Source organism: Erinaceus europaeus, chromosome 1 (assembly GCF_950295315.1).
Source record: "Erinaceus europaeus chromosome 1, mEriEur2.1, whole genome shotgun sequence".
In the NCBI taxonomy this organism is placed as follows: Eukaryota; Metazoa; Chordata; class Mammalia; order Eulipotyphla; family Erinaceidae; genus Erinaceus; species Erinaceus europaeus.
The window spans coordinates 56,566,768-56,638,856 of NC_080162.1; the positions used below are offsets into that span (position 1 = coordinate 56,566,768).

Genomic DNA, 72,089 nt, shown 5'->3' on the forward strand with positions numbered 1-72,089 from the left:
ACCTTCATATCCATTGTTAGTGCATACTAGTCACCACATCCCCCAGCCAATTTCAGTGAGCCCCTCAACACAGCCCCCTCTCATAACCATCTTAGTTTTCACATTTTACAAGAGATTGTCTGGTTATCTTTCCTTCCATTTTCATCTTCCTTCTCTTTGTTTCTTTCCTTCTCTTTAAGTCTCATTTTTTAAAAAATATTTTCATTCTATTTTACTTATTTATTTTGCCTCCAGGGTTGTCTCTGAGGCTTGGTGCCAGCTTTACAAATCCACTGCTCCTGGCAGACATTTTGTTTCCCATTTTATTGTATAAGACAGAGAGACATTGAGAGAGGAGGGGAGATAGGGAGAGAGAAAGAGAAACACCTGCAGACCTGCTTCACCTCTGGAAGTGACCCCCCTCCTTCGCTGATAGGGAACAGGGGCTTGAATCCTGATCCCTGTTTTATACTATGTGCTCTTAACTGGGTGAGCCTCCGCCCATCCTCCTTTATTTATTATTGGATAGACTGAGAGAAAATTTGGGGGTGGAGGACATACGGAGGAAAAGAGACAGAGATACACCTGCAGCCCTGCTTCACCACTGGTGAAGCTTTCCTCCTGCAGGTGGGGATCAGGGGCTTGAACATGGGTCCTTGCACACTGTAATGTGTGCTCTTAACCAGGTACAACACTGCCTGCCCCCCTGTTTCTTTCCTCCTCTCTTTTCTTTCCTCCCTTCTTTTTCTTTTTCTTTCTCTTTCCTTCTTTTGCAAGTTCCCTAGAAAAATTCTTTATATTGAAGGAGACTTGTAGTAGAAACTTGGGTGATCCGGGAGGTGGTGCAGTGGATAAAGCACTCTCAAGCCTGAGGTCTTGAGTTCAGTCCCCAGCAGCACATGTACCAGAGTGATGTCTGGTTCTTTCTCTCTCTCCTTCTCTCTTTCTCATTTTTAAAAAAGAAAAAGAAAGAAACTTGGATCAATGGGAAACTTCAAGTTTCTAAAAATTTCAAATTTTTGTGGGGAATAGGAAATGTACATTTCAAGTAATATAAATTATTTGCATTTCTCTAAAATTGTAGTGTTTACCATGGTATCTTCCCATTGTGGTAGTACTCATGGAAGCATGTATTGAGAGGCCATCACCATCAGCCTCTCTTAAAGTATAAACAGGTTACATAGTATAATGGCTATGCAGAAAGAACTTCCTGAGGCACCAAAGTTTCCAGGTTCAAACTCCAGTCCCACCAGAACCCAGAGGTTCAGATGGCTGCTCTGGTTGGACTTCCCTGGGCAGAAGACCCCACCAAAGTGTCCTGGAACCCCAGAGCCCTGCCCCACTAGGGAACAAGAGAGACAAGCTGGGAGTATAGACCGACCTGTCAGTGCCCATGTTCAGCAGGAAAGCAATTACAGAAGCCAGACCTTCCACCTTCTGCACCCCATAATGACCCTGGGTCCATACTCCCAGAGGGATAAAGAATAACAAAGCTATCAGAGGAGGAAATGGAATACAGAGTTTGGTGGTGGGAATTGTGTGGAGTTGTACGCCTTTTGTCCTATGGTTTTTGTCAGTGATTCTTTTTTATAAATAAAAATAAAAATTTAATTTAATTTAAAGGGGGGATCAGGCAGTGGTGCACCTGGTTAAGCACACATCTTACCATGCACAAGGACTCAGGTTTGAGCCCTGACCCTCCCTACCTGCAGAGGGTTATGCTTTACCAGTGGTGAAGCAGATCTGCAGGTATCTTTCTCTCTCTTCTATCTACCCCCTCTTTTTTTAAAAAAAATGTTTTTTTAATTTTTATTTGTTACTGATAGAGAAAAATTGACAAGGGAGATGGACATAGAGATGTAAAGAGACAGAAAGACACCTGCAGCCCTGTCACTACTTGTGAAGGTTTCCCTCTGTAGGTAGGGACCAGGGGACTTGAACCAGGGACATTTCAGACTGTAATGTGTGTGCTTAACCAGGTGCACCACCACCTGTCCCATTACCTCTTCTCTCAATTTATCTGTCCTAACAAAATAGAAATAAAGGAAAGGGGGAAAAAAGTCTAAGTCTCAGAGCAACTGTACCAGAACTTTCTTGATAAACATGACAGAAAAATCAACTTTAGTTGGCTAAATTGTTAAAATTTTGGGAGTAGTTTATTTCAACAACATAACCTGGCAAATTATGGTGGATAGAACAATATGTCTTGATCAACAAAACTATGGATCATTTCAAGGGAGTTGGCAGGTGGCTCACTCAGTAGATCACACAAGGACCTGGGTTCAAGCCCAGTGATAACCCTGGTGGTGGTAAATAAAATGTAAAACAATAAAATTTAGGGACAATTTTTTTTAATTATACTAAAGGGGTTGGGTGGAAGCACAGTGGGTTAAGTGCACATGGTGCCAAGCACAAGGACTGGCAGTAAGGATTGGAGTCTTCATCTCCCCACCTGCAGAGGAGTCACTTCACAGGCAGTGAAGCAGGTCTGCAGGTGTCTATCTTTCTCTCCCCCTCTCTGTCTTCCCCTCCTCTCTCCATTTCTCTTTGTCCTATCCAACAACAGATGACATCAACAACAACAATAATAACCACAACAAGGGCAAAAAAGGGGGAAGAAAAAAGTGGCCTCCAGGAGCAGTGAATTCATGGTGCAGGCACTGAGCCCCAGCAATAACCCTGGAGGCAAAAAAGAAGAAGAAGAAGAAGAAGAAGAAGAAGAAGAAGAAGAAGAAGAAGAAGAAGAAGAAGGAGAAGGAGAAGGAGAAGGAGAAGGAGAAGGAGAAGGAGAAGAAGGAAGAAGAAGATGATGATGAAGATGATGAAGGAGAAGGAGAAGAAGAAGAAGGAAGAAAGAAGAAGAAGATGATGATGATGAAGATGATGAAGGAGAAGAAGGAAGAAAGAAGAAGAAGAAGGAGGAGGAGGAGAAGAGGAAGAGGAGGAGGAGGAGAAGAAGAAGAAGGAGGAGGAGGAGGAGGAGAAGAAGAAGAAAGAAAGAAAGGGAGGAAAAGAAGAAGAAAGAAAGAAAGAGAAGAAGAAGAAGAAGAAGAAGAAGAAGAAGAAGAAGAAGAAGAAGAAGGGGAAGAAGAAGAGGAAGAAGAAGGAGAAAATAAAACATAATGAAAACTAAATCCCAATACTTTTTCTTAGACTGAGTTATTCCCAAAGCAAACAACTCAAATCTGAAGATTCCACTGGTAGGATGGTGATCCCAGGGTCTCCTGGAAGAAGAGTGGGTATGCAAGATGGGGAGGGGAAGGAAGCAAATTCCGTGGGATGGGTGGTGACGAAGTACATGTGACCATGGAGGACAGCTAGGCCCAACCACATAGGTGAGGGGAAGGAGACTGATTTGGATCTATCCCACCCAAAGAGCAAGGAAGCTTGGCATTTAGCCATCTATTTCCATCCACGAGTGAGGCCTCTCTTTGGGTGTTAACCCTGGACACTTCCTTCCTGCCCTTTGCAGGTGCTGCTCCTATGTAGCTAGAGACCCTCTCCTGCCCCACCCTCTATGTCCCAAATCAGAGGTGATTCAGGTTCCTGCTGGGGAGACAGATTGGATTCTACTAACACAGTGAATGCCAACAGGATATGGGCCCTGTACCACAACATCTGCTAAAACTTTCTTAAGTTTTAAAAGTGTGTATAAAAATAATGAATAAACTGCCTGTATAATGGATTGATCTCAACTGAGTTATGCTGAGTGAAAAGAACGTCAATTTCCAAAGGCTGCATACTGCATGACCCCATTTATACAACTTTTCTAGAAAAGTCAAAATTGCAAAGGCAGAAAGCTCATCATTGGTTGACCCAGAGCTGGACAAATCAAAGGGGGTGATCATAAGCAACACAATTGTTTTGGGGGTTAATGAAAGTGTTTTTTCATCTTGACTGTGGTGGATGATCCAGGACTATATACTCGGTTATCAGGAATATCATGATGTATTTTTCTGTTTTTCTATGCAAAAAGATATACCATGACTTTTCCAACAACCCAATATTTGGGAAAAAAAATTCACAGACCTAAACAAATAAAAGTGTGAGATATATGTAAATTATACTTTGAATATATCTAAACAACTACCTGATGATTTTATTCATATGTGGAATAAAAACCATAAAAGCATTGATGTATTGCACCAAAGTAAAGGACTCTGGGGTGGGGGGGGTGGTTCAGGTCATGGAACATAATAGCAGAAGGGCAAATAGTGGGGGTTGAACTGTTATGCAGAAATGTTATATATGTACAAATTATTGTATTTTACTGTTGACTGCAAACCATTAATCCTCAAATAAAGAAATTAAAAACATAAAAGTAAATAAATTAAAAAAATAGTAACTAGAGCTGGTAGGTGGTGCACTTGGTTGAGTGCACCTGTTACAATGCACAAGGACCCAGGTTCAAGCCTCCAGTCCCCACCTTCAGGGGAAAGCTTTACAGGTGGTGAAGCAGTGCTGCAGTTGTCTGTTTCTTTTCCTCTCTATCTCCCCCTTCCCTCTTGATTTATGGCTATCTCCAATAAAAATAATTAAGAAATTAACAATTAAAATAATAATAATTAAATTGTCTCTCAGACTTTGTGAGAACTGAGGCGGTTACTGGGAGGAGGGGACAGGACTTTGGAGGAGAATGTGCAACTTACACACACCATGCATGGGTGTGAAGTTATACCCCAAGCCCTTATAATCTTTTAAAAATACCATCAAATCACTAATACAAATGACAAGGGTTGGGCCTGAGGAGACAGCATAATGGCCATGCAAACAGACTTTCATGCCTGAGGCTCCAAGGTTTATACAAATAATAATAATAATAGTGATGATAATAATACATATGTAGAAATGGGGAAAGTCAGCATGTTATTTGCTATCTTAGGAAAGTTTATTTCCCCTCTCTTCTTATATGAGGACATAGTGACCTACTTAATTTTTTTTCTTTATTATTTTATTGAGGAGGGTATAGTGGTTTTCAGTACAGTTGTTGACACATGGCTATCATTTCTCATCTGCCTGTGAGAGGTATCTGCAAAACACTCTCACTTCCAACTTAAGTCCTTTTCCACCACCATGCACCAGGACCCCAAAGCCCCCTTACCTTCCCTACCCCATCCTCCCACAATGACTTGCTTCTAATAATTGGGTAAGGCGATGGGCAGTGGCTCACCAGATAGAGTGTACACATAACTATATTCAAGGGCCCAGGTTCAAGGACACTAGTGATTTAAAAAAAAAAGTCAAGGAGCAGCAATGATGAATACACTAAATTTTTTTAATTTAATTTTTTATTTAGAAAAAGGAAACATTGACTAAACCATAGGATAAGAGAGGTACAACTCCACACAATTCCCACCACCAGAACTTCGTATCCCATCTTCTCTCCCGATAAATTTATTTCTTTATTGTGGAATTAATGTTTTACATTCAACAGTAAATACAATAATTTGTACATGCATAACATTCCCCAGTTTCCCATTTAACAATACAACCCCCACTATGTCATTTATCATCCTTCATGGACCTGTATTCTCCCCACCCACCCACCCCAGAGTCTTTTACTTTGGTGCAATACGCCAATTCCATTTCAGGTTCTACTTGTGTTTTCTTTTCTGGTCTTGTTTTTCAACTTCTGCCTGAGAGTGAGATCACCCCATATTGATCCTTCTGTTTCTGACTTATTTCACTCAACATGATTTTTTCAAGGTCCATCCAAGATCGGCTGAAAACGGTGAAGTCACCATTTTTTTGCAGCTGAGTAGTATTCCATTGTGTATATATACCATCACTTGCTCAGCCACACATCTGTTGTTGGACACCTGGGTTGCTTCCAGGTTTTGGCTATTACAAATTGTGTTGCCAAGAACATATGTGTACACAGATCTTTTTGGATGGATGTGTTGGGTTCCTTAGGCTATATCCCCAGGAGAGGAATTGCAGGGTCATAGGGTAGGTCCATTTCTAGCCTTCTGAGAATTCTCCAGACTGTTCTCCACAGAGGTTGGACCAATTGACATTCCCACAAGCAGTGCAGGAGGGTTCCTTTGACCCCACACCCTCTCCAACACTTGCTGCTGTTACCTTTTCTGATGTATGACATTCTCACAGGAGTGAAGTGATATCTCATTGTTGTCTTTATTTGCATTTCTCTGACAATCAGAGACTTGGAGCATTTTTTCATGTGTTTCTCGGCCTTTTGGATCTCTTCTGTGGTGAATATTCTGTCCATGTCCTCCCCCCATTTTTGGATGGGGTTATTTGTTGTCTTGTTGTTGAGTCTGGCAAGTTCTTTATGTATGTTGGTTATTAAACTCTTATCTGATGTATGGCATGTAAAGATCTTCTCCCATTCTGTGAGGGGTCTCTTGGTTTGGGTAGTGGTTTCTTTTGCTGTGAAGAAGCTTTTTAATTTGATGTAGTCCCATAGGTTTATACTTGCCTTAGTCTTCTTTGTAATTGGATTTGTTTCATTGAAAATGTCTTTAAAATTTATGCAGAAAAGAGTTCTGCCAATATTTTCCTCTAACTATTTGATAGTTTGTGGTCTAACATCCAAGTCCTTGATCCACTTGGAATTTACTTTTGTATTTGGTCAAATACAGTGATTCAGTTTCATTCTTCTGCATGTTTCAACCCACTGTTTCCAACACCATTTGTTGAAGAGACTCTGCTTTCCCCATGTAATAGTCTGGCCCCTTTGTCAAAGATTAGATGTCCATACGTGTGGGGCCTCATTTCTGGGCTCTCAATTCTATTCCACTGGTCAGTGTGTCTGTTCATGTTCCAGTACCAAGCAGTTTTGATGACAATGGCCCTATAATACAGTTTGAGATCTGGGAGTGTGATGCCTCCGGTTCTGTTCTTTTTTCTCAAGATTGTTTTGGCAATTCTAGGTCTTTTCTGGTTCCAGATAAACATTTGTAGCATTTTTTCTATCCTCCTAAAAAATATGCTTGGGATCTTGATGGGGATAGCATTAAATTTGTAGATGGCACTGGGTAATATATTCATTTTGATGATGTTAATTCTTCCAACCCATGAACATGGAATATCTTTCCACTTCTTTGTGTCTTTTTCAATTTCTTTGAGTAGTGACTCATAATTTTCAGTATACAAGTCTTTCACTTCTTTGGTTAGGTTTACTCCTAGATATTTTATTGTTTTTGTTGCTATAGAAAAAGGAACTGATTTCTGGATCTCAATTTCTTCTAACTTAGTGTTTGCATAGAGGAATGCCACTGACTTTTGAATGCTAATTTTATAGCCTGACACCTTACTGTATTGCCTGATGATTTCCAAAAGCTTCTTGCTGGATTCCTTAGGTTTTTCCATGTATACTATCATGTCATCTGCAAATAAGGAGAGTTTGACTTCTTCTCTTCCAATCTGTCTCCCTTGAATTCCTTGCTCCTGCCTGATTGCTATGGCAAGAACTTCCAACAATACGTTGAATAGTAATGGTGATAGTGGGCAGCCCTGTCTAGTACCTGATCTGAGGGGAAATGCTTCCGTTTTTCACCATTGAGTATGATGTTGGCTGTAGGTTTGCTATATATAGATTCCACTATCTTCAGGAATTTCCCATCTATTCCCATTTTTTGTAGTGTTTTGATCATAAAGGGATGTTGTATTTTGTCAAAGGCTTTCTCTGCATCTATTGATATGACCATGTGGTTTTTGGTCTTGCTTTTGTTGATGTGGTGGATCACATTGATTGACTTACGTATATTAAACCAACCTTGCATGCCTGGGATAAACCCCACTTGGTCATGATGAACAATCTTTTTGATATACTGCTGTATCCAGTTGGCTAGAATTTTGTTCAATATTTTCGCATCTATGTTCATCAGAGATATTGGTCTGTAGTTTTCTTTTTTGGTTGTGTCCCTGTCTGCTTTTGGTATCAGGGTGATGTTGGCTTCATAGAAGCTGGCAGGGAGTATTCCAGTGTCTTCAATCTTCTGGAAGACTTTTAAAAGTAGAGGTATTAGTTCTTCTTTGAAAGTTTTGTAGAATTCATTTGTAAAACCATCTGGTCCAGGACTTTTATTTTTGGGAAGATTTTTGATAACTGTTTCAATTTCATTAGCTGTGATGGGCCTGTTCATGTTATCCACTTCCTCTTGACTTAGTTTTGGAAGTTGGTAGGTATCTAGGAAATTGTCCATTTCTTTCAGGTTCTCTAGCTTGGTGGTGTATAGTTGTTCATAGAAGCCTCGCATGATATGTTGAATTTCTGCAGTGTCTGTTGTGATATCTCCTCTTTCATTTACTATCCGGTTTATTTGGGTCTTCTCCCTTTTTCGTTTTGTGAGTCTGGCTAAAGGTTTGTCGATTTTGTTTACTCTTTCAAAGAACCAACATTTACTTTCGTTGATCTTTTGTATGGTTTTCCTATTCTCAATGTTATTTATTTCTGCCCTAACTTTAGTGATTTCTGTCCTTCTGGTTGCTTTAGGATTCCTTTGTTGTTCTTCTTCTAGGTCTTTAAGATGTGCAATCAGGCTGTTTATTTGTGCCTTTTCTTGTTTCCTAATGTGTGCTTGTGTGTCCCGCTTTAGCTGTGTCCCAAATATTTTGATAGCTTGTGTCTTCATTTTCATTGAACTCTCGAAAAATTTTGATTTCTTCCTTGATTTCCTCTTTGACCCAGAAGTTGTTAAGAAGTGTACTGTTGAGCTTCCACATTTTGGGACTGTTACTAATCTTTTGTTGATTGTTAAGTGTTAGTTTAATTCCACTGTGGTCTGAAAAGATGCTTGGGATGATTTCAGTGCTCTTCAATTGGCTGATGCTGTCTTTGTGGCCTAACATATGGTCTATCCTTGAGAATCATCCATATGGATTTGAGTAAAATGTGTATTCCAGTTTCTTGGGATGAATGACTCTGAAAATGTCCAATAGTTCTAGTTTATCTATCTCTTTATTTAGCTCCCTTATGTCTTTACTGATTTTCTTCCTGGATGATCTGTCAAGTTGAGAGAGTGGGGTGTTGAAGTCCCCTACTATGATTGTGTTGCTGTTAATATATTGCTGTAGCTCTTTCAGTAGAAGTTTGATGTATTTAGATGGCTTCTCATTGGGTGCATAGATATTAATAATTGTTAAGTCCTCTTGATTGACTGATCCTCTGAGCATTAAGTAGTGTCCATTCCTATCTTTTTAAATCTTATCTATTTTAAAGTCTATCATGTCAGATATGAGAATAGCTGTTCCTGCCCTTTTTTGTGGGCCATTGGCTTGTATGATAGTTTTCCATCCTTTCACTTTAAGTCTGTGTTTGTCTTGTTGACTTAGGTGAGTTTCCTGTAGACAACATATTGTTGGGTTGTGTTTTCTGATCCATCTTCCTACTCTGTGTCTTTTAATAGGTGAATTCAGGCCATTGACATTTATTGATATCAAAGATTGAAGATATTTTAACGCCATTCTTGAGGAGTTTTAGAGTGTTTTGATATATGTCCTATTTGTGGTGGTCTGGTTGTTTATAGGAGACCTTTCAGAACTTCTTTCAGGGCAGGCTTGGTGATGGTTTCTTCCTTCAACTGTTGCTTGTCTGAGAAGGTTTTGATGCTTCCATCTAGTCTGAATGACAGTCTAGCAGGATATAGTATTCTTGGCTGAAAGCCTTTCTCATTGAGCACTCGATAGATATCTTGCCATTCTCTTCTGGCCTGTAGTGTTTGTATGGAGAAGTCTGCTGCTAATCTTATGGGTATTCCTTTGTAGGTGACTCTTTGTTTTTCTCTTGCAGCCTTGAGGATCCTTTCTTTATCCTTATTCCTTTCCACTCTAAGTATGACATGTCTTGGTGTCTTTAGGTCTGGGTTAATTCTGTTTGGCACCCTCTGGGCTTCTTGAATCTTTATGTCTTTGGTGTTGTCTAGACTAGAGAAATTTTCAGCTATTATGGCCTGGAGAATGCTTTCTTCCTCTCCTTCTCTTTCTTCCTCTGGTAAGCCAATAATGCGTATATTGTTTCTTTTGAAGTCATCCCATAGGACTCTGTTGTTGTTTTCAGCATCTCTTAATCTCTTTTTGAGATCTCTTACTTCTTTTTTAGTTGTCTCTAATTCATCCTCAATCTTGCTAATTCTGTCTTCAGCCTCATAGATTCTATTCTCTCTGCCCTCTACTGCTTTCTGGAGTTCATCTATTTTGTTGCCCTGTTCTGATACTGTTTTAGCTTGTTCAGCTAGTTGCCTTCTTAGCTCAGCGATTTCAGCTTTCAGCTCTCTAATAACCATGAGATAATTAGAATTTTCTTCCATATTCTCATTTGTTGTTCCTGCATTTCTGATTACAATTTTTTCAAATTCTTTACTCACTCCTGTTATTATTTCCTTAGCTAATGTTTGGATGTTGAACTCGTTGTTTTGTGCTTCTCCCTCTGGAGGACTTTTAGCTGGACTCTTGTCCTGGTTCGAATCTCCAATATTTTTTCTTGTTTTAACCATTTTATATATTATGTTATGAGTTCCCTTTATCAGTACTTTTAAAATTATTGATTACTATTGCCTGCATTGACTTGTGTCTAAGTAATTTAATTAAAGGGTTTACTGTGGTGGAAGTTAACAGTTTTTTCAATCCCTGAGTTGGAGCTCAGTAGTATAAAAGCCTCTTTTTTTTTCTTCCCTGTAGGCTATGGGAGCCTGAGGGCTTTTAAACTATCAATAGGCTTGTTAGCTTAATCACTGACTCCTGACCAAGAGATAAAGCAGGGTGTGGCAGAGATAATCCAGTGGTTATGCAAAGAGACTTTCACAGTCCCTCAGCTATGCCACCGAGGTATAGGTCTTCTCCTGAGTTTCCCGGTTAGATCTCTGTCCCCTGGTGTCCCTCCCTGTTGCTGCTCCAGATTCTGAGGGTAGTAGCAATGGAGACTCAGAGTTGCACTTGGTGAGTCTCTGGGGAGTCCTTTCCTCCCTTCAGCTGTCCCCTTGTTGTGGAGCAGACTGGAGGTGGTGTCTCCACTGATAAACTGTTGAACTGTTAGCAGTCACTTAATCTCTCCTTAGGCCACTCTCTCCTGTCACCAGCCACGCGTGTTTGTACTCACGGGTGATTTACTGGGTTCCTGTGGTCATTCTAGTCCTGTCTTGTTTCGGTCCGGGTGGTCTCCTTTGGTATTCCTAGTTGATCTGGGAGAGGAGAGGAGAGGAGAGGAGAGGGGAGGAGAGGAGAGGAGAGGAGAGGAGAGGAGAGGAGAGGAGAGGAGAGGAGAGGAGAGAAAGAGATCTGCTGCTCGTAGCTCTGCCTCCAGAAGTCGAATCTCAGCTTTCCTATTCTTTAACCCTCTGGGAATATGGACCCAAGGTCATTGTAGGGTGCAGAAGGTGGAAGGTCTAGCTTCTGTAATTGCTTCCCCACTGAACATGGGCACTGACAGGTCGATCCATACTCACAGGCTCTCTCTGTCTTTCCCTAGTAGGGAAGGCTCTGGAGAATCAGAGCTCCAGGAAACATTGGTGGGGTTGTCTGTCCAGGGAAGTCTGGTCAGCATCATGCTAGTATCTGGAACCTGGTGGTTGAAAAGATAGTTAACATACAAAGCCAAACAAATTGGTGACCAATCGTGGACCTAAGGGCTGGAATAGTACAGACGAAGAGTTGGGGGTCCTCCATTTTGTAGATAGCTAGTAGGCATATTTTAGTTAAATTCCAAAGGTCTGTGGCTATACTAGTGTTTTTTTTTTTCCTTTTTCTTTTTTCCCCTGAGGCTGAAATCTGACATGCAGGTGGATTCAAGTTATTGTCTGGGGAGATGATGTCATGGCTGGAAAAAGGACCAGAAAGCTGGATCAGGGAAGAGAGTAGCTCCCTAATATGGGAAAGGTGAATAAATACTGTTGACTGTAAACTGCACTGATTTGATCTGATCTGGGGCCCATAATTAGCTGAGGAGCCTATGTGACCTCTGCATCCCTGTAGATCCGAGCTCACATTCTGTGGTCGTGAGGAGGAACATTCCAAGCTGCCCCAATATTAGGACCCATCTGCCTCAGGTGTAGCATAGAGTATGTTGTCCATCCTCCTTTGGAGGATGGAACACTTTCTACCATTGTTGATTGAAGTTGAAGGCAAGGCCCTATTGGGGCCCGCAAAGGGTTCTATTTTGTTGTTCCTGATAGAAATGACCAGTAACAATGGAGAGAGGGATTTACTCAAGTGCTAGGCCCATCAAGTCTGTTTGGGAATCTCAGGACTCCCTGATTAGTGCCCCAGCTGATGGAATGGCCTGATAGTGACTAAAGAGTCATCATTAAAGTATGCCAGTCTCTTGCCCTTATTCAGCTTTTGCAGTCCTTGCTTTGATAAGGTTAGCTTTGGAGTGAGTGAGAGAACTGTAATAGGAAGTAGGTGAGGAGAGTATCTTATTCTAAATAGACACGATTTTATTATGAACTTGATACTGACTCACTACAGACCATTGTGTATTTTTGCTTTCAGGTATATATTTTTCCCTAATTTATGGATACATGTGAACAAATACACTAACTTAACTGGTATTAAAATAATAATTGATACAACAAATGACACTCAACACTAACAGCTGGGAAAGTCTAAGCTCATCAGATAAAGAAGGGACGGGGGAAATGGGAAAAGGGCAAGAGACTGGCTCACTTAATGATAGTCTTTTTAGTCACTACCAAGTCACCCCATCATCTGGGGCCCCAATCAGGGAATTCTTGGATTCCCCCATAGATACGATGAGTCTAAACCTCTAATAGTTCCCTCTACCCACCATCACTGATCACTTCCTTCAGAAACGTCATCATGGGCTCTTTTGCAGGTCTCTCCAGGATCTTGCCCTCAACTGTGGACTAGCAGCAGTGAGGACAACCCCAATCGCCAAAGGGTGACTGGGTCAGTCTACTCTGCTATTTGAAGACTTGCTGAGATGAATGCAGCATAGAATGTTCTCAGCTGTGACCAGGAACTGTGAACTCAGTCAGAAGAGGGATTCAGACATTTACAGACTCCTGTGTTAGATGTGAATGGATGTGGGCCCCAGGTCAGATAGATGTGGTAAACAATTAATTGTATTTATATATTTTCAAGTTTGAGAGCTACTCTCTGTGCTAGTCCAGCTTTCTAGTTCTGTTTTCAACTCTGATACCATGTCCCAGATAATATTTTTATTCCACCTCCATATTAGTTATCAAGATCAAACAAAAACTAAACACAGTCATGGGCTCCTAGAAGCATACCTAAAATAAACTTTCTAGATTCTTTCCATCCTAAAAAGCCTGTTTATATCTGCTCTATTCCTACTCTTTGATTCCAGTGTATTAAACGTTTTGTCCTGCTTTATATCTTACAGCCTTCCAACTACCAAGTTTCAGATGCTACTATGATTCCATTCTGAACTCCCTGGGCAAATGACCTCACCAATGTGTCTTGGAACCTCAACTCTCTAGAGCCTTACACCATTAGGAAAAGATAGAAACAGGCTGGGAGTATGGATTGGCCTGCCAATGCCCATGTTCAGTGGAGAAGTAATTACAGAAGCCAGAACCCCCACCTGTACCCTAAAAAGAATTTCGGTCCATACTCTCAGAGGGGGAGAAATGTTAGGGGAAGATGACTAGAGTGCTCTGAACCACAGTTCCATTGGGACCCTCAGAGAGAAGGGGGGAAAAGGAAGGACACTTAACAGTAGTAATAGATGTAGATGTGACACAGAAAGATAGAGAAGACAGGATGATAGAAAAGGTGGGATGTATATTTAAATAATAGTCAACATATATCTGTGATCTTGGGAGAAATATCGCAGTTTCCAATGGATGGAATGGGGACGTGGAACTCTGGTGGTGGAAAAGGTGTGGAATCATACCCCTGCTGTTTTATAATTTTGTAAATCATTATTAAATCAGTAATAAAGAATTGGCACCATGGAATATATGTAGTCCTCAAAAAAAAATCAACAGTGAGTTTTTTTTTCAGTAGAAAGTGCATTTTCATTCACCTCAATAGAATGAACTCTTTAGAAAAAGACTGAAAAAAATATGATAATCAGCTCCCACATTTTATACTTATGTCTTCTACCAATTTCTGCCACTGGTAGGAAATGTGAGACAGGAAAATCTTTTCAACAACTGAGCAACTGAAGACTTAATTAAAAACTCAGGAATGCCTCAAATGCCGTGAAGAATCCTGGCAAGCTATATGTACCCCATGTTGCTTTTGATTTCCCATCTTTTCTTTGCTTCAAACCCCCCCCCCCATGCGAATTTCTTCTTTATTTCAAGCAGTTTATGATATTTCTTTTTTTTATTTTTGGCTTTCACATAGTTGTGGAAGGCAATTGCTTTGGCAATTTTGATACCAAGCTCTTGAGTAGTAAGCTGGTTGCCGGGTTCCTAGCTTTCTCAGTGTTCCACTCTTCTACAGTCTGCTCAATCCTCTTCTCAAGGCTTGACTTCTCAACTTTTTTCTTTCTAACACGATGGTCAAACCTGCCACTAACTCCAAAATACTGAGTAAGCCCCTTCCACTGGGTTTCATATGAGGACAGTTCCATATGAAGTGCTTCTTCATTCTTCAATTTTATTTTTCCCTCTGATTTCTTTAAGCATCCCTTTAATTTTTTTTAAATTTTTATTGGATAGAGATAGTTATAAATCAAGAGAAAAGGGGGAGATAGGAAGAGAGACAGAGAGACACCTGCAACACTGCTTCACCACTTGCAAAGCTTTAACCCTGCAGGTGGGGACTGGAAGGTTCTAACTTGGGTCCTGTGCATTGTAACATGTGCACTCAACCAGGTGTACCACCCAGCCCCTGACCCCCCGAATCTTGAAGTTTTCTACTCAGAATGCTTTTTATGTAATTCCTAAAATATCTTCCACATGTTTAAGGGAATTCCAGAAAAATATTCTTCATATGTATTTGCATTTGCCTCTGCTTCAGTTTTGGTTCATCTGAGTTTTCTGCTTCTATTTTTTTTAAATCTTTATTTATTTATTGGATAAACATAGCCAGAAATTGAGAGGGAAGGGGGTGATAGAGAGGGAGAGAGGCAGGGAGACACTTGAAGCCCTGCTTCACCACTTGTGAAGCTTTTCCCCTGCAGGTGGGGACTGGGGATTCAAACCTGGGTCCTTGTGCACTGTAACATGTGTGCTCAACCAGGTGTGCCACCACCTGGCCCTGAGCTTTCTGTTTTTCTAATAGACCCATCTTCCTTCTCTTCTTGTACATAGAGTCCAGAGTTCATCTTTAGAATTCAACTCGCACTTCTTTCATTTAGGCCAGGAGGTAGCAGCCTACTTCACATCTTTTCTTTGGTTTAGAAGCAGCTACCTGGCAGCCATCTTAACACTCACCAACCCCAACAGAGTTTTAATGAATATTCTATTTATAAAATTCCTCAATACAAAGTAGTAAGAAGATACAGAACATAATTCAGTAACTGTGAGATATTTTTTAGATAGTTGTTCTCTGAGGATCTAGCTTTATTAAGGGACATGAAGAGAACTAGAAATTTAACCTATTACACTTAATACAGTAATTTTTATAATTAGTTGAAATGTTTAAAAGAACTGTTTGAATTCAGTCACAAATTATTTGAGTACATAAATGTTATTCTCATGTAAATCCTGTTTTTCTTAGTTACAAGTAAAAACTAAAACATGATAAAAATTAATAAACTTTTAACACATAAAAATACTGTCATTTTTTTACATAAGTACTGAGTACATACTGAGACATGATGTTCATACAATGTGAATGATTGTTATATCTGGTTGGTGGTAGACTATAGTGTCATTTTTTTCTCTTATGTCTTTCCGACATACTTGAACCACTGTTTATATAATAAGAATGTATAATTAAAGTTTAAAACAGGAATTATCACTCTGAGCCTGGCTTTGTGTACAGAACAAGTTCTTTTATCCAGCCAGCAGAGCAAGAAGGCATGTGTTCATAGGAAGCAGGCACACCACTGCTTCAGACAGTTAGAACTCTCCTTAGCCTCATACTCTGTGGCACCACAGCAACAAATGAGCCACTTCTGGAAGTCAGCTTCATTCTTGTGCATCAGAAGGAACTGTCCCAACAAGGTGTAGGCCTGTGGGGGGCAGGAGAAGAACAGGAAAGGTTAATGGGAACTGCCTCTGATCTGTTCATTCTCTCCCACATGAGGACTCACAAGAAACTCAAGTCAGTTTTGAGAAAAGCTGTGGTCTCTGAAGCCCTGACTTGGGGAGGGAGACTTGGGGACTGACCTTTGGGGTGATATAAAATGTCAAGTTAAACGCCTATCTCTTGGGGCCAGTGCAATAGTTCGTTTTGAAAGTGTCTGCTTAATCGTGCACATGACCAAAGTTTGAGCCCCTGCTACACCATAAATGGGAGGTGCTAAGACACTGAAGGAAGGGTCAGTGCTGTGATGTCTGTCCCTGTCTTGCTGTCTCTTTCTGTCTAAAATAATAGCCAAGAGGGATGAAATTTGAAAGATAACACACATTAATAAATGCCCATCCTGTGGGATAGGTTTGGAGGGTGGTCAGTCTAGGAGGAACCTGTTCATGTCCTCAAACTTCTGTAGCATTTAAATCACAGAGGATCCTGCTGAAAAACAAACTCTGACTCAGTAAGTCTGGGCGGGAGCCTGAGGGTCTGAATTTCTGACATACTCCACACAGGTGCTAGTAGTAAGAGCCTACCTAGTATGTCTCTAATAACTTCGTTTCTCGGAAACACTATAGTCCACCACCAAACAGATATAACAATCATTCACATTGTATGGACATTAATACTAAACCCCACATACATGAAATCTAATCAACTTTGCCCATCTTTCCATTCTAAGGAGCACCTGTGGGTGGAAGTACACATACACTACACATGCAGTACATGATGATCAACTTTCTCTGGCACCCTTAGTTATCTACTTACCCCCCACCCCACTTTCGATTTATTCTTTTACCTTATCTTATCACACTGTTATTGATGAGAAGAGGCCATCCAGACCTTGTGGCCATAGGCTAGCCAAGAAGAAGCCTGGAGATTCAGATCCCATTAAATGGCTGTCTCTCAGGGTTCTCAGTTTGGAAAGAATGAGAATCACAGTTCTGGATCATCTCCAGAAACTCCACAGGGGTCTGCTTACTTTCAGTCACATAGAACAAAGCAAGCTTCATCTTAGCCAAAAGGAACATTTTTGTTACAGAGAAATTAAGAAACAAAACTGAATCCTAGTTGTAAAATGTCCCCAAGCATTGGCATTTGAGCTTTTAAAAATTTTTAATCATGGTCCAGTTGTTGAAAACAGCAAAAAGCCAGGATTTCATGATCATTTTAAGCAGCTGTTTTAATTGATTCCTTTTATTTATTTTTTTGAAGTAGTCTGGTTGCTTAGAGTGAGTTCATTCTGCTTTATCAGTATCCTTGTGTTTTCAGTGGTAGAGTTTACTGGTTTTTAATTCTACATTTACAGAAATGAGTAGTGGTTGAATGTTGAGTCAGATGCTGCAACTGGTGTGGTGGTACAGAGGTGAGCGTAACAAGATCAGGAAACAGAGATTTGTTCCAGGAGCAAGAACATCAGTGAAAAGAGGAGGAACAATAGTAGATGGCATCTTCATGCCTCCGATGGGCTCCAAAATGGTCATGTCTTCTAATCCCATGGATTCTCACAGGCACCCTGTTTTCTGCTCACCTGGGGATACTGTAGTCAGGTATTTCACAGTTAGTCCTGTTTTCTTCAGCCCCATTCTTGCACATGCCAATTTGTCACAGGTGACTGGGCAACTATGCAGTTCCCTGCCATTTCCTAGGCCTCCTGCTGCCTCCAGCTGGCCAGGTAACCTGAGCCTTCATGTCTCCATCAGCTCCAGCAGCTTAGAAATCCAGGAACACGTGGCACGTAGGGCCTGCGGCCAGCTTTCCAGGAATGTGACAAGAGAGAAGGCCTTCTTTCATGGCTGCACAGCCAAACTGCAACCTGACCTCCATTCTCCACTTTCTCTCTGGCCTCATCCTATCACCTTCCAGCTGGTAGGGTGGGACAGTTAGCCTGCTCCACCCTGTGTCACAGGGAAACTGCCTGAAACCTGCTAGGTTCCTCTGCTGGCTCCAGAGAATAGCCCTGAACAAAGGAAAAGAGAAAATGTGCCTCTCCCTCCTTGCGTCAAAGCTTACAAAACAACAATTAGGCTGCATGGAGAGTGGGGAGGACACTGACTCCTGAACACATGTTCCCACCCTTCCACTCTTAACAGCAGACACCTAGAAGGCAGGGGTGTGTGTCCTTTTCTGCAGCACATGGCTCATAAGAGGTAGGTGATAGGCAGCTCAAGGGTGGATTCTCCTCTATTCTGAGTTCAAATTGTAGGTTCATTCCAGAGGCTGGCTCTAAGCAGAGTGCACACATTATCATGCACAAAGATCATGGTTTAAGTCCCCATCCCGCCTGCAGGGGAAGCTTCAAGTAAAGCAGTGTTGTGGGTATTTTTCTCCTTCCCTCCTTTCCTCTTGATTTGTTTGAAAGAAAGGAAGGAAGAAAGAAAGAAAGAAAGAAAGAAAGAAAGAAAGAAAGAAAGAAAGAAAGAAAGAAAGGAGGAGAAGGAAGGAAGGAAGGATGTAAAAAATGAAGGAAGGAAGGAAGGCTCTAAGCAAGTCTGAACTGCTCTTTAGTTCACTATGTCCAGCACCTTTTCAACAGCAGAAACTCAGGTAGAGTGCATGTGTTACCATAAACAAAGAACCATGTTCTAGGCCCGGTCTCCATTTGCAAGGGAAAAGCTTCATAAGCAGTGGATGACTGCTGAATTTGCCTCTTTTTCTTTTGCTTTCTCTCCTACTTCTGTCTTTGCCAGGATTTTTTTTTTTTTAATGAAAGAAAAATTAGGATAAGAATAATAAAATTTCTGGTTTAGGTCCCGAGCTTCTATTGCTTCACCCGCCATCACTTGGCTGGTACCTTGACTGGGCAAGTTAAATCCTTAACTCTGTTCCTATGGATAGATATGCACCTGACAGCTCGAGCACTGTTCTCACTTGGCTTGATTCTTTGGTATTTGTACACCAAGTAAACCAAACCTGGTCCAGCTGCTCCGAGCAGAAGTAGCTCGATTTGTCCATCATCTCTAGGCCCATGAGGCAGCCTAAGTATGAAGGGTCAGTCAGTCATGTTGAGGCATGTGGCACCCTGCACAGTGGCAACTTTGCTCTCTGATGGCCCCTTCTAGGGACATGTGGCAGTAGCTGCCATCTGGCAGCATTGAAGGAAGAGAGGTTAGGGAAAGAAATAAAGAAAAGAGAATTACCTTGTTGAAACCTTTGGTGATGAGATTGATGGCAAGCTCTCGGCTGACCCCATCCACCCAGGCAATGTCTTTCTCCCCCATAGGTTCAGAGAGGAAGGCCCGCAGCCTGGGAGACATGTGATCCATGTCCTGCAACATCAGTGGGGAGGGAGAAGGTTAAGAGGAGGTTGACTGCTCACTCTGCTGAGTGAACACGGCAGATCCCCTTAGTTTACCAAGGGACTGGCGGTAACAGATGGCAGGCTTCCTTCCACCATCTCACATTTATTGAGGCCTGCAATGCATGCCTTTACAAACCCATACCTGGATGAAATAGAATGCATGAAATTATGTTCACAGGTGAGTCTCATCAGTCCCACCCAGCAAGCATATTTAAAGAACCATGATGGAGGATCAGCATGATAGCTCACCTGGTAGGGGACCTGCCTTACCATGCATATGGCCCAGGTTCAAGCCCCCAGTACCACATAGGAATCCTAAAGGCATTGGGGTGGGGTGGGATGGGGGGAGCTTCAGTGTTGTGGTATCACTTTCTCTCTCTGCTTCTTCATATCTAAACAAAAGTCACCTGGAACTGTAAAATAGTATTGATCCATCACAGGCCCCAGAAACTTTCTCTCTCTCTCCTCCCACCCTGATGCTTAAAGAAGCAGCTCACTTCTCTTAGCTAATCAACCTTTTTTTATTTTATAGTGGATCATAACTTAGAATAGTAGTTTGATTGCAAATAACAGAAAATTCTTAAGTTGGCTCAAACTGTAAATCCATCCTATAACTCAAAAGCCCAAGGGTATCAGTGAGTATAGTATGATCAGGGTTGCAGGTCCATTTCTCTAACTCTTTCAGCTTTGCCTTCTGGCACTGGCTTCAGTCTGTAGGTTCCTCTCATGGTGGAAAAGCAAATAATCTCCAACAAATTCATCTCAAGATGAGAAGGAAAGATAAAAATAACATATCTCTAAGGAGTTCCCAGTAGGCCTCACAGAGTCTCAGGGTCTGCATGGGGTCACCATTATGAGTATAGCATATGATCCATCCTAGATTTGGGAATGGAACTGGCTTACTCTAAGTCACGCAGGCTATGAGTTCAAGCATAGTTACCTGAACAAGACCAGTGTAATTATGAAAAGGCAGAAATATCAGTATTAAAAGGGTAATGATAAAATCTCACTCTCATCTATCCCTTTTGTAAGCCAATATTCATATTCTTCTCCTTTCATGATCATTAAGATACTTACTACTTGGTGAAATAGACTGGCCCCGTCTCCCAAAAGGTGAAGGCTTGTGGTTCACTCAGATTCAAAGCCAAAATATATATAATTTATTTTGGATAAAGACAGAAATTGAAAGGGAAGGGGGAGACAGAGATGGAGACAATTGTAGCACTGTTTCACTGCTCATGAAGCTTCCCCTCTTTAGGTGGGAACCAGGGGGCTTGATCCTGGGTCCTTCGAGGCCTTGTGCACTATAAAGTACGCACTTGGACAGGTGAACTACCACCTGGTCCCCATTCATATTTTCTGAGAGCTATCTTACTCATGTCTGGAAACTACTATTCATGGTCCAGTAAACTGTGAACTAAATTCTCAAGCTTATCACTAATATAACAATGGGAATCTTGAACCATAGTTGGCCGCTACCTTTTGACAGTTCATCTCCCATAAGAATTTAATAGATTCCTTGAATTTAAGTCTGTGGGCTAGTAGTTCAAGCTGGAGCTCATCTCAGATCAGGTCCCTGAGTTGACAGCTGCCCTCTATGCCTGATCCAGTGTCCTGGCACCTCATGTCAGTGACATGACATCTCCCTTCATGTCTGGGGTGGGAGACACCCCAAATGTGCACCTTACCTCTCAGCTCTATCCCTGTTGCATATTCATAAAAAATCAATTGTCCCTTATAACAAGTGTGATGGCCTTAAACTAAGATGCTGAAGACCTGGGGGAAGATTACTCTGGAACTCCAATCTTTTCCCTCTCTCTAATGGGATTTCCCTCTCTCTCAAAAATATTTTATTTACTTATCTTATTTACTTTGGATAGAGACAGGGGGAAGTCAAGAAGAAAGGGAGAGAAAGAGAGAGACTGAGACTCCTTCCCTGCTTATGAAATTTCCCACTGCAGATGAGAAACAGGTACTGGAACCTGGTCTCCTGCTACCTCTAGTGCAGAAAGGGAGTCAGGGACCAGCCAGGCATATAAGATGCAGGTGTGCCAATGGGGTACAAAATCAAACTGCTTCCCTATTGTTAGGGACAGTCACCAGGAAGGGAAACACAAGGCAAGAGAGGATCACAGGGTCCCCTGACTCTGCAAGTCTCAGATACATAGATGTGTGAGGGGCTGAGACATTACTGAATGAGGGCATTCACCCCTCACTTCAGCAAATAGGAAGATCTTTCTTAATCCATGAAGACATCTTAGTGGATGAACTTCCTGGTACCCATTGCTCCAAGAGGGATAGATGGGCATCAATAGCTAGCTCAGGTCCTGGCAGTAAGAGGGTAGAGTTTCTGAACAGGAGGAAGATCCCAAGAGCACTGGCTGAGCTCACCAACTTCACTGAGGGAAAATTCCACTTGCTATCCATGCTGGCCATCTGTGAGGTTAAACATATCTGCCCATTAAAAGAATCAATGGAAACTAAAACACTGTTATCAAGGCACCAACAGCATCCAAGACTGGCAATGATTAGTAACACCTTGTGTGAGCTTGCTTTTCTCACACACTTGCTTCCTACAGAGCCTTCACACACTCAGTGCCTGAATAATATTTTCCCTCCAATGGACCCACTGAGTGAATGGTCCTCATCTTGTTAGGAGAACTTTGTCTACCACACTGGTTTTCAACTGGGACAAATTGCACATTCTACTTCCTCTCCTTTGTATGTGTGTCTATGCATACAGCACACCTAGAGACATTTTAAATTGTCATAATTTGGGGTAGAGAAGTATTATTGCTATCTAATGGGTAGAGGTCATCAGGGTTACCTGCTAAACACCCTCAGCAAAGAATTCTCTAGTCCCACATGTTGTCATGGTGAAGAAACACTACAAATAATATGAATGTCTGACTCAAATGATCTTAAATAACATGTACTTTTGAACGTCAACTAACCAGAAACCTGTTGTCAAGTGGAATTGGAGTGTTGTCAGTCAGTGACTGTTATCAAAGGCCAGTTAGGGAACACCAAGCTCAGCTCCCAAAGGGCTACAGAATTTGCTTGGGACCCACTTCAATACAGAAACTTCCAAAAGAAGGGGTGACCATTTTTTGCATAAGTGTCCCCAGACCTTTTCAGACATTCCATTAGTTTCACTGGCCCAAACCAGTCAACATGCCTGCCCATAAGCCAGTCACTGACCAGGGATGTGGTACCATGTGGGATGTGGATACAGTCAACTTTCTGAGGATGTATCTCCTCACCAATGTCAAGTTCTATAAAATTCAGGGAAGAGAGAGAGAGAGAGAGAGGAGGTAGAACTTAAGTAGAAAGTGGCCTATCCCTAGACCTCGGATAAATCCTTCTCTCCATTGTTACTGGTCATCTATATCAGGAACAACAAAATAGAACCCTTTGTGGGTCCCCACAGGACCTTGCCCTCAACTTGGATCAACAACAGTAAAGAATGTTCCATCCTCCAAAGGGAAGCTGGACAACATTCTCCATGCTACACCTGAGGAAGATGGGTCCTGATACTGGGGCAGCATGGAATGTTCCTACTCATGACCACAGAATGTGAGCTCAGATCTATAGGGATGCAAAGGTCACATAGGCTCTTAAGCTGAATAAGGGCCCCAGATCAGATCAAATCAATGCGGTTTACGGTCATCAATATTTATATACCTTTGTCCTATTTGGGAGCTACCCTCTTCCCTGATCCAACTTTCTGGTCCTTTTTCCAGCTGTGACATCATCTCCCCAGACAATAACTTGGATCCACCTGCATATCAGATTTCAGGCTCAGGCAAAAAACCAAGCAACAACAACAACAACAACAACAACAAAAACACCAGTGAAGTAAGTAAAAAGAGGTGAAAAGGGCAGGGGTAGATAGCATAATGGTTATGCAAAGAGACTCTCATGCCTGAGGCTCCAAAGTCCCAGGTTCAATCCCCTACACCACCATAACCCAGAGCTGAGCAGTGCTCTGGTAAAACAAACAAAACAAAAAAAAAAAATTGAAAGACTACTACTAGCAGATGGTCCCACTCACATGTGGAATCTAGAGAAGTTAAACACATGAACTTATTACAAAAACAAACAAACAAAAAAAAAAAAAACACTAGTATTCCACAGGCCCTTTGGAATCTAACTAAAATATGCCTACTAGCTATCTACAAAATGGAGGATTCCACCCCTCCCCAATACTTCATCTGCACTATTCCAGCTTTTAGGTCCATGATTGTTCAACAATTTGTTTAGCTTTGTATGTTAACTCTCTTTTCAGCCACCAGGTTCCAGATGCTAGCAGGATGCAACCAGACTTCCCTGGACAGACAACCCTACCAATGTGCCTTGGAGCTCCACTTCCCCAGAACCCCACCCCAACTAGGGAAAGAGGTTGGGAGTATGGATGGACCTGTCAATGCCCATGTTCATTGGGGAAGCAATTATAGAAGCCAGACTTTCCACCTTCTGCATCCCACAATGACCTTGGGTCCATACTCCCAGAGGGATAAAGAATAGGAAAGCTATCAGGAGAGAAGATGGGATATGGAGTTCTGGTGGTGGGAATTGTGTGGCGTTGTACCCCTCTTATCCTAAGGTTTAGTCAATGTTTCCTGTTTATAAATAAATTAAAATAATAGAAAAAGAAAGTGGTCTATCTGCCATGCTTCCTAAGCCTTGGTGTAATAATCAGTCCATTACAATGTTCAGAGTTTAATGTCCATATAAGATGATCTGATGGGTCTTGGCCCCCAAATGGCTTTGAAGTCAGAGAATTTCAGAGTAGGCAAACCTCAATAACAGCTTTCTCCTCTTTCTTTTTTTTTTTAATATTCTTATTATTTTTATTTATCTATTGAATAGAGACAGCCAGAAATCAAGAGGGAAGGGGGGTGATAAGGAGAAGGACAGAGAGACACCTGCAACACTGCTTCACCATTTGCAAAGCTTTCCCCCTGCAGGCGGGGGGCTGGGGGCTCAAACCCAGATCCTTGCACACTGCAACATATACACTCAACCAGGGGTGGCCCCTCACCACCTGGCCCCTCCTCTTTCTTTTTTCTATATATTTTTTAAATTTAAAAAGGTTTTTTTTTTTTTTTACTTCAAAGAAATTTTTACCTAAAGTCCTTTTTTATAAAGTATATCAAATCAGAATTACTGTGATGGTTTGGAAATGAGGCGAGAACATAAGAGGGTCTCCCCCCAACCCCCCCAAAAAAGACCTGTCTCCAAGCAACCCCACATGTACTTTCCATGAATCTCTTACATTCTCTTATCTAACTTAACCACTCCCTCTCATCTTACATATAAGTAAAGTCAAGATCCAAGAATTTAAGTAATTGACTAATGATATTGCATCTACCTTTTCCCCAGGGGACCTTCCTTCTAACTCCTGCCACAGTTCCTGTGTGGGCTTCCAGGTAAGCTGCAAAATGGTCAGACCAAGCATTCAGCCACCATATGACAACACTACTGCAAAAGCCCTAGTGTTACCCCAGCCTCTTAAAGATTTCTGTGTTGCCAAGCATTCTCTTAATTACTTTATTTTTGAACCACAGAGTACTGCTTGGGGAGGAGATTGTCAGGAAATGACCTCAACCATATCTGGTTTTAGAAGCTTAAAAAAGTCACCTGTTTAAATAAGAAGTAAAGAAGTCAATGGGATTAAATCACCTAGCTTCAAATGTTTGACATTGGTTAAAGATAATTTAAAAAAATCTATACAGGGGGTTGGACGGTAGCGCAGCAGGTTAAGCGCACGTGGCACAAAGCACAAGGACCGGAGTAAGGATCCCGGTTCAAGCCCCAGGCTCCCCACCTGCAGGGAAGTCGCTTCACAGAAGGTGAAGCAGGTCTGCAGGTGTCTCTCTGTCTGTCTTCCTCTATGTCTCCCCTTCACCTCTCAGTTTCTCTGTCCTATCCAATTAAAAAAAAAAGTAAAAATGGCTACCAGGAAAAGTGGATTCATAGTGCAGGCACTGAGTGCCAGCAATAGCCCTGGAGGCAAACAAATAAAAAACACAGGTGCATAGACTTAGCTTCAAGTCCCCAGCACCCACCTTCAGAGTGGAAGCTCAACAAGCAGTGCTGGCAGGTGTCTGTTTCTCCCTATCTCCCCCACAATTTTCTGTGTCCTATCGAAAAAAACTAAATAAATAGATAAATAAATAAGTGCAATGTTTATATAATATTGAGACTTAACCAAAGAGCTCTTTCCCCCAGAAGCTGTCAAGGGTCTGAGTTGCTCCTCATACACCAGAAGGAAAAAATGTCTGCCTATTGAATAGAAATTTACTGCCAGGGGCCAGATGGTAGCGCAGCAGGTTAAGTGCATATGGCACAAAGCTCAAGGACCAGTGCAAGTATCCTGGTTCAAGCCCTCGGTTCCCTACCTGCAGGGGGATCACTTCACAGGCGATGAAGCAGGTCTGCAGGTGTCTATTTTTCTCTCCCCCTCTTTGTCTTCCCCTCCTCTCTCGATTTCTCTCTGTCCTATCCAACAACAATGACAATAATTATAACAACAACAACAATGATAAACAGCAAGGGCAACAAAAGGGAAAGAATGGCCTCCAAGAGCAATGGATTCATAGTGCAGGCACTGAGCCCCAGCAATTACCCTGGAGGCAAAAAAAAAAAAAGAAAGAAAGAAAGAAAGAAAGAAAGAAAGAAAGAAAGAAAGAAGGAAAGAAATTTACTGCCTGAAGACACAGAACTTCTTTTTTTATAAGTAACTCAGCAGTTATTTTTCAGGGTTGTCATAGGCCTGGAATGTGACCACTACTCAACTTCTTTGGCTATATAGCACACCTAAGAATTTCTCTCTGTGAGCATTGATGTTCTGGAGTAATCAGAGCTTATTGGCAGCCATCTTTATCATTATGCATAGAGAGCTAGGTTGCCCAGGAAAGTAAAATGCATAGTATACTGTTTGGAAGAGAATAAGCATCACTGTAGATGAGCTGATTCACTTGGCACTATATTTGTTATTTCTCAGGTTTATTGCGGATGGATTCTGTGTGGTTTTATGACTAAGTTGGTTTCTGGTACCTCTAAGCACTATTTCCTAAAACATGAACTTCACATACCCTTCACAGTCTACCAAAAGATTCTGAAGCAACTACTCCTGTGAGAAACATCTATTTTCTATCACTGCTTATCATCCACCCTTCCTATATCTGCGACCAGCACTTCTACTTACCTTTGGGGATAGTTTCCCCCAAACCTTTGTATTTTCCCAACACCCTGACTCCAAGGAGTACTCATGTTCAGGCTTGGCCAACGAAGCAAGCATATTGCTGTGGTTACTATAACTGGTTAAAATATAAATACACTATCTAGCCCAGATCAAGTCTGAGATTTGTGTTGAAATTACTATTTAAAAGGCTATCTTATTCTATAATGGTTGCTAGGCAGGTGGGCTATGAATATAGAACTACTGGAGACATCTTTGTCATTGTCTATGCCTATTAGCCTGAGAAGGGACTGTACAAGACAACAGGTCTCAGAAAATAAAAGGGACGGATACACCAATTATAATCATTTACAGTTCTGGATTTAGTCAAGCTGGAAAGTATCTACTTCTGGACTTCTCAATTAGTTCAAGAAGCATCTTCTACTTTTAGTTTCCACATTTAATTCAGGTGCAGATCAGATTATGCTCTAGTTAGGACAATGAGTCCTAACTACTATAACCCTGTTACTCATCCACTCATTCACCAATTCAATAAATTTGTGGTGTTCCAATCTCACAATGGCAAACAAGATCTTTGGTAGCTGACTCACACTGATAGATGGATCTGTTAAGTAATGAATACCCAAATAAATTCCATGAATATTCTGAACTTTATAAAGCACCATCTACACATAGTCTTGAGTTACACATTTGAACACACAGAACAAGATCTTTTGCAAGTGCTTCAACCAGAGCAAGGTGTGACCCACTGCAAGGTGTGACAAGCAGGGTGGACTTAGCAATAAGTGAGACCATTCCTAGAAGCAACAGGTCAGCTCTTTAAGGAACTAGAAATGAGTGGGAGGGTTGACTTCGTGGAGTCCAAAAAGAGCAAAATGGGTGTGAAGGTCATCGCTATATCTTTCCTCTACGTGCTGTTATTCAAGACTTGAGATGTCAGCTCTGCCCAGGACCAGCAGTGCTCTCTCGGGCAAGTTACTTCCAGTTTATGTTTATAAAAGCAGAATTTGCATTAGTTGAAAGTCATTGTTCTGGACCCTTCCAACATTTCATGCCATTAGCAATTTGTAGTCTTTGGCACAAAGCTCATATAAATACACAATCCCTATTCTGTCACTTTCAAATCCAAAAAGCTCTGAAAACCAGGTTGTTGTTGTTGTTGTTTTTAACTTATTTGGCAGTAAAATTTGGCTTGAACTGACATGAGACTATTTATAGTCTTTATTATCCCACTTATTGTGAATATTTATACATTTTGTTACAGGAATATTAATGGGTTTGTTTACAGGCTGCTGAGCCAGACTCCACTGGGAATGTTCCCTAGTATACAAAATAGGCACCATATTGCCTTTCTAAAAGAAAAAAAAAAATCTAACCCTTCCCCTTCCCCAGCCTTATAGTCCTTGAGTAAGGACTTACAGACCTGTGCTAGGACCACTGTATCTACTGCAAAACAAGCAAACCCTACAATGACCCTCAGAAAAAGTCACTTATCTATCTAGTCTGTCTACACACCAGCAACACTCAAGGCAATGCTCATCTGTCAATGGAAGCAGCAAGGTAGCTGGTGACTCCACACATAAAAGCACAAAAGCTTGGCCCTCTGTCTCTAGGTAGACTAACCTTCTGGCACCATTCCTGCTCCAGAGACCCCAGGAGGTCTGGGGCAGTTGTTTCTGGCTTTGCTTAGCTCCTCCCCCTTTCTCTCTTGTTTCCCAAGGCACTGGGTCCTCACTAGACCACAGCTACTGGAATCCTAGCCTCATGTCTGCTCTCAGGAGACAGATGCTTTGCTGCCTAATCTAGTTTCCATCACAAAAATGTTCTCTTTGGGTGGAGGTGCCAAAAAATGAAGTGGACTTTCTTTGCATATTGAAATGAAGTGCAGGTGCATTTGAGCCAGACCCTACTATGTTAGCAAAGTCTTAAGGCAAAAAGGATTCTAATGAAGGGCTTAAAGGTCTCAAAGCCAGCCGCTCCCCACAAGAGTGCAATGGGGGTGGGGGGGTGGCCTTTCTCCACTCTCCTTTGCTTTGGGGGGGCATATTTTCTGTATATTTTGTATATATTCTATATATTTTCTATATATTTCATATATATTTCATATATTCTGTATATTTTCTTGACTGGTGTTTAATACAGACCTCCTGTGAGAGTTTGTTCATCCAGACTACGATGGCCACCAGATTTAGAGGAGAAAAAAAACATGAGACCTAATTAAGTCTGAATGTCAGATAAACAAGAAACAGTATCAACACAGCTACGACCCGAGTATTTCACAACACAAACTTAAACTAAAAAAGCCATTCACTGCTTATCTGCAGTGTAAAGTCAGCTAGGCATCCTGCATTCTTATGACTGTTCTCTTCCACAGAGTCTGACTAAGCCACAGCCTGGTGAGCTGCAGGGGTCATAGATTCTTCCTGCTGCAATTTCCCTCCCAGCTTGTCTCTTACAGACCAGCCACTTACTCCTCCCTCTCTGGGGCTGATGAAAATCACAGACTCATAGAGCTTGAAGCTATGGGAGAAATGGAATAATAGAAAGCTGGGGAGGTCACTGAGGGGGACAACTGTGTCCTCAGAAGTCATCTAGGGAGTAAGTACTAGTTGAGATGTCAGTATATCCCTGCTCATTTGGATAGAAAATCTGATGCCAGCTGAGCTCAACAGGGACTAGAAAAGACTAAGGAGTTCTGGAAAGTGGAAAAAATGAAATAAGAGGGACTCGCATTTTCTGAGCACCTACTATGTGCCTGCCTATTTTTTTTATTATGTGACACCAGAGAATGAATAACAAACTTTGTATATGTACAATATTACCACTGAATGTCCCCTGCCAGTCAAAAAAAATTTTTTTTCATATTTACTTTAGAGAAAGAGAGGAGACACACCACAGTACCATTCCACCATCTATGGTGCTCCCATGTGGAGCTGGGGTGTAACCCCAGAGTCTCACACCTGGTAAGTTATATAAGTTCCACTGCAGGAGCTGTCTCTTGGCTCCATATCCAAACTTTATTCTCAAAATGAAGCTTGCAACACCTGAGAAATGCTCCTATTTTAAGAGACGGGTTGAAAATTGAGGCAAAGAGAGCCGTATTTCTGGCAAAAGGCAGTGACAAGAAATAAACTCATATCTGGGTGGCTATAAAGCTCACATACTCTCCTCTCCAGGATGAAACTCATAACAACTTTACCAATTTTAGTAGACACCATTCTCACCTTGCTGGTGGGAGCAACCTCAGATATTGAGGGGTGCATGATAAATACCCAATCCTTGCACTGTGCTAAAACATGTTCTTCATTATCTCCTAGACATCCCCAGAGGAAGGGAGATTTGGGGGCCTGTGGGGGAAATACACTAGAGGACATAGAAAGTGGCAGCTTCCCCCTGCTTGTGGGCCTGGGTCCTTTCCCATGATAACTACTTGCTCTTTATACTAGAGCCACAGGCTCAGTGACTATGATGCCTAAGAGAATAGCTAGCACTTGTCCGGGCTTCTTAAGGTAGCATACATGGAGTCTACAATTATTCTCTTTCGTAGATGAGTGAACTACCCAATCTAGTGGGACCACCAGATCCAAATTCATATGTGCCTCAGACTAATATCTGCAGTCTCAAGCACTGAATATTGGATTAGTCTAATTTAATTTATTCATTTATTGAATGGACACAAAGAAAAACTTGGATAGAAGGGTTAAGATAGAAAGGGTGAAAGAGATACCTGCAGTACTGTTTGTTTGTGAAGCTTCTCTCTGTGGGTGGTGTCCAGGGCTTGAAGCCTGGTCCAAACACATAATAATATGTGTGCTCTATCAAGTGCTCTACCACCTGGCCTCAATTATTGGATTTCTAAGTGATTCTTTTCTGTCCTTTTATTTCTGGACTGAATTCTTCTTCTTCGGTGCTAATACTGTGGCTCCAGGAGTTGGCTGTTGGCCAGCAAGGACACATGTTGTGGTAACAGGTGGAACTGTGTAATTGAGAAGCTTTGTAAGTATTGCTTTCATTTCATTCTAAGATATGCAAGGCCCATATGGTCTGTGTCTTCTGCTTGTTCCTTGGCAGGCAGAATGCCTACTCCAAGATTCAACCTCCCTAGATGTGTTCAGGTCTCAAATTTTTTGTATTTGCCCTTCATGGCAGTTCTTGTCCCTTCTAAATTCTCTTAAAATTCCACATCTTTGGTTGGGAGGGTTTCCTTAACATATGAGACTCAGCTCAAATAGCGGCACTATGGCTTACCCAGTCTTCCCAATTACAATGACCCACTTAAAATTGTTTATGGCTCTAACTTCAGAAGAGAGACTCAGCAAGAGAGATGTGCTCTTCCACCTTTCTTATTTGTCTCTACTCAAAAGCAGGTCCTCAAGGCCATTCATAAAGAATTTCCCTCAAGATTGTCACTGATACAGCTTATTGCATCATCATCTGAAGAGATATAATGAACTTTATCTGTATTGCAAACATGGTTCTTGCAGAGAAGAGTTCCAGTAATTCCTGGAGAACTTTTGGTGTGTGTGAGTCATCAAAAGATAAGCCAGACCATTTATAAACACTTTTGGGTACAAAGCATAACCACATTCCTCAGGAAGAAGAGATTCTGGGTGTCCTGGCCTGGGCAAGGTGGTGTTCTGTTCCTGCTAAGGGTCTCCATACTGCATTGTCAGGGAGGAATTTGAGCTGAAAGGGATCTTAGTTTCAATTATATTTTTGACATCAGAAGTTCTTTGGAACATCTTTTTTTTCTAAATTTCTTTATTGAGGATTAATGTTTTACAGTTGACAGTAAATACAATAGTTTATACAAGCATAACAGCTCTCAGTTTTCCACACAACAACTCCCATTAGGTCCTCTGCCATCTTGTTCCAGGACCTGAACTCTTCCCCCCACCTCTCACCCCACCCCCCACCCCAGAGTCTTTTACTTTGGTGCAATACACCAACTCCATCTTTGGAACATCTATCAGAGCTCCAGATTAGGGGTTGGAAACATAAAAACAAGGTCCACACAAGTGAAAAAATTAATTAGTGAAGAAAAACGAATTGAGACTTCTAATGAGGACTAATACTTGGTATTCCTTAAGGAGACCACAAAACAATGTAGACTGTGGTTGACTGGAACCCCACATCTTATTTCAAGAAGAGAGCTTGCTCTGAGGAATATGGGTCCCAGAAAGTCAGATCTTGAAAACTATTTCAAGAAAAGCAAACTTCTAGATTTTTGTGTGTAGTTTCCCATTTTTTAATGTTTGGCAATAATTTAAGTTTCTGTATCCAAGCATGAAGCCAATATAACAAAGCTATATCATGAATTTATCTCTCCTGCTGTAGACTTTTTCCTTGCAAAAAATGCTCAATTTATAAATGCTCATAAAACGTGACATCAAATTTCAGGAGACTTTGGACCAGGGAACCCAGTTAGGAACCTCTGTCAAGTTTCATCTCTTAGAAAATTCTCAACTTGCATTTTCTCATCTTCAAGCTTGAACATGTTTTTGTTTTCTAGGGAAATGCTCTGCTCTTCTCTATAAAGAGGCTTTTTCTTTTTCAATCATAAGCAGTGTTTCTTCCTCCATTTCCAAATTACTACTCAGTGGTTAGATATTATTTCCAGTGGTTAATGAGCTTCCTTTCCTTTCCTCTTTTCTTTGTTCTTTCTTGCCACCAGGGTTATCACTGGTGGGTCTGGACTCTACTGTTTGTGGCAGTCATTTTTTTTTTTTTTCTGTTCTTTCCTCTAGAGCATGATAGACAGAGAAAAATAGAAGACACAGGGTGGGGGTAGAGTACATGTCCCAGAAAGAGATGACAAAGGACCTACTGGAGGTTGTAGTGTTAGGTGGAAAACTGAGAAATGTTATGCATGTACAAACTATTGTATTTACTGTCAACTGTGAAACATTAATCCTCCAACAATGAACAATGAACCCACCTTATCTGACCCATCTTGGACGGAGCTAGAAGGAATTATGTTAAGTGAGCTAAGTCAGAAAGACAAAAGTATGGGATGATCCCACTCATCAACAGAAGTTGAGAAAGAAGAACAGAAAGGGAAACTAAAAGCAGGATCTGATTAAATCTAGAGTAGAGTAGTTTTTATCAAAGTAAAAACCCTGTGGTGAGGGGGAGGGTGGACGTTCTGCTTCCTGGGGCGGCAGGGGGGTGGGGGTGGGTGGGGAGGGGATTGGACACAGTCTTTTGGTGGTAGGAATGGCATTTATGTACACTCCTATTAAATTGTAGTTATATAAACCACTAATTAATATGAGAGGGGAAAAATTGATTGTATGTCTCAAATTTTTTAAAACACAGACTACGTCTTTTTAACGCATAGGCTGAGTCTTTGATATGCTGACTCTCTCAAAAGTCCAGACCAGGTAAAACAGAAGCAACTGGTGGCACTGCTATATACAAGATGCTGGGTATTATACGGAAAACCCTAACAAAGGGACTTTTTCAAGTTAACCCAATTACCAAATAATGTCATGATAACAATAACTATCCATTGTCTTCTTGAACCCTAAGACAGCAGGAACCTCACATTTCCACAATAGAGCCTATATTTCTCCCAGTCCTGGAATCTTAGGGTGGGGCCTACTTTCCTGCATGCTTCTCTCAATTCATATCAAATAATATTGCATCCGCCGATTGCAACCTAATAAACGCAATGAGTGCCACCCCAGCATGCTTCACTTCAGACTGTGTCCAGAGACTTCAGGTGTGGAATGACAACCCTTCAGCTTTCATCACTCAGGTGAGACTTTTCCTTTCATAGTATTCTCTAATTCCATTCCAGGTAGTCCACTCCCCAATAAAGTCCCCTAACCTAGATATAGTCCAGGTCCCCTGAGATAGAGCATATGTTCACACGTGCCCATAAACTAGGGAAAAATATATATTTTTTCTGAAAGAAAAAGTAAGCAAGAGTCTGCAGTGAGTATCCCCCAACACTTCATCTGCACTATTCCAGCCTTTAGGTCCATGATTGTTCAACAATTTGTTTGGCTTTGTATGTTAACTCTCTTTTCAGCTACCAGGTCCTGGATACCAGCATGATGTCAACCAGACTTCCCTGGACTGAGGACCCCACTAATGTGTCCTGGAGCTCCGCTTCCCCAGAGACCCACCCTACTAGGGAAAGAGAGAGGCAGACTGGGAGTATGGATCGACCAGTCAACACCCATGTTCAGTGGGGAAGCAATTACAGAAGCCAGACCTTCTACCTTCTGCAACCCACAATAACCCTGGGTCCATGCTCCCAGAGGGATAGAAAATGGGAAAGCTATCAGGGGAGAAACTGGGATATGGAGATTGGGTGGTGGGAATTGTGTGGAGTTGTAAGCCTCCTAGCCCATGGTTTTGTTAATGTCTCCTTTCTTAAATAAATTAAAAAAAAAAAAAAAACTAAGAGGAGGAAAAAAAAAAAAAACACTTTTACCTGTGACTCCCTAGCTGTTGGATGTACTGTATTTTGGAGTGTATATATTGGAATTTCCCCAAATGGTGAAATACAGTTGTTGTGACATACGAAAAGAAAAAAAAAACATTAATCCCTCAATAAAGGAAAAAAAGAAGAGACACAGAGAGAAGGATAGACACCACAGCACTGTTCCACCATTTGTGAAGCCTCATCCTTGCAGGAACTTTCATGTGGTGACCAGGGGCTCAAAGCCAGGTCCTCAAGCATGGCAACATGTGCACCCCACTGGGTGAACCACCCACTGTCCCCCTTTCCATCCCCGACTGCCCATCCCCATTATATTCTTTTAAACCTATGCTGGAATTTTCACCTCAAAGACATCTATCTGCTGGTGGAGCTGGTTTCCAATGCAAACCTGTTTGGAAGTGTCAGGGTGTGGTCCCTAGTCTCTCCCATCTCTCTGGGTGGCATCAGCACTCTCTTGAGTGCTAATGGAACAAGCTGACCCCAATCAGCCTTGGAATTTATATTGATCTGAAGGGTCAGGCATGCACACCCTACCCTGCTCACCACATCCTTTTCACCCTACCTTTAGATAGAGTCACCAGGAAGTAACCCAAAAAGACACATACATCATGCCTTCTTATGCAGAGGATACACCTCTCTGGGCATTATTACCATCTGTTTGTGAATATGCTTCTTGCAGGGACACAACGCAGGGGCACAACGCAGGGGCAGAAAGAAAGAGCCACCCTAGGGCACTGGTCACACCTGTGTTTGCTCTTGACTTTGCCATTGGAAAGCAAGGAAACTGAACTCGATCTTACTCTCCAGTGCTGCCACCACATGAGGAGTACTTTCATGGATGGGTTAGGCACTGTGCAATTCACAGGTATATTCTAATCTTTATCACAGTGGCCCAAGGAAGGATCACACTTTATCTCTGTTTAGCAGCCAGGGAAAATAAGACCTAGAGAGTTTAATAACTGATTCAAGACTGCATACTTGGTAAGGAAAAGAACTTAAATCCTTCATATCCTTCATCTTTACCTCCTATTTGTGAGTTCCACCAACTAAATCATAACTGCTTTTCTCTTATTTAGAAATGGGGATTATTAAGTGGCTTGGAAGAAACAAGCATGAAGTGCCTGACCAGAAGGTCATAAAAGATATGCTGTTATGTGTGTGACCTCACTTAGTAGCACCAGCCCTGACGCATGTGTTCTGTCTGGATGAAAGTGCACTCTCAGTTCACTGACTGTGAGTGACTCTTCCACGGGCAGCCAAGCTTCAAGCTTCTTCAACCTCATCAGTGCCATCAACCTGCTGGTCTAGACCCACAAGGCTTTCTGCATGTTTGCTAACTGCCTTTGGGTCCCCAGCAGTGAGGGGCATGTGCTAGGCAGCCAGCAGAATCCTGTGTACCTGTAGTCAAAGCTGGGGTTTGTCAAAGCTTCAGGGCTGACCTGAAGCCCAAGGAGCTGCTTCCACACAGCATCGGAAATGTCACTGTCATGGAGTTAAGAATAGGTCCAGTGCTAAATACAATTGGCCCTGCACAGGAATAGTTCCACTTACACAAAGATCCACTTATACAAAGATCATCCACTTATACAAAGATTATTGTCTACAAATGAGTACTTTGAACGGATTTTCTTTTCCTTATAGTTTTCACTTAATTTTTTTTTAATCTAAAGAAGTTATAGAGAGCAGGGAGGGGGGAGAGGGAGATCAGAGCACTGCCCAGCTCTGGCTTATGGTGGTGCTGGAGATAGAACCTGGGACCACTAAGCCTCAGGCAGGGAAGTCTTTTACATAACTATTTGCTATCTCCTCAGCCCCATAATTTTTTATTATTCATTTTATTTTTCTCTCTAGGAACTCACCCATGAGAAATTTCACTGCTCCTGAAACAGCTGAATTTTCTGGTGCTGTGACACTCCCCATGTGATACTGGGGTTTGAACCTGGGCTGAATGCATGGCATGGCATAAGCCCTATCTAGTAAAATCTTGTCTGCTCAGATCTTCATTTTAAAGATATTGTTTTATGAGAGAGAGAGAGAGAAAGAGAGAGAGAGAAAGAGAGAGAGGGAGAGAGAGAGAGAGAGAGAGAGGGAGAGAGAGAGAGAGAGAGAGAGAGAGAGGGAGAGAGAGAGAGAGAGAGAGAGAGAGAGAGAGAGAGAGAGAACACAGTGTTGCCAGGGACTTAATTTGCTACTTTTGGGATCTCTAGCATGAAAATCTGGTATCCTATCTCTTCACTATCCCCTCCCCCCACCCTTCCTCCTTATAACTTTCTTCACATTTACTGTTCTCTAGTTTATTATAATACACTACATATTACATATTCAAAATATATGTTAACTGACTATTAAGAAAGACATGAGTTGGCTTTCAGTCAATAGCAGGCTGTTAGTCAAGTGTGGGGGAGTCCAAAGTCATGCCTGGATTTAGACTTAGCACATGAGGGGGTTAAAAGCACACACAACCCACGTGCAGTTCAACAGTCAATTACAGTTGACCTCACCCAAGTTACTTTCCCTTCTTGGCCTCAGTTGTCATATCTACAAAATGGGTGGGGTGGAGTTCAGTTAATAATCTTCCAAAGTGTGTCCAACAGAACAACCACTTATAACGTCCTCCCTTTTGGAGATTCACAGTAGACTTCAGTTTATCCGAGGTTCTGATGAGTCCTCTGTAGCAAGAGAACTGCCAGTATGACCTGTGCCATCACTCACTCCCAGCCCCCCTAGACCACACAGTAAAGCCAGTTAACAGCCCTGGGACCAGTGTTCTTTGGCCATGACTAGATTAATTTTTAAGTTTCATGCTGGAGGCTAGGACGCCTCAATAGGTATCATCTCCTTAAAGTGATAAGGCTTAAATATGGTTTCTAATAACTGTCCTTGCATAGCTGCACCTCTAAGCTGGAGAGATGGTGAAAGACAAGAGAACACAATTCAAGAAAATACTATGCAATGGGCTGAGTGTGTAACATCCTGAAATGAAGGGGTGAATGAAGGGAAGTCCTCCTGGATGGGATTAGTGTCCTTATATTAGGCAACCCAGAGAGCCCTCTCTCTACACCACATGATAATCAGAATAAATAAGCTACATGCTTTATTCACAACAGCCAAAATATGGAAGCAACCTAAATGCCCATCAACAGATAACTGGATAAAGAAGTTGTAGGATGCATACTCAATGGAGTACTACTTTGCAATTTAAAACAAGATGATATTGTGTCCTTTGGGGCCAAATGGATGAAACTGGAGGTGATTTCTTTTTCATTTTTTTTTTTAATTTGTGATTAGAAGGTTACAAGATTGTAAAATTACAGTGTGTAGTTCCACACTCCACCCATCACCAAGTACTCTATCCCAGCCATCCCAAGGATGAAACATAGTAGTCAACTTACATTAAAATTAAGTAACATAGACAATTCAGTTTCTCAGTCCTACTAGCTACATGCCAAGTACCCAGTTGACGCATGGCTACTCTGAGGTAGCCAATTTGAGAAAAAATATTGTAAACTCAGAAAGTTCTACTGGCCAGAACAAAGCAGAGACAAACCAGGAGCTGGGCTCAAGGTCAGACTATGTAGTTACTCTTGGACTGTGTACTTCATTACATCTTTGAGGTTCTGGTTCTTTCCAGGATTAAATGAGGCTCTTCTAGTTTGAGTTTTCTACATTAAAAGGCCATATCCTTAAACAGTGAGACCAGGGTCTTATTCAGAGAATGTGTCCAGGGCTTCATCCATGGTAATTGAAAGCAAAGAGGTCTGTTTAACTGACTTCTTTGCAACCTCATTTAAGCTGCCAATTTGCTCCCTGATGTGAAAAAAAAAGAACAGTGTGGCTACTATTTCAGGGCAACACACAGAAGGGAAATTGCTACAATTAGCCAAAGCTGATTTCAATTAGCATATTTTTCTTCCCTGGCACACATCATCCGCTGGTGTGGAAACCATCTCTCCATCTTGTCCCACCAGGCGCAAGGGGCACCTGATACCGATCAAGACCAAGTCTAGACGGTGATGGAAATAGTTGCTCAGGAGCCGGACAAGTAACCAGCAGTTCATCTTAGAGAAAGATAAGAAGGGTCAGTGCTTCACAGCACACACTAGTAGCAACAGATGGAGACACAGGCTCTCTCGGGATCATTCAGACCTGTATTGCCATTTAATGTCTGTGACGTCTCCACAAGCTCTGTCTCTCACTTCTTAGGCATTTTGCCCAACCAAGATCATCTGAGAAATGAGGATAATGGCACCCATGTAATGGTTAGGGACATATGCTGGGGAATAATCTCTGCCCAAATACTTGGAACCCAGTAAGTGCTCAATGAATGTTGACTATGTCATAATCTTCATAGGAAGAAGTCTTAGGAGATAAAGAGTGATGGACTGAAAGATTTTATTAGCAGTCAGGCCTGATTCCAGTTCTGGTGTTCTCATCTCTTCATTCATCCCTTCAATAAATACTCACTCTGCAAACTGGCTATGACCCTAGTTATTTGCCTCCTGTTTCCTTCTTGGCTCCCAGCCGGTCTGTGCTCCCTCCCTTCTCTACACATTAAGTTCTCAGGCCTCCCCTGCCCCCAAGAGCTCTGACCCACTTGGGTTCAGACATGGAGGCTGATACCACAGGTCTGGATTTGAATCTACCTGTAAAGGTCTTTCAGTCCAGCTCCCTACTGATCACAAGAGCCATGTCCCAGTCCATTTGATGGAAGCCACTACCCTGCCTGGACATTTCCAAAGGCACCCTCACCGCCTCACAGAACAATGCATTCTATTTTCAGAGCACTCTAACACCAGTGACGCCTTTCTACATCAGCAGCAGTTACAGATTCTCGGTTAATATTCCTCTTCGAGTGCAGCATATAGCACATAACACAATTCTCAGTTTCTGTGTCTGTGAAATGAGTGCAAGGACACCTGCTTTACCTTCCTGCTATTAGGAATTAAGAGCAGTAATAGAGATAGCAGATCTGACACATATTTGCTTAGTAAGTATTTGTTCCTAGGAGGGTGGCTGCTTTGTCATGCACAAGACCCAGGTTTGAGCCCAGCCCTCACCACAAGGGAGGAAGCTTTTGTGCTGTGTTTCCCTCTGTCTCTCATCTATCTGGGGGGGGGGGGGGGAGGCCAGCTAGGAGCGACAAAGGCCCAGTGACAAAGACAACAGCATCAAAGTATGCTGTCCAAATGTGGATTGGCACAGGCTGAAGACTACAGGATTTTCAAGCTCTGGCCTCAGGATTTGATTTTTGTGGGGCTTGGCATGGAGCTGAAATGTTTTCAGTTGGTTTGGCCATCCACTGCAGCTTTGGACTCTCATGTGTGAAGCAGAGCTTAGTGTCAGCCACCTCCATAAGACAGAGTAGGGATGGCAAGTACTTAGGGTATAGATTTCTCCTGACACCTTTCTACTTTACACTCTCAAGTTACAGCAAGGAGCCTGTTCCAAATCACAGGGTCCTCCCCCCGCAAAGAACTACCCCTGAGTGAGGTTCAGAGTAACTGAGTTGTTATGTGGTGCCAAAAAAGAGCCAACATACTGCCAGAGCAATGGTGTTCATCCCAGCCCAAGCACCTACCATGTCTTCTATTTTTGCCTATTTTCTGGTATTCTACTCCATCTGCCCACTCCCCATCATCATCTCAAATAATGCTCAAGTTGCCCCAAAAGGCAAGAAGTGAGCTGCTCTACTAGAGGGCTTTGAGGAGGAATTAGGTTTTAAACAAGCAACCGTCAGGTTTACAGAGAGGAAGACCCTCCACACACAGGTTTGGAAAAGAGGTGGTTTTGCCCCATAATAACCCTTCGTCCATGGTTCCAGAAGGATAAAGAATAGGGAAGCTTTCAAGGGGAGGGGATGGAATATGGAATTCTGGTAGTGGCCATTGTGTGGAATTGTACCCCTCATAATCTATGGTCTTGTCAATATTTTTTATTTTATAAATAATTTTTTTTTAAAAAAAGAGGTGATTTCAGCATCCAAAAGCCACTATGAGGCCATGCTGCTGTCCACATTGCCAGGAGGTGTAGTTTCTTGCTGGAATTGCCATCTGGGGACATGGCCTCTGCCTCAGAGCCTCAAAAAGGGTGTACTGACTTTTGCCCAGGTATCTGGGCCCCGTGGTACATGAGGCCTTAGAGAAGGTTACAGGGTCATTTCCTATGGATGATAGCCTTGCAGAAGCACAAAGAGTCAGCACCAGCTGAGTCTACATCCTCATGTGTTCCCTGCCATTTCTCCCCCTAGTCGCCTACTTTGGACTGAGACTTTTATTGGACTTGCTGGTATACCCTTTGGACACTTTAGACAATTTTACAGCAGCTTCCTTCCCTTCACGTTGCTGGTTTTTCATAGACTGACCCTGAGTAGTTCATAGACTTTACAGACTGTTGCCCTGGCCATTAGATAAAAGGAAAGGGGGAGATGCTGGGAAATTGTGCAGATGCAGTCACATCTGCCATGTTGTCCCCTTGGGTTATCGCTAGTTCCCGTGAGAGTTGGGACATTCTCGGAGTGCCTGTTCTGCCATGTTGTGCCCTCAGGGCATTGTCTATTCCCCGCAATGGTTGCGGTGCTCTGGTTGCTCCTCCCCCTTCCCATTCTCACGAGAGTTGTTATCCTACCCTGGAGTGCTGTGGCTACTCCTCCCCCTTCCCATTCTTGCGAGAGCTGCTCCCATAAAAGCCCTTCTTCTTCCGCACCTCTCTCTCTTGCCGGTGCTTCACTTCGGTGTTTAGACGCAGGAAAGGTTACTGCATGAGGCGGCCATTTTCGCTACCTCCAAATGGCCCAACCTGTTTTTCTCTCACCCAACTCTGAGGTGCCAGCGCAAATAAAGATTTGTGTTTCCTCTTCGCTCCGGATCTCCTCTCTCTCTTCTCCGCGGTGCAGCCCGACACTCATGAATGGCCATGTACTGACTAACAGCATGCTTGGATGATCTTGTGAGAGGAAGCCATTTAAGGAGGTGATAGGCCAGCCTGCCTTTGGCTGTCTTGCCTTCCATGGCTTTTGGGGAATTGAGTGCTTGCCAAGCCTACCTGGTGATTGGTGTTACAGGTGAATCTTCCTTAGGTGCTGTGACTCAGTAAGAGCAGGTCAGTTCTCAGAGGGTCAACTGCTCTCCTGAACCTGGGGACCACCCAGTCCCAAGCTCTTTGATGTACTCCATTGTGATGTCACCCCATTGGTGTGGTCCCAAAGACCTGTTACTGTCACTGACATCAAGGGATAAGGAAGGGCAGGTGAACATGCCTGCAATGGACAATCTTGGAGGTGGCACAGTGGGTAAAGCATGAGGTCCTGAGTTTGATCATATATACCAAAGGTGATGTTCTGGTTCTCTCTCCCTTCCTATTAATAATTTTTTAAGTTAACACATGTGGATGCTATTTTCAGCCTGTGCTAATGCAGAAGCAATGAAGGCTGCATACACTACAGACACTTTCAGCCTGGGAGACAATTAGGAACTACCCAATGTCAAGAGTTGCCTATGGGGGGCTGGGTGGTGGCGCACCTGGTTGAGCGCATATGCTACAGTGGGCAAGGACCCAGGTTCGAGCCCCCAGTTCCCACCTGCAGGGGAAAAGCTTTGCAAGTGGTGAAGCAGTGTTGCAGGTATCTCTGTGTCTCTCACTCTCTCTATCCCTCCCTTCCCTCTTGATTTCTGACTGTCTCTATCCAATAAATAAATAGAGTTGCCTATATCAGCACAATTAAACCAGACCCATTTTCCACACAATTTTTCACACACAAGTTAACTTAAGGAGGTGTCCCCAAATCCTTAGCTGTCCCCATCATGCATTTATATGATGGAGTAGATTGAGCAATCATTCCAAGACAAGCCGTTGATTTTTATTTTACTACATGGTATGTCCTAAGGCAAAAAATTCAATTATTAAATATTAGCTCAGGAAAATAATGAGAAGCTTAAGTCCTCCATCACTGCTTTTGTTTGTCACTAAGACTTCATCACTCCAGGATGACTTCTTCAGACAGACAGGAGGAGAGAGAGAACGAGAGAGAGAGAGAGTACTGAAGCTTCCTCCAATGCTGTGGAGGCTGGCCTAGAGCCTGGGATGCACACGGGGCAAAGCAATGCACTCTCAAGTAAACTATTTTGCTAGCCCTTCTTCACCCCTCATCTCTTCAAGTCAGATCCAATTCAGATGTCCTTAGACAATCGGTAGTTAGGTGCAAAAATTGTATGTAATAAGCTCAGGAAGAAAAGAAAAATTCACACAAAGGGCCAAAGTCTAGAAAGTTTCTAAAGGCTCAGTCCCCTTTTCCCGTACTTGGGGTTATTAAGACTAGGGTGCCTCTAGCCAAAGATCAGATGGCCTCTATTTGGAGATTGCCCTAAATTTTAGAGTATGAAACAGTGGTTCTTGAACTTTGGAGTATATTAGAATGACTTAGAGGGCTTTAAGAATACAGATTCCTGAACTTCACCCAGGAATTAACCAGGACTAAATTTCATTCCTCACATAGTAGGACTCAATAATATTCATTGTTACTTGTTCTGGTGCTGCCACTGGTCCAGGCACACTTTGAGAAACATCACTGCAAATACATGAAGTGCTTGGCAAACATGTCCCAAAACCTCTCCTTTCTATAGCTCTACCCTACTAGGGAAAGACAGAGAATGGCTAGAGGTATGGGTTCCTTCTGCACCTTGAAGAAAAATTTTGATCCATGCTCCCAGAAAGGAAATGTTAGGGGAAGATGAACAGAGGGCTCTGAACCCCAGTTCCACTGGGCCTGGGAACTTTTGTTTTTGTACCATCACTGAGAGGGAAGAGGCTCTAGAGAACATCTGAGGTAGTCAGACACCACTTCTTTCATCTGAATTCCAACATAGATATGATGGGCCTAAATATCTAACAGATCTCTTTCTCCACTATCACTGGTCACTTCCATCAGGAACATCATCATAAGCCCTCTTGTGGACCTCTACAGGACATTGTCCTCAATGTAGAACAGCAATGGCAGGGACTGCCCCACTCTCCAAAGGGAGGCTGGGTCAACATACTCTGCCACTCGATGAAGACTGGTCCTGAAATGAGTGCAGCCTAGAATGTTCCTAGCTGTGACCATGGAATGCAAGCTCAGACTGACAGAGATGCAGAGACTACACAGGCTCCTGTGCTAAATATGAGTAGATATGGGCCCTAAGGTCGATGGAGTTTACATTTAATGGTATTTAAATACTCTCCTCATATTTGGGAGCTACTCTCTGCCCTGATCCAGCTTCTAGTCCTATTCTCAACTCTGACACCATCTTCCCAGACAATACTTTTAGCTCACTTGCATGTTATCTGTCACACTTAGGCAAAAAATTAGTAAAGTCATGGGCCCCTTGGAATATACTTAAAATAGACTTCCTAGCTTCTTCCCACACAAAGACCCTTAGTTTAATCTGCTCTACTCTTACCTTTAGTTTCCTGATTATTAAACAATTTATCCTGCTTTATACATCTTATTGCCTTTTAGCCACCAACTTGCAGATGCTACCATGACGCCAACCTGACTTCTCTGGGCAGACAACCTCACCAATGTGTCCTGGAACCTCACCTCCCTAGAGCCCTATCCCATTAGGGAAAGACAGAAACAGGCTCAGGGTATGGATTGACCTGTCAATGTCCATGTCCATTGTATAAGCAATTACAGCAGCCAGAACTCCCACTTTCTGCACCCCAAAATAGAATTTTGGTCTATACTCCCAGAGGAAGAATAGGGAAGCATCCAATGGTGGGGAGGGATACAGAACTCTGGTGGTGGACTCCCACCTTCTGCACCCCAAACAGAATTTTGGTCCACACTGCCAGAAGGATGAAGAATGGGAAACATCCAGTGGAGGGAGGGGAGGGGATATAGAGCTCTGTTGGTGGGAATTGTATGGAATTGTACCCCTGTTATCTTACAATCTTGTTAATCATTATTAAATCATGAATAAATAAATAAATAAATAAAACTGGGAAAAAATAGACTGCTTGTTTTTACCCTTTGTTCAATATCATTACTTCCTTACAATTTTCGTTCAGTTACCATCAATCATGACATTTGTTCCTACCTCAGGGTCTTTGCATATGTTGTTTCCTTGGGCTATATTTTTTCACCTATATCTTCCCATAGCTAGTTCCTTCAGGTAATTCATCTTTCACTCTAATGTCAATTGAGGCTTTATGCAGGCATCCTAAAATAGCCTCCCACTGCCCCCCCATAACCTTCTGTCTCTTCATCCTGTGATATTCATAGCTGAAGTTATTGCACATCTTTGTCTAATGCTGCCTGTCTATCTCCCTCTCTCAAGCCTCTTCTTAGAGAAAGCCTATATCTGCTTTGCTCATTGTTGTACCTGCAGCCACTCTAGCCCCTGGAGCACAGCAGAGGCTCCAAAATCATTTGTGAAATGAATGAACAAGTCCTTGTTGACAACTAAGGGACGCGCTGTGTTTATTCAACTCAGCCTGCCAACTGGTTTCCAACAGTGAGAGACTGTAAGGCAGACTCTGCTGGTTCTACTTCTGTGGAGAGAGGCCCCCGTGCTGTGGCTGAAGGATTCAGACCCAGACAGTATCTGAATGTTTGCTGCTGACACTGTCCCAGGTAAGCATGCTAGTCAGTCACCAAATAGCAAGGGCACAGGGAATAAGGAGAGCATTGTGCTGCCAACAGAAGTGGATGGTTCTAGAACAGCCCCAGAAAGCACTTCCCTCTACACAGACACACCTCTCCCAGCCAGGTAAGTTGTTCCTGTCTTCTTTGCCCATTTCTTTTGTCTGCAAGAGGGAGGAAATTGGACCAATCCCTCCTTACCTTTGTTCCTTCTGGCTTTCAATGTGGGGTTTCTTTAACGTTCTGGTGCTGCTGGTGGAAGCCCTGCCAATGCCACAGTGGAAATGTCTTGTCTCTGCCAAAGATGGAGCTCATTAATTTTCGTTGCTGGAAGAAAGAAAACACTTCTTTAGGAGCTGGCATGCTTCAAGTTTTGCTGAGGCCTCCTTGCAGCAAAGATTAATCTAGGTTGGTCAGTGGATGGTTCAGGGAGAACCCAGCTCTCTGTACAGTGTTCATGGTCCTAAATATTTTTGGGTACAGTCTATCTACTGCTTGTGGGCTGAGGGCCAGGCAGGACCTGAGGTGGGGGTGACTTAATGAAGCTGCTCCCAACACACACACACACACACACACACACACACACACACACACACATGCACACGCACATGGCACACACACAATGTGACCACACAGTGGCCTGGAAGGTGGTGCTGTGGATGAAGGGTTGGACTCTCAAACATAAGACCCTGACTTATATTCCTGGCATTGCATGAGCCAGAGTGATACTCTTATTCACCCTCACCCTCATTCTCTCATTAATAAATAATTTAAAAAATAAGAAGTGCCCACCCAGTGCCTTTTCAGAAAGTCCTTTTGGCCTCTTTCTTCCTTCCTCCCTTTTCTGAATATGCAAAGTTGCTGAAAGGCTCACACCTTAGTCCATGCTACCCTGTTTTTCCAGTTGCAAACCCAGTGGGCTATCCCAGGACCTGAATCTGATACCACAAGAAAAATAGCCAGAATTTGCTATACAGTGGTAAATAATTTAAAATGTCATTTTCTAATAAAACAAGAAATGTGTACATATTAATAGAAAATGGTGTAGGAGAGAAAGAGTAAAAAAAAAAAAAATTCTGTCAGGCAATTAGGACTTAAGGTGACTTTTGAGATTTTTTTTTTTCATGAAACTTTTTCCTGGATATCTTCATTGTGTATTTATAAACATGAGATTCATGGCATAAAGAATAAGGGCAATAAAATGATTTCTATTTTAAGAAAAGTCATGTGTGCATGTTTTGGAAAAGAATGCACATATCACACGAATTTTTAACATAAACTTTCTGGGATAGGTGGCTAAGAGTCCAAAGAGGCCCCTCCCCACTTCTTCAGTATCCATATTCTCTCTTCCTCTGCCATTAGAAACAATTTGGTAAAAATACTTGATGGGGGGGGGAACCAGACAGTGGTACAACCAGTAGAATATACACATTACCATGTGCTAGGACCTGGGTTTAAGCCCCCAGTCTCTACCTTCATGAGTGTTGGATATATATATATTTTTTTTCTTTCTCCCTCTCTACCTCATTCTCCCTTCTCATACATATATTAGCTCTTTAAAGATGTTTTAAAAATACTTGGGGGGGTGGTGGTGGCACACCTGGTTTAGAGCACATGTTATAATGTGCAAGGACCCAGGTTCGAGTCCTTGGTCCCCACCTGTACGGGGAAGGCTTTACAAGTGGTAAAGCAGTACTGCAGGTGTCTGTCTGTCTCTTTTTTTCTCTACCACATCCTTCCCTCTCAATTTCTGGCTGTCCCTATCCAATAAATAAAAATAAAGATAATAAAAAAAATTTTTTAAAGAAAAAAAGTTTAAAAAATTACTTGGCAGGCATAGTGGCATGGGAAGTCAGTAACACTTTAGTGTGAATCAGTCTAAGTTTACCTCCCACTCTTTTCTGTGTGCATGCTGGTACCTGAAACTCTGTGAGAGTGTGTGGATTCTTCATGGGATGTTCTGCCCAGGTCTGGGTTTCTCCTCCTCCTCTTCCTCCTCCTCCTCCTCCTCCTTCTCCTCCTCATCCTCCTCCTTCTCTTTACCTCTGTGAACTCAGTGAGCACAAGCAGTCTGGAGAGAAATGTGGAGGGGTGTATAGGCTAAGTTCTCATCCTCTCAGATTGGATTTCTTTACAGGACACTGTTATCTCAGAGGCTGTGGAACTATACTGAGACACAGCAGTGAGCTGGACCTATTAAGTGATGGAAGGAGCTTCTATCCAGGCCAAAAGGGACAGAGTTGAACTCAGACACTCTCTACATTTATTATGCCTTCTTTTTAGCTTCTAGTTTAAAGACCTTCTTTAAGAAAGAAAGAAAAAAAAAAGCTCTCACTAATGATATTTTAAAAGCTGATTAACAGTTTGAGAAGAGCCACAGGATGATTAAGTGGTTGGAGAAAAGACGTGAAAGAGAGTTTTAAAGAGCTGCAGTTCTTAAGTCTGGAGGGAAGAACATGTTGGAGGGGACAGAATAATGATTTTTAAGTGCCAGGCTCTTACTAATCAACTGACACACACCCCAGGAACACTCAGTAGATACAGGATTGAGCAGAGTGCCTTAGTTCTACCCAAAACTATGAAGAATAGGACTTTTTGAAATAAATGCACAGAGGTATAGCATTGGTGTAAGTTAGAGACAAAAAAAGGGCTTGTTGTGATGGGGCAACCTCTCAGTGGATAAGGTGATGGGGAAATATTCTTGGGGTATGTGTGCAAGAAGCAGTTCTGTGAGATCTTTGAGAACAGAGATAAACCAGACTCAATCCAACTTTGGTTAGGTGCCAGACATAATACCCAGTTGCAGAATGAATGACCCAAAGCAGTATTTGCAAAGTGGAACAGATGAGAAAAGCTTAAGGGCTAGAAGTGTGTGTTCTAGACTGAGCCATTCAGTACGAAAAGACAAGAACAGGAGGATTATAGTGAATGTTGGGCTAGGAAGGCACTGAGCAGGGAGATTCCACAAAAGCCAGGCACAAAGGGCCAGCTGGTGGCACAACATACAAAACACATATGTTAACATGCATAAAGGCCCAGGTTTAAGTCTCTAGCCTCCACCTGTGGAGGGGGGGTTGCTTCATAAGCAGTGAAGCAGTGTTGCAGGTGTCTCTTTCTCTCCCCCCTTTATCGAACCTTTTCCCTCTCAATTTCTCTGTCTCTATCAAAAACAAACAAAAGTCACGCACAGAAACCGCTTACTGTGTGTGTGGGGAGACCATGTTTAACTACTGAGGGGGAGACAAAATGAGAATCAGTGATTTGGGAAGGGTAGGTTTGCAGAAAGTGAGCAGGATGAATTGGAAAGAGAAAGGAGATGATCTTTTATAGTTCTCATATACCACTTCACTGTGTTTATTACTTTGGAGCACATGCCACAAGCTGAATGCCAAATTATTGTTTTTTTTTTTCCATAGCACTGCTCAGCTCTGGCTTATAATGTGCTAGGGATTGAACCTGGAATCTTTGGTGCCTCAGGCATGAAAATCATGTTGCATAACCATTATAATACTTCCCCAACCCCAAATGAATTCTTGGCTGCCTATCCTATCTACACCAGACTACAAGTTAATTTAATGTATAAGTCCTCTGAGTTCCTAGCCACATACCAAAGACCCTGGCATAAAGCAATGTTCTATCAATATTCACTGAATTAATTAAACCAGTAATGGGGGAATAAAATTCTGGAGTCCTTCTGAAACATAAGACTAACTTTATTTTAAAAAAATAGCATTTATTTATGTATTTGAAAAATAGAGCCAGCACACCACAATGGCACATCTGATGTCAGCGACTGAACTCAGGACCTCAAGCTTGGGAACCCAACACCTTATTTACTCTTTTACCTCCTAGGAAGCACAGGGTCTTTTGGCAGCAGGAATTGGAATGGAGTGGTTCTGCTCATCTTCCTTTGACTGGAGAATGAGAGAAATATGGTGTGACACTGGTCCCAACTTTTAGTCCCTCCTCCCACCCAGAGGGTTTAAAACATATCCAGATGGCAGGAAAGGCAGACTATTTCATGGAAAGACCTCCATTCTCACAGGGCTGCAATGTGACAAAATACAGCTTTTCCCTTCCTACAAAAGGCTGAAATCAAAGGTCTTATTTTTCCCCAAGCCACTGTGCAGGCAGAGTGTTCTGGATTGATTCACTTAGTTTTATATCACCAGTAATCTTAGAGAATAGACAAGATGGCTAGCTGACCAGGCTAGTGAAGGAGGTTTTCTGCTGAGAAATGGATAGGTGACACCCAGTATGCCTTAAACTCACACCCAGATTGTGTTCCAATATGCCTAGTGCAAAGCATCTAGCTATTCCAGGCTGACCTCAGAGCTACAAAATATTTATTTATTTATTTATTTATTTATGTTTAACGATGGTACTTTGCATTCTATACAGAAGAACATAATACTAGAATTCAAACACAACATATCAAGACAGTACAACTAGACAGTGTTTTCAGTAAAGTTAAGACATTTCTGATAGCATAGGTAGTGTTCACTGCTATCTAAGGAGTCGGTTGAATATAAGAGGCATAGAGTTCCAGAAGGTTATTGGAAAGGCTCCATTAGTGCAGAGAGGTCTGTTTAACCTGATCACTTCCCTACCAGCATTGCCAAGGAGGAGGAAGAGGGAGGCATCATGGAGACACCATCTGGGGTAACCTATTAAACTGACTTTTACTTTTTGTCATTTGTAAGTGTTGACCCTTGAGCTGGCTGATGAACTTCTCTGGACATGAGCTGCCTCACTGATAAACTGAAGGTCATGGATAGCACTTTCCTTTTCTGCTTCTATAGAGGTCTTTAGAAACAACAAATTGCCAAACATTATTAGCCCGATTTTTCCTTTTTGTTTTCTTCTAGGATATACTTACAGCAAGTCACTGGATCAACTGTCATTTGTACAAAAGTATCTCCCTGTAAGTTCTAACATACTCACACAGCAGACCAAATGTTCTTACCCAAGTTACCTTTCACCACCACTAGCAACCACCAAAAAAATTGGTAATTAGGGTTTATGTTTACCATCTATTTTCTTTGTGTCTTATTTTTCTTTTGCTATCTCTAGCTGTAGAGATTTTTCTTTAAGTGTCTAATGGCATTGCTTTGGATTTGGGTACTTCAACTGCAGAAGTGAAATAAGTGGTGATAGAATAGGTCTAGATTTTTTTAAAAATATTTATTTATTTCCTTTTTGTTGTCCTTATTTTTATTCTTGTTGTAGTTATTATTGTTGCTATTGATGTCATTGTTGGATAGGACAGAGAGAAATGGAGAGAGGAGGGGAAGACAGAGAGAGGGAGAGAAAGATAGACACACCTGCAGACCTGCTTCACCGCTTGTGAAGTGACTCCCCTGCAGGTAGGGAGCTGGGGCTCGAACCAGGATCCTTATGCTGGTCTTTGCGCTTTGTGCCACATGTGCTTAACCCACTGTGCTACCGCCTGACTCCCATGTCTAGATTTTAAATGTGCTGGCTATGGAGTGAAAGGAACTACATTTTTTTTTTTTGAAAATTTTAAATGTGAAATTTGGGTTTAAAGACATTTAAAGAGTTCTTTACCCATTCTTTGTTCATTTATTCATGGAAGAAACATGAACTTTGGACCACCACTGTAAAGTGTTCTCTTCACACCCTCTCTGCCTTTCCTGTGCATACCAACAGTTTCTTGAAACAAATGCCAACCACCTCTACCCTCCAACTCAGGGGTGGGGAACTTTTTCTTTTTTATGCCACTGGGTTATTTATAACATCACTCTCAGGTCATACAAAATTGTTAATTTAAAACTTAGCACTTAGGGAGTCGGCTGGTAGCATAGCGGGTTAAGTGCACGTGGCGCAAAGCAAAGACGGCTTAAGGATCCCGGTTGGAGGCCCCTGCTCCCCACCTGCAGGGGAGTCACTTCACAAGCGGTGAAGCGGGTCTGCAGGTGTCTATCTTTCTCTCCCCCTCTTTGTCTTCCCCATCTCTCTCCATTTCTCTCTGTCCTATCCAGCACCAACTACAACAATAAAACAAGGGCAACAAAAGGAAATAAATAAATATTTTAAAAATTTTGAAATTAAAAAAAATTAGCACTTAATGCTACTACGAAAAAAAGCTTCAGTTGCATTGGTAGGACCAGAACAAATAACTTCATGGGTCTTATACAATCTGAGGCTAGACGGTCCCCAGCCTAACCTATGATAGGCAGTTAAATGTTTACCAGCAGAACATCAGCTATATTTTGCCTGGAAACTTGCAAATATCTCCTCACTGGTCCTGGGATCCTCCACTTAAGTACACTACAGCTAAAATGATCTTTTAAAATGAAGGGCATGGCCTGGGAGGTGTTGGATTCTTTAGCATGAGGTCCTGAGTTTTATCCCTGACATATGTTTCCCTGGCACAATGATGCTTTGGTTCTCTCTCATAAATAAATAAATAAATAAATAAATAAATAAATAACTCTTTATAAGATGAAACTGAATTTCTTTATTCTTCTGCTGAAAGCTCCGGCATATCAACTTTCCATTTAATTTGAAGGCCTTCACTTAACATCTAGCAGAGCAGAACTGCAAATAATAATGTTTTGTTCAACTTTGCTATAACACTGAAGAGAAAATAACAATCGCAGCCTATGTCAGGTGAAATGATGACACTCAAGGATCTTATTTTATTATATGTGGCTATGCTTAAAACTGGCAGATTCCAAGGACCTGTTGGTAATATTAGTGTACATCCTTTCCTACCTTTCACATCCTCAGCCTTTCTCTCCCTTCTTCCTTGAATCCCAGATCTAGAGTCTTCTTTCAGTTCCTTAATCCAGGAGCTAAGTGCCTCCCTGCCCCAAGATTTCTTCCTTTAACCTTCCTTCTCCCTGAGATAAGATCATCTTTCTCTCCATTGCTTAAGAAACTAACTCAGCACTCATTTCTGTTTCAGAGAAGTCTTATCTGACTGTTTTCTTTGTATTCACTGCACTTCATATTCCAAAGTCCTTGACCCTCTTCACCATGTGAGCCTATTGGATTTTCTTGGTAGTCGTTTACATCATTCTGATCATCTTGCTCACTTGTTTGTTGACTTGTCCACTGTCTCCCCCCTCCACTAGAATGTGAACTTCATGGAAGAAATGCTCTGCTTTGTTCATGGCTGTCTCCCCAGCTCCTTGAACAGTGACTGACACCACATAATAGGTGTCAGTTGGATGAATGGATGGATGCTGCTTCTTTCTTCTCTCTCTCTTTAAATTTTATTAGTGATTTAACACTGATTTACAAAGTTACAAGTTAACAGGGGTACAACTCTGTACCATTACCACCACCAGAGTTCTGTATCCCCATTCCCTCCACTGTAAGCTACAGCAGTTCTCTCAAGGTTACAAATATGGGTTAACCATTATTTCTACAACCAGCTGTCTATATTTGTATATATTTGCCCATTTCTTCCTATGGTCCCCCATTTTCTTTTCCTTTCCAAGTCATACATACACATATTATTACATCAAAATGTCCCTCCAAGAGACTTCTGGAGGCGGAGCTACGAGCTGCAGCAGATTGCTTTCTCTCCTCTCCTCTCCTCTCCTCTCCTCTCCTCTCCTCTCCTCTCCTCTCCTCTCCCGGATCAACTAGGAATACCAAAGGAGACCACCCGGGACCAAAACAAGACAGGACTAGAATGACCACAGGAACCCAGAAAATCACCGGTGAGTACAAACACGTGTGGCTGGTGACAGAGAGGAGAGAGGAGCCTAAGGAGAGATTAAGTGACTACTAACAGTCCAGCAGTTTATCAGTTGAGACACCACCTCCAGTCTGCTCCACCAACAAGGGGACAGCTTAAGGGAGGAGAGACTCACCAAGTGCAACTCTGAATCTCCATTGCTACTGCCCTCAGAATCTGAAGCAGCGATACGGAGGGACACCAGGGGACAGAGATCTAACCAGGAAACTCAGGAGAAGACCTATACCTCGGTGACATAGCTGAGGGGCTGTGAAAGTGTCTTTGCATATAACCAGGAAACTCAGGAGAAGACCTATACCTCGGTGACATAGCTGAGGGGCTGTGAAAGTGTCTTTGCATAAACACTGGATTATCTCTGCCACACTCTGCTTTATCTCTTGGTCAGGAATCAGTGATTAAGCTAAGAAGCCTACTGATAGTTTAAAAGCCCTCAGGCTCCCATAGCCTACAGGGAAGGAAAAAAAAAAAAAGAGGCTTTTAAACCACTGAGCTCCAACTCAGGGATTAAAATACTATTGAAACAACTGTTAACTTCCACCACTGTGAACCCTTTAATTAACTTACTTAGATACAAGTCAACCCAGGCAATAGTGATCAGTAATTTGAAAAGTAAAGGGAACTCATAACATAATATATAAAGTGGTTAAAACAAGAAGAAATATTGGAGAATCGAACCAGGACAAGAGTCCAGCTAAAAGACCTCCAGAGGGTGAAGCACAAAATAACGAGTTCAACATCCAAACATTAGCTAAGGAAATAATAACAGGAGTGAGTAAAGAATTTGAAAAAAAATTGTAATCAGAAATACAGGAACAACAAATGATACTATGGAAGAAAATACTAATTATCTCATGGTTATTAGAGAGCTGAAAGCTGAAATCGCTGAGCTAAGAAGGCAACTAGCTGAACAAGCTAAAACAGTATCAGAACAGGGCAACAAAACAGATGAACTCCAGAAAGCAGTAGAGGGCAGAGAGAATAGAATCTATGAGGCTGAAGACAGAATTAGCAAGATTGAGGATGAATTAGAGACAACTAAAAAAGAAGTAAGAGATCGCAAAAAGAGATTAAGAGATGCTGAAAACAACAACAGAGTCCTATGGGATGACTTCAAAAGAAAAAATATACACATTATTGGCATACCAGAGGAAGAAAGAGAAGGAGAGGAAGAAAGCATTCTCCAGGCCATAATAGCTGAAAATTTCTCTAGTCTAGACAACATCAAAGACATAAAGATTCAAGAAGCCCAGAGGGTCCCAAACAGAATTAACCCAGACCTAAAGACACCAAGACATATCATACTTAGAATGGAAAGGAATAAGGATAAAGAAAGGATCCTGAAGGCTGCAAGAGAAAAAACAAAGGAAAACCCATAAGATTAGCAGCAGACTTCTCCATATAAACACTACAGGCCAGAAGACAATGGCAAGATATCTATCAAATGCTCAATGAGAAAGGCTTTCAACCAAGAATACTATATCCTGCTAGACTGTCATTCAGACTAGATGGAGGCATCAAAACCTTCTCAGACAAGCAATAGTTGAAGGAATCAACTATCACCAAGCCTGCCCTGAAAGAAGTTCTGAAAGGTCTCCTATAAACAACCAGACCACCACAAATAGGACATATATCAAAACACTCTAAAACTCTACAAGAATGCGTTAAAATATCTTCAATCTTTGATATCAATAAATGTCAATGGCCTGAATTCACCTATTAAAAGACACAGAGTAGGAAGATGGATCAGAAAACACAGCCCAACAATATGCTGTCTACAGGAAACCCACCTAACTCAACAAGACAAACACAGACTTAAAGTGAAAGGATGGAAAACTATCATACAAACCAATGGCCCACAAAAAAGGGCAGGAACAGCTATTCTCCTATCTGACACGATAGACTTTAAAATAGATAAGGTTAAAAAAGATAGGAATGGACACTACTTAATGCTCAGAGGATCAGTCAATCAAGAGAACTTAACAATTATTAACATCTATGCACCCAATGAGAAGCCATCTAAATATATCAAACTTCTGCTGAAAGAACTACAGCAATATATTAACAGCAACACAATCATAGTAGGGGACTTCAACACCCCACTCTCAACTTGACAGATCATCCAGGCAGAAAATCAATAAAGACATAAGGGAGCTAAGTGAAGAGATAAACTAGAACTATTGGACATTTTCAGAGTCATTCATCCCAAGAAACTGGAATACACATTTTACTCAAATCCACATGGGTCATTCTCAAGGATAGACCATATATTAGGCCACAAAGACAGCATCAGCCAATTCAAGAGCATTGAAATCATCCCAAGCATCTTCTCAGACCACAGTGGAATTAAATTAACACTTAATCAACAAAAGATTAGTAACAGTCCCAAAATGTGGAAGCTCGACAGTACACTTCTTAACAACTTCTGGGTCAAAGAGGAAATCAAGGAAGAAATCAAAATGTTTCGAGACTTCAATGAAAATGAAGACACAAGCTACCAAAATATTTGGGACACAGCTAAAGCGGTTCTAAGAGGGAAGTTCATAGCTATACAAGCACACATTAGGAAACAAGAAAAAGCACAAATAAACAGTCTGATTGCACATCTTAAAAACCTAGAAGAACAACAAAGGAACCCTAAAGCAACCAGAAGGACAGAAATCACTAAAGTTAGGGCAGAAATAAATAACACTGAGAAAAAGAAAACCATACAAAAGATCAATGAAAGTAAATGTTGGTTCTTCGAAAGAGTAAACAAAATTGACAAACCTTTAGCCAGACTCACAAAACAAAAAAGGGAGAAGACCCAAATAAACCGGATAGTAAATGGAAGAGGAGATATCACAACAGACACCGCAGAAATTCAACATATCATGAGAGGCTTCTATGAACAACTATACACCACCAAGCTAGAGAACCTGAAAGAAATGGACAATTTCCTAGATACCTACCAACTTCAAAAACTAAGTAAAGAGGAAGTGGATAACATGAACAGGCCCATCACAGCTAATGAAATTGAAACAGTTATCAAAAATATCCCCAAAAATAAAAGTCATGAACCAGACAGTTTTAGAAATGAATTCTACAAAACCTTCAAAGAAGAACTAATACCTCTACTTTTAAAAGTCTTCCAGAAGATTGAAGACACTGGAATACTCCCTGCCAGCTTCTATGAAGCCAACATCACTCTGATACCAAAAGCAGACAGGGACACAACCAAAAAAGAAAACTACAGACCAATATCTCTGATGAACATAGATGCGAAAATATTGAACAAAATTCTAGCCAACTGGATACAGCAGTATATCAAAAAGATTGTTCATCATGACCAAGTGGGGTTTATCCCAGGCATGCAAGGTTGGTTTAATATACGTAAGTCAATCAATGTGATCCACCACATCAACAAAAGCAAGACCAAAAACCACATGGTCATATCAATAGATGCAGAGAAAGCCTTTGACAAAATACAACATCCCTTTATGATCAAAACACTACAAAAAATGGGAATAGATGGGAAATTCCTGAAGATAGTGGAGTCTATATATAGCAAACCTACAGCCAACATCATACTCAATGGTGAAAAACTGGAAGCATTTCCCCTCAGATCAGGTACTAGACAGGGCTGCCCACTATCACCATTACTATTCAACATAGTGTTGGAAGTTCTTGCCATAGCAATCAGGCAGGAGCAAGGAATTAAAGGCATACAGATTGGAAGAGAAGAAGTCAAACTCTCCTTATTTGCAGATGACATGATAGTATACATGGAAAAACCTAAGGAATCCAGCAAGAAGCTTTTGGAAATCATCAGGCAATACAGTAAGGTGTCAGGCTATAAAATTAACATTCAAAAGTCAGTGGCATTCCTCTATGCAAACACTAAGAAGAAATTGAGACCCAGAAATCAGTTCCTTTTTCTATAGCAACAAAAACAATAAAATATCTAGGAGTAAACCTAACCAAAGAAGTGAAAGACTTGTATACTGAAAATTATGAGTCACTACTCAAAGAAATTGAAAAAGACACAAAGAAGTGGAAAGATATTCCATGTTCATGGGTTGGAAGAATTAACATCATCAAAATGAATATATTACCCAGTGCCATCTACAAATTTAATGCTATCCCCATCAAGATCCCAAGCACATTTTTTAGGAGAATAGAAAAAATGCTACAAATGTTTATCTGGAACCAGAAAAGACCTAGAATTGCCAAAACAATCTTGAGAAAAAAGAACAGAACCGGAGGCATCACACTCCCAGATCTCAAACTGTATTATAGGGCCATTGTCATCAAAACTGCTTGGTACTGAAACATGAATAGACACACTGACCAGTGGCATAGAATTGAGAGCCCAGAAATGAGGCCCCACAGGTAGGGACATCTAATCTTTGACAAAGGTGCCCAGACTATTAAATGGGGAAAGCAGAGTCTCTTCAACAAATGGAGTTGGAAACAATAGGTTGAAACATGCAGAAGAATGAAACTGAATCACTGTATTTGACCAAATACAAAAGTAAATTCCAAGTGGATCAAGGACTTGGATGTTAGACCACAAACTATCAGATACTTGAGGAAAATATTGGCAGAACTCTTTTCCTCATAAATTTTAAAGACATTTTCAATGAAACGAATCCAATTACAAGGAAGACTAAGGCAAGTATAAACCTATGGGTCTACATCAAATTAAAAAGCTTCTTCACAGCAAAAGAAACCACTACCCAAACCAAGAGACCCCTCACAGAATGGGAGAAGATCTTTACATGCCATACATCAGATAAGAGTTTAATAACCAACATATATAAAGAGCTTGCCAGACTCAACAACAAGACAACAAATAACCCCATCCAAAAATGGGGGAGGACATGGACAGAATATTCACCACAGAAGAGATACAAAAGGCCGAGAAACACAAGAAAAAATGCTCCAAGTCTCTGATTGTCAGAGAAATGCAAATAAAGACAACAATGAGATATCACTTCACTCCTGTGAGAATGTCATACATCAGAAAAGGTAACAGCAGCAAATGCTGGAGAGGGTGTGGGGTCAAAGGAACCCTCCTACACTGCTGGTGAGAATGTAAATTGGTCCAACCTCTGTGGAGAACAGTCTGGAGAATTCTCAGAAGGCTAGAAATGGACCTACCCTATGACCCTGCAATTCCCCTCCTGGGGATATAGCCTAAGGAACCCAACACATCCATCCAAAAAGATCTGTGTACACATATGTTCTTGGCAGCACAATTTGTAATAGCCAAAACCTGGAAGCAACCTGGGTGTCCAACAACAGATGAGTGGCTGAGCAAGTGGTGGTATATATACACAATGGAATACTATTCAGCTGTAAAAAATGGTGACTTCACAATTTTCAGCCGATCTTGGATGGACCTTGAAAAAAATCATGTTGAGTGAAATAAGTCAGAAACAGAAGGATGAATATGGGATGATCTCACTCTCAGGCAGAAGTCGAAAAACAAGATCAGAAAAGAAAACAGAACTAGAACCTGAAATGGAATTGGCGTATCACACCAAAGTAAAAGACTCTGGGGTGGGTGGGTGGAGAGAATACAGGTCCATGAAGGATGATAAATGACATAGTGGGGGTTGTATTGTTAAATGGGAAACTGGGGAATGTTATGCATGTACAAACTATTGTATTTACTGTTGAATGTAAAACATTAATTCCCCAATAAAGAAATAATTTTTTTTAAATGTCCCTTCCTTTTCCTCTTCTCTTTCTAGGTCCTGATAGAGTTGAGGTTCAGAGCCCTCTGGTCATTTTCCCCACCACTTCTCCCCCAATGGGAACATGGACCAAAATTGTTTTGGGGGTACAGAAGGTGGAAGTTCTGGTTTCTGTATTGCTTCTCCATTGGACATGGGTATTGGCAGGTTGATCCATAACCCCAGCCTGTTTCTATCTTTCCCTAGTGGGGCAGGGCTCTGGAGAGGTGAGGCTCTAGAATACATTGGTGAGGTCATCTGCCCAGGGACTACCTTCTTCTGTCTATTCCTTTCTTTACTTCTCTATTTTTGTCTTTTTTCTTTTTCAGACAGACAAGCGGGGAGGTGGGTGGGGAGGCAGAGATACCACTGCGCTGAAGATCCCTTTAATATAATGGAGATTGGGCTTGAACCTGGTCGCACACATTGCAAAACAGCACACAATCCAAGTGAATTATTTTGCCTCCTCCCTCCCAATTCATTGCTCAGCTCTCTAGTTTAGTGGCTATCATACTGTCTATCTTATCCTTGAATTCTGTTTCCCCAGGTGGCTCCTGAGTTACTATGTTCAACACAAATTCCAGTCTTCATCTGACTAGGTTTTCCTGGCTGCATTTAACAGTGTTTGCCATTCCTCACTTTTTAATACTCTTGCCTCCAGGCACACATCCTCTGTTGACTTGCTTTCCCCACTTCTCTCTTGGACTCACTGGCAGAGTATATCCGTGGTACAACTCACTCCTGCCCTTGTCTTCCTTCTTCTAGGATGTGGTTTGTCCATTTGACAGACTTTAGTTATTAGAGTAAGGGGAAGTGACACAACTTTAACAGGGCTTTGCAAGTCCTTGTATATTTCTGCTTGTTGTCCTTTGCTTCAGTCATTAGCAATTGAAGTGAATTCTCCTTTTGGTCAACTATAATGAGAAGGGAGCTGAAGAGATATCTGGAGTATTAGAGCAGAAGACTTGTAAGCCTGAGGATGGAGACTCAACCCCAGCACCAACTTATGCCAAAACTGAGCAATGTTCTCTCTTCCTCTTCCTCCTCCTCTGCTCCCTCCCCCCCAAGTAAGTCTTTCTTATTTATTTATTGCCAACAGGGTTATTACTGGGGCTCTGTGCAGGCACTATGAATCTACTGCTCCTGGCAGCCATTTTTCTTTTTTTTCCTTTTATTTATATTTTATTTGATAAGACAGAAATTGCTAGAGAAAAAGGAGAGGGAAAAGGATAGACAGCTGCATACCTGCTTCACTGCTTATGAAACATCCCCCCTGTATGAACCTGGTCCCTTGAACATGGTAACATGTACACTCTACCAGGTATATCACTGCCTGATCCCTGTAAGTAAATCTTTATTTTATTTTTTATTACCTTTATTTATTTATTGGATAGTGACAGCCAGAAATCAAGAGGAAAGGAGGGGATAAAGAGGAAGAGAGGCAGAGAGACACCTACAGCACCCCTTTTCACCACTCAAAAAGATTTCCCCCTGCAGGTAGGAACCAGGGACTCGAACCTGGGTCGTTGTGTATTGTAACATGCGCCCTCAACCAGATGGGCCACCACCCTGCCCCTAAGTAAATCTTTAAAAGAAAAATCAGGGAGGGGGGAGTCGCGCTGTAGCACAGCAGGTTAAGCGCAGGTGGCGCAAAGCACAAGGACCGGCATAAGGATCCCGGTTCAAGCCCTGACTCCCCACCTGCAGGGGAGTCGCTTCACAAGCAGTGAAGTAGGTCTGCAGGTGTCTATCTTTCTCTCCCCCTCTCTGTCTTCCCCACCTCTCTCCATTTCTCTCTGTCCTATCCAACAACGGCGACAACAATAATAACTACAACAATAAAACAACAAGGGCAACAAAAGGGAATAAATAAATAAAATAAATATATAAAAAAAGAAAAATCAGGGAGTTGGGCAAGTAGTGCAGTGGGTTAAGTGCACATAGTGGGAAGTGCAAGGACCGAAGTGCAAGGACCAGCCTAAGGATCCCGGTTCGAGCCCCGGGCTCCCCACCTGCAGGGGAGTCGCTTCACAGGTAGTGAAGCAAGTCTGTAGGTGTCTATCTTTCTCTCCCCCTCTCTGTCTTCCCATCTTCTCTCCATTTCTCTCTGTCCTATCCAACAACGACAACAACAATAATAACTACAACAATAAAAAAAAAAGGGCAACACAAAAGGACAACAATAATAACTACAACAATAAAAAAAAAGGGCAACAAAAAAGGGAATAAATATTTTTAAAAAAGGAAAAAAGAAAACAAACAAAACAACTCCCCCCTCCATGGACCTTGAAGTCCTATAATTCCTATTTATGAAAAGTATATTCACTGAGCTCTGATTTTGTGTAGATTCTGGGTCAGCTGTGTAGAAGATACTGTTGTGCCCACCCCCACCCCCACCCCCAGGTCCCACCAGGCACTTACGCATCTGCTATGGGGTCTTTGTTGGAAACAGGTATTTTTCTTTGCTTAAAGGCTTTCACTGGCTGAATGGGCTGTGGGGATGACCCCCCACACACACACCCCAGAAGTCTTCAAGCAACAATCAGAGGGAGTGGGTAGTTGTATTTTCTTAGCCCTGCATGGAACATCTCCTGGGTATGTTTCTCCTGAATAGCAGGCTCCATGCTACAGAGTCCTGGTGTCTCAGCAGACACTAGCTAGTTATGCTTTGATCAGCTCCTTCCCATTCTCAATTCCCACCCTAATTGTCTACCAAAGTTTTCTTTGATCATTCCCCAAATGAATTACTTGAACTCAAACCCTCCTATCAGGATTTGTTTCCTGGGAAAACCACAACAAAGAGAAACAGTGAAAAAGATAAAGGAGATACTTGCCCACAGCAAGGTCCTTGAGTGTAGCTGGGTTGTTACTTGGTGTGTGTAGCTCAGGCTGGCTGCAAATGTCACACACTCCACAAACACCAGTGAGTGAATGAATGAATTTCCTTCCTGAAACTCAAAGATGGTTGAAATTCACCGTAGGAGAAGTAGACTGTGCTCTTAGGGTCCTGGGAGAGTAGACCTTTGCTCAGAGAGGTTAACTATTGATAGTTTACCCATGACAGTCAAAGCTGGGATTTTTAACTTTTATTTCAAGTCTATGTTCACCACTGTAAAAAGACTGAGTATCCAAAGCTAATCCAGTTTGAGGCATGACTCGGTGGATAAAGTACTGGACTCTCAAGCATGAGGTCCTTAGTTTAATTCCTAGCATCACATGTACTGGAGTGATGCTCTGGTTCTCTCTCATAAATAAAATAAATAAACATTAAAAATTTTAAGACCATTGAGATAGTGTAATGGTTATGCAAAAAAAAAAACTTTCATGTCTGAGACTTAAAAGTCCCAGGTTCAATCCCTCTTGTACCACCAAAAGCTGGAGCAGTCTTCTAATAGAAAGAAAAAAGAAAAAAAAAAACCTAACCCAGGATAATTCCTGTTGATTAATCATTAACATCCAAACACATTCCTGAGATGAAAAGTAGGAATGAACTATTTAATTTCAACTTTATTCCCTCACAACAACTTATATTCTCATTACCTTTCTAACAAACAACACAGTATGAATGACTGAAGGAGGAGTGGTGATGTTATATGAAATTGTCCAAGAAATTGACATTAGGAACAGGATCGTGTAAATAAAGGGCCAGAGGAGTGGTAATGCAGAGGGTTGAGGTGGGGATAGGAGGCAGCAGGCCTTTCAGTCTCTCAGAAGCCTTAATTTCAAAGAAGCTGACTTTGGCTCAAGTTCAGAGTTAAATTTAAGAAATCTGATATAGTGGTTAAGCCCCAGGCCTAGAATGATCTTAATGGGAAGACTTACTTGGCGAAGAAGCGAGAGTGCTGACTTACATTGGGGAATGCCATGTAATAATAATAAAAAAAAGTGCTATTTGCCTAATTTTCTGGGAAACAGGTGACTTTCCTTGGGTCAGACCCTCCCACCCTTTGTGCACAGAGTACACCATCATGAAGCAAATTGTAGCTACTGCTCTGCCAGCTGCAGTTTGGTCTAGTAGTTCGGATGGCGCCCGATGGCAGTGACATCCACCCTCCTTTCCTTTTGCGTTTTCTGACCTTTCCACCCCAATTCCTCCATTTACTCTACAGCATTTGCTGCTGGTGCTGATTGCTATCTCTTTAAGGATAGAGGCTTTGCCTCCCAGCACTGACACCCAGAGGAACTTGTCCTCGCACCCGGAGTCCACAGGGGGCGCTGCTTCAGGGGAAATTAGTGGGGTTTAAAGAAAGCATTTTTCCCGCAGTTCGCGGGCTGCACAACCCTGCTCAGGATGTCACGCTCCGCCGCCTTAGTCCCTAGGGGTCCTGGGATGCAGGCCTGACGCCATTGGGATTCGAACACTCTGTCCGCCAGGGTAGACGTAGCCCTAAACCAACTAAGCCATCAGCGGCACTGGCCCGGAGTGGGCGGGGCCGACTGGCAGAAACTCCCCCCGTCTTCCCGTTCCCTTTCCTCTTCGGCCGGGTGCTCAGGCCCTGCCTCCGCGCAGGGCTGATCCTACGCTGCGTGGCCCCGCCCCTCATAGGCCCCGCCCCCACGGGTTCCCGCAGCTCCTCCCCTCTCCCATTGGCCGAGCAGGAGACCCTCCTCTTTGCCCAATGGCTGACGCCGCAGCTCGGCCACCCTCTCTCTGACTGGCCAGCGGCCCGCGGAGTGGCGTGGCGCGGGCCAATGGGGAGGGACAGCTCGATGAATGGCTGGCCGGGTGGGGAAGGCTGGAGGCGGCGATCCCGGCGGAGGGGGCCGTTCGCCAGCTCGGAGGCAGAAAGTGCCACGACTCCACACGCGCGCACGCAGCCAGCGAGCGGCCGGAGCGGACGGCGGACGGGGCGGGCGGCGTCGGGGTCGCGGCGCTTGCAGCAGCTTGGGGACAGCTTCTCTCTGGAGGCTCGGTCGGTCGGCTTTTCTCTCCCAGTTCAGAGTAGCGACGGCTGCGGCTCCTGCCCCCTGTCTCCCTCCCGTGTCTCCGGCTGCAGGTAAGAAACTTGGCCGGGCCCTGCAGTGCCGGCGCCGGCGGCGGGGGCGCACGGGCCGGGCCGTCGGGACGGCGGGGCCGGCTGCGCCGCGAGTGACACGTCTTCTTGGCTGCCCCTCCCCCGGCGGCGCCGCCCGCTATCGCCGCGGCTGCGTACCCTCGGGGTCCAGTCGGGCCCCGGGAGCGTGTGCGGGCACGAACCCGGTGCAGGGCCGTCGGCCGAGCGCGCCCAGCGCGGTGGACGCCCGCGCCCCCGGCCGTCCAGGCTGCTGGAGGCGGCCCAGCGGTGCGACGTGGCCACCCCCCCACCCAGCCGGGCCGTCGGGCCGGCCCGCGCGCTCCGAAGTTGGACGAAGAAAGTTGGGCGGCGGGCGGGGCCGTGCACAGCTGGCGGAGGAAGGGGTTAAGTTTCGGGAAGCGGCCGGATGACGTTGCCGGGCTGGAGTCCGGGCTGGAGGGAGTGGGGGGGGGGGGAAGGCGGGCGGAAGGCGGTGGGGAAGGGGGGTGCGGGAGGAGGGCAGGATTGAATGGGGGGCCTGCCGACCGAGGGCGCTCGCCAGCGCACTGGGGCTTGGGGGCGCTCCGGGGCGGCGGGCGATCCCCGACGGGGTGGGCCCGAGATGCAGGGTCGTGGAGCGACGCTGCACGGGGCCGGGGCCGTCCGGGATCCGGACGCCTGGGCTGCCCTGGTGGCAACTTCCCGGAGTGCGGGACGCGGCTACCGGCTCCCCCTGGCGGCAGGGCCGGGGCAGCGCTTCTCTGGCCTGGACTCCGGGAGCCGGGCTAGAGGGTTCAGGGTAGGGGGACCGCGGGTGCACGGTGCTGCCCGGCCCTCCCCGCTGGCACTACGATGAATGGAGCTTCGGTGCCAGGCCGGGGGGGAAGCAGGCACCTCCAGCCCAGGCCTCCCGGCTCCCCAGTTGGTGGGGGGTAGGATGGGTGGCTCGCTGCGGTCCATACTTTGAGGGGGGCCTCTGGGAAACTGCAAGAAGCCACCTCCAGATTATAGATGTTCAGTTACAGCTCGGCCTGGTATGATGGCATAAGGCACCTCAAACCCGGACACCATGGTGGGGTGGGGTGACCTCAGCCAAGTTGTGCCTCTCAGGGTATGCTGCTTCCCTGTCAGAAACACAGGGCTGGTGATCATTTCCACTTAAAAAAGTTCTGAAGACTCAGAAGAAGCCTCTGGGAGTACTGCTGGCGGTTCCTGTTGGGATGAGCATTTAGGGACTTGCTGGGCTTTCCCAAGTCCCAGGTCTGGATTCTATCCCACCCCCAACCCCACCCCCACCTCGACCACAGGTCCAAACCCTCTGTGTAAGTCCCTTAACCTCTGAACTTGGGTTTCCTTATCTGTAGCCTGAAGATAGTGCCACCCACTCACTCTAGGATTTGGGCAGCCTCCAGGGCAAGTGCTGAGAAGAACCGGTACCTTGTGCAAACTGAAGGCAGTTTGGCAATAACTCCTGCCGGTCAGAGGTCAGCAGAGAATAGAAAGCACCAAGGAAATGAAACTTTTGAGGGCTGTTGGAACCTCCTATGTCACTGGTCACTGTTTGCCTGGCACTGGGAACTTTAGAGTGGAGGCTGAGAGATGAATGGCATTTTCAGGAATTTCAGAAAGGGGACTAGGAAGGCCACATCTCAGGCTCGAGATCTCTTCTCCCAGCTGAGTGTCCCCATAGTGCTAGGTTGTCTGTCCAGCACTCTAGGAGGGAGTGCTGGACACCAAGCTGTGAAGCGGGACTACCTTTTCTTTACCATTCAGGCCTCCTGCCTTACACTTTCTATCTGCTCAGTCATTTTAACTTACCTTTAATATGACACTAGGGAACTCTTGGTGACCCTGTAGCCTGCTACGTACTCTGGTGACACCTCAGATCCTTTTACCGACTCTCCAAAGGTCAGGCTCACTATGGCCTGCCAACCTGTTTGTATTCTAGAAAGAAAGTTCTGGTTTTGAGGTCCTGGAAATGCTGCTTCTCTGTTTAGAGGAGTAAAGGTGAGGGTAGACCTTGTCATAGCAGATTAGATTTTTCCATTTCTTGGAGCAGTGCAAACCTGACTTGTAGGGTTTCTGGACCTGCTGAGGTCAGGAGGACAAGCCTGGAGAAGGGGTTGGGGATGGTGCTTTGGGATTTGGAAGCAGAGTGTATCCAGCAAGTTATAAGCACTATGCTAACATGCTGGAACAGACTTCTGGTTGTACTCTCCCCTAACTCCCTCCCTCCTTCTCCCCCATTAGGATCAGCCTCTGAATATAAAAAAGTTTGAGATGTTAGAGTGGTACTTTAGTGCATGAAGGTTTTTGGTGATGGAAGAGTTTTAACTAAATCCCAAATCATTGAGTCATATTTGAGCAATTATGCTCTTTGCTGAATTGAACCCTAAGTCAACAGGGTGCGATAATTATTATACAGCACCAATTCTTTTTAAGTGGTTGAATGCAAGTGATTTAATCAGAATACTGACTTCCTCTTAAAGTTGTCAGGACCCCAGACTCTTGTTCTTTTATTCTTGGGAGCTTTAACTAAGGGAGGTAACACGCAGGAGAGGAATCAACAGTTTTTCTTAGACACCAGATTCCACCCCCCTCCCAAAGTCTTGCTTCAGCAGAGGAGAGAAAAAAGTCAGGAATAAAAAGGCAGAGACTGTGCCATCCATTATGTACTCTGGACCTATAGGTAAGACCCGAGGATACAATGACTGCTGGCTTGGTGAGCTAGACTGCCATACCTGTTCAAATATTCTCGCTAATTATCTATCTAACTGGGCACATGCAGTTGAATCTGATTTGACTTTAAGGTGTTTTGCTATTTAGAATTTGTTTCCACAACTTTGAAGACAGGCATCATGATATCTCTAGTTGGTAAGATTGTTCCCTTTCTGTGCATGAGAATGTGGAGGCCAGCAGATCAGGTAGTTGTCAGGCCACTTCTCTTTCTCCAACTGCAAGTCTTCTGAATGTTCACTCCTGAAGGAGGGCATGGAGCTCAAAGATGAAAATTAAGAGTTTCAGTGGAGGTGAGAAGTCAGTTGAAAATATGGCAGTGCAAGAAAGTACTTTTTTTTAATTAAAAAACTTTTTATTATGTTTATTAGATATAGACAGGCAGAAATCAAGAGGGTAGGAAGAGATAGAGAGGGAGAGAGACAGAGAGACAGCTGCAGCACTGCTTCACCACTTGCAAAGCTTTCTCCCTGCAGGTGGGGACTGGGGACTTGAACCTGAGTCCTTGTGCATTGGAACATGTGCGCTCAAACCGGGTGCACCACCACCCTGCCCCAATACTTTTCATATTTATTTATTTATTTATTTATTTATTTATTCCCTTTTGTTGGCCTTGTAGTCATTGTTGGATAGGACAGAGAGAAATGGAGAGAGAAAGGGAGAAAGAGGGGGAGAGAAAGACACCTGCAGACCTGCGTCACCGCCTATGAAGCGACTCCCCTGCAGGTGGGGAGCTGGGGGCTTGAACCAGGATCCTTTGCACCACCTGTGCTTAACCTGCTGTGCTACAGCCCGACTCGCTACAGCCCGACTCCCTACTTTTCATTTCTTTATCAAGCCTAGTATGCCAGGCCTTCACTATAAATACAAATGTGTGAGATCTGGCTCTTATCTAAAGAAGCTGCCATTCATGTCTGTTATCCAGTGCTGTAGACATGTTGCTGCTTAAACTTAATTTTAAAATTAAGTAAAATTTGAAATTTAGTTTCTTAGTCACAGCAGCCACATGATAAGTGCTCAGTAACCACATGTTGGTAAGTGTAGCTTTTTAGATGATTTTCATCATTGCAGAAAGTTCTATTGAACTTCACTGGTCTGGTGTTAAACATTTAGTCTCTGCTCTTGGTTATTTAGAAATATTGAACCATATAAAATTGTACACTGCATGGGTCACAATAAGACACCATTTTTGTAACACATTTGTTCCTGATTCTGTATACTTTATAAAATTCAAATCAAGGTAAGGGGGTGGGCAGGCAGGCAGGAAAGATAATGGTCCTGCCCTGGAGAGATTTTTACCTAAGGCCAGTAGCACAAAAATGGTCAAACAGGACCCAACATGGAAAATAGATATTAGGCAGAAAACATATGGCTTGTAGGGAAAGTAAATTTTTAATTCTAAGTAGGTAGGAGATCCTGGGCTAAGGAGGGCCACGTAGCATTACAGAAAATTAACTTGGTGACTTCATAGTGGTATTGTTTTCTTAGGCAGACAAGTCTAAAAACCCAGACACACCTAGTATCTCATTTAAGTACTATGAGTGGTATGTATCTCCCACCTCTCTAGTGGTGCTAGACAATTTCATTTTATAAAGGAAGTTTTGTATTTGCTGAATTTGGTTATTTTGGCCAGACTGGAATAACTGCTGGTCTCCAGACTTTACATGTTCAAATGTTCTGACATTTTTGTACTTGGTCTGAGTAAGTTGTTTCTTGGGTCAGTGACTTTGCAGGACTCTGTAGCACTTCATCTAATTTTGAACGGATCATTGGATAGTGTTTGAGGAGACTGTTTTGTATTCTTGACTGTACTAGTGGGCTGATGTTAGAATACATAACGTTGAGTGAATGGTGGGCAACTTTTAATCCGGTCAGAGAGGAGGTCCACTAAGATTGTGCTAGAAATTATCACTATTTATAGTGATAATAACTATCATCTTCTGGCTTAAAAATTGGAATAAAAGACCATCTCACACCCAAACCTTTAATTCTATGCTCTGACCCTGATTGAATTGTGAGCAAACAAGATCTGTTTTATGCTGTCTTGAGGCTGGCTCTAGACTGGGCCCTGTGTGGATTGGGCTGAATATGAACTTGGCCTGCACATGAGATTTGTTTGGCCAATCCCATGTTACTAAACAATTTAGTCACCTTTTAAAAACAGAATTTTTCTTTTTTTTTTCTATTAATTTTATTAGTGATTTAATATTGATTTACAAAATTACACATCAACAGGGGTATTACCACCACCAGGGTTCTGAATCTTCAGTCTCCCCACTGCAAGCCACTGCAGTTCCCCTAAGGTTGTAGACATGGGTCAACCAGTATCTCTACAACTATCAAAACAGGATTTTTCCATTAACATATGGAGGGATCTCTTGGGGAAAATGGCAATTTCTGGGCATATGAGATCTGCTTTCTTATGTCTTGCTGGTTCTTGAAGGGACACTGTCTACATCTGAGAACAAGGAGGAATCTCCAGTGTCTCCTGCTAAGCTGCAATTTGAGCAGTGAGAGAAGCCCAGGGTATGGGTTCAAATCCCAGAAATAAGTGGTATGACCTTAGACATGATTGTTTTCTCTGGGCTTTGTTTTCTCTTCATGTAAAATGAAACTAGACCAGTTGGTTCCATCTATCAGGTCATTAACTTTGGTTTATCCTTAACTCCTAACTCATATTTATGTCCTGTACATCAGCAAATCTTGTCTCTCTTCCAGAATTAGAGCTGAAAGTCCACCATTTTTACAGATTCCGTTGACACCATCTTGGCTCAGTCCCTTCCATTTGTCACGTGGGTTATTGTACTAGCTCCAAAGTGCTCTTCCTGCTTTTGTCTTCACCCCATCTCTGGTCTGTTCCTATAGTAGATGACAACATGCCTCTGTTCAAGATCCTTCTTGGCTAAAGTCTTTACAGTGGCTGTCAAGGGCACTGCTCTCATTCCTACCATCACTTTGTCCCTTTTGTGATAAGATGGCCAATTACGATATCGTTTGCTCCCCCACCTTCAAGTCTGAAATGTTACCTCTGTGCAACCACCCTATTTAAAGTGGCAACCCCTGGTAATTCTCTGCCTTCGCTGCTGTTTCCTGTCCCACTTCTCTGCATGCCTTTCTCTTCTTTGTCACAACCTGACATGCTGCATAAGTGACTAACTTTGTCTTTTCTACCATTGGAGCATAAGCTTATCCAGTGCAAGGATGTGTCTAGTTTCTTTCCCCAGGGTATTATTCCTCATTCCTGCAAGAGTGGCTGGCACAAAGGTAGATGCCCATCCTTGTTAAACTGATGGAGCAATGATTTTCTAGGGCTTATGTTCTATGTGTAGATTCTTTTTTACCCTGAAATAGTCTGGATTCCTGGAGCATCAAATATAAACACAAGAAACATGTTCCAAAGCCAAGTGGCTTCTGGACTCCCTCCAGCCTAACTCCATTTGGGAAGCTGACAGAAACATTCATGGAGGGGCACTATTCTCCCAGCAGAGGCTGGAGCCCTTAGGGAAAGACTTGAATGTTTGCTCTCTTCTCAGCACCTCCAGCCAATAAACTGGTTATATTTATCTCATTGCTACCTGTCTCCATAGATCATCATCCTTACTAGGATCCCTCATTCAGACTGGGTCCTCCCTGGCCGTTCCCCTGGTTCTGGGTAGAATTGGCAGCAAATGCCCTTTATTTCCCTGTGTAGTTGATGAACATTAGGTGGGGCTTGCAGAGTAACTGCACGCCAGTGACGACACATTCACAGGAAACAGAACGATATTTTTGGTTTGAACAATGTGCTGGCTTGCTCTGAAAAGAGGATTCTGTGTTCAGTGAGCGAGAGTATGCCTTTGTTATAGGAGGGAAAAATTGTAGCAGTTAGCATTCTATTCTCTCTTGGAAGGTGTTATTTTCATGAGAAAGAGACCGAGCACTGCTCAGTTCTGGCATATGAGGTGCCTGGAATTGAACCTGGGACCCCTGCAGCCTCATGAAAACTTCATAGCTCCATGGTCCCCATTCTTTCATGTTTAGTCAGGCCTGGTCAGACTAAGGAGGGAAAGGAGTTGATAAAATGAACCCCCTGCATTCCCTAAAATGGTTTTCTGTCTGATCTGAACACTTGTGCACAAAAGCCAGGGTAGTTGGAGGAACATGGCTGAGGTAGGCAATCAGGTTGGTTACAAGTCCTTCCCAGATCAAACTTCATCTTTGCTTTTCCTCTTCTTTCCTCCTTTTGCTTTCAGTTAAGAGAAATCAGAAGTTGATCCTAGGTCCCTAACTCTGTGTCCAGAGGCTCTGACCCAGGAGTAGAGATCTGCTTGTTTTGCAAGGAATGGTCCAAGTCCCTTAGCCCCAAGCCCAGGTGGTGGAACTTTCTGGAACTTCTCATTTAGTGGTTAAAATGTGCAACATGACTACATCAAAGACCATTTTCTTGTTTCCTGGAACTTCACCTCTCCAGAGCCCTGCATCACTAGGGAAAGACAGAAACAGACTAGAGGTATGGATCAGCCTGCCAATGCCCATGTCCAGAGGAGAAACAATTACAGAAGCCACCTTCTGCACCCCAAAAAGAATTTTGGTCCATACTCCCAGAAGAATAAACAATAGGGGAAGTAAACCAGAGGGCTCAGTACCCCCATTCCACCAGAACCCAAAGTGTTTGTCACCAGGAATCTTGTTTTTCTACCATCAATACTACTACTACTAGCGTTTGCCTCTACCATCAATGAAAGGAAAGCAAACCTGGAAAACACCAGAGGAGGCCAAGCATGGTTTCGCTTATCTGAGGGATAAGAGGAAAAAAGAAAAGCCACTTGGAAGTAGTGATAGGTGTAGGGGTAAACTAGAAAGGAAGTGAAGGCAGAACTGTTAAAAAAAGGGGGGCTATAGATATGATATAGTTATAGAATCACCCCATATTGGTGACCTTGGGAAAACTACTACAGTTTTCAAGGAGGTGATAGGACACAAAACTCTGGTGATGGGAACTGTATGGATTTATATACCCCTATTATCTTAGAATTTTGTAAATCAATATTAAATATCTAATAAAAAAGAAAGACCATTTTCTTTTTAATTAAGACTCTTCCAGAATAGGAATTAGGTGTAGTTTTATTTTTTGTTGAATACAGATTCATTTGAGTTCTGGCAATCTGTAGTAATAAAGTATACAAAAATGTTTTACAGAATTTTGTAGTAGTCACATTAATTGAGGGAGAAAGGAATCTGTGCTGAGGAATATATGGATTGCTGTCACCTTTAATGAAAAGTCTTATTAGTGATGTGTCCAGGGACATTTCAGAGATCAACTTTACACACAGCTGCAAAGCCCTAACCACTTTTCTGTCTTCAATTACTTCTGTTTTAAGTTGAAATCTTCCAATCTCCAACTGGGATCCTTCCGCCAGACCTTGCGCTTTGCCGAGTGCGCTTAAGCCGCTGCGCTACCAAGATGTAGTATCTTAACTCTGACTTTGGCGACCACCTATCTACATTGTTTTTGAGTTTGTTCCTGGGGGAGGTTATAGATTCACAAGGAGACTTTATTTCTACACACACACACACACACACACACACACACACACCACACACACAGACACACATATATATATATTTAAATTTTTCATATGCTCAGTTTTAGAAGAGAGTGCTAGCCTTTTCTCCAGAGTGCTACTACTAATTTATACTCCCACTAATGGTATATGAGACTGTGAAATAGATTACATAATGGGTGACTTTTAAAAGGAACTAGAATAAGTTCAAGTTATTACTATTAATAAGCAATAACTAAGTTGTGTAGTACTTCTTTGTCATGGAGATGGGAGCGTTTGGCTGCTGAATTCATTGATCAAAAATGGGTCTTTGCAGAGGGTTTGTAAGAGAGGGTTGGATTTTATTGCTGATGAGCAAATACTGTCTCTTAACTACAAATCCAAGTGACAGGACAGCACCTCTAATGTTGGTTAGATCATCAGAGCTTTGAGTTCTCATCTGACCCTTGCTGCTCCCAACCTCTCCCCTCATTAATGTTATGAGTGTTGGCATATTGGATGAATTTCTTAAAAACAAAAAATTTGGTTACCAGATGTCATTCAGCCCTGACTAGCACATTCCTAAGTTGAAAATGCATCTGCCTCCTGGAGTCCTTGTGCAGAGTCTAGAGTTGGTGTAAGGACACTGCAGGCTCCCCCCTTCCTGAGACTGCACATAGCATGCCCAGCCCTTCT

At 42.7% G+C, this 72,089-nt stretch overlaps 2 protein-coding genes and 1 pseudogene across 5 annotated transcripts in view; 1 reads left to right on the forward strand and 2 right to left on the reverse strand.

Annotated features, from left to right (window-relative positions):
* Positions 1 to 14,144: 14,144 nt before the first annotated feature.
* On the reverse strand, positions 14,145 to 14,899 carry LOC103116123 (protein FAM204A-like; annotated as a pseudogene).
* A 951-nt stretch (positions 14,900 to 15,850) lies between these two features.
* BANF2 (BANF family member 2) lies at positions 15,851 to 44,999 on the reverse strand. Of its 3 annotated transcripts, none has more exons than XM_060202888.1 (3): positions 44,894 to 44,999; positions 19,254 to 19,382; positions 15,851 to 16,051 (listed from the first exon to the last, which is right to left on the reverse strand). In XM_060202888.1, the coding sequence occupies exons 2-3, from the start codon at positions 19,377 to 19,379 to the stop codon at positions 15,905 to 15,907; spliced, it is 273 nt and encodes a 90-aa protein (XP_060058871.1). In that variant the 5' UTR covers positions 19,380 to 19,382; positions 44,894 to 44,999; the 3' UTR covers positions 15,851 to 15,904. The 3 variants fall into 3 exon arrangements, with proteins under 3 accessions (XP_060058871.1, XP_007525752.1, XP_060058863.1); XM_007525690.2 differs by lacking the exon at positions 44,894 to 44,999 and adding an exon at positions 41,116 to 41,207; XM_060202880.1 differs by lacking the exon at positions 44,894 to 44,999 and adding an exon at positions 20,492 to 20,541.
* Positions 45,000 to 62,999: 18,000 nt separating this feature from the next.
* The window catches only part of RRBP1 (ribosome binding protein 1), a 62,653-nt gene continuing 53,563 nt past the window's right edge, over positions 63,000 to 72,089 (forward strand). For both annotated transcript variants that reach the window (XM_060186407.1, XM_060186411.1), the window contains exon 1: positions 63,000 to 63,138. The gene's annotated coding sequence lies outside the window, so the exon portion shown is untranslated. The remainder of the gene's footprint in view (positions 63,139 to 72,089) is intronic.

Coding starts and splice junctions, on each gene's coding strand:
- BANF2 (XM_060202888.1), bottom strand. CDS start 19,379: ATGGATCACATGTCTCCCAGGCTGCGGGCCTTCCTCTCTGAACCTATG. Junction 16,052..19,253: donor TCACCAAAGGTTTCAACAAG/GTAATTCTCTTT, acceptor TGCCCCCCACAG/GCCTACACCTTGTTGGGACA.